We start from the raw sequence: 72,089 nt of genomic DNA, 5'->3' as shown, positions 1-72,089 counted from the left end.
CACTGGCTATTTTGTTTCTGCTGAAAGCTGGGGTCCCCTACAGTTAAAGTGAGTGGCTAACCTTACTCCATTCTCTAGCGTCTCCCTGATAGCTTTATCTGGCTATTATAATTTGTCATTGTCAAACCATTTAGGCTTTTGGCTTTGGTCTTATTTTTCCTGCAGGTGTCAAAAATGCAAAACCACAATTTATAAAACACAAGATGACAGAATCCCATTTGCACTGGCTTCAAAATGCCAGAAGGTAACTTTATTTAAAATATCACAACCTCCTCTCCAAACGAGTTGCATGAGTTCCAGGGTGGTCTGAAGAGTTGATTCAAAAAATAAATGCCACTGCAGCAACTTACAATTCCTAAGGCCAAACATCCAGATGTGTCAATAATCTGTGTAAATTAGAAACAGATGTAAGCCCTTGTTGAAAAATAAATATAATAGAATTATTTCCTTTGCCTCCTTATGCTTTCACACACTTGAATTTATTTCTTTCACATTTTTTAGTTGGTTCAGTATTAAAAACAAAAATTATTTCTCTTTTCCACATAGGGTGTAGCTATGTATAAAGTTCTCCAGAAAAAGAAAAGAACAGTTAATTTTGTGCCTTATTTCATGCCCAGTGAAGCTAATCCAAGCACAGAGGCTTTCTGCAGTTAGTCGGTGATTACAATCCGACCAAATCTGGGTTATATTCTAGATCACTGTCGTCATGTAAAGTAATTCCATCATCAAACCCACTCTTTGTTCCCATAAGGTTGCCCCAGTTATAAGATAAAATAAACATTTCAAATATGGTAGAACTACATTTCTGACAACTTCTACTTACTTTCATTTGATGTAACAATAGAGTTGTTGTTTAGAGTTAACAGAGTTTTTTTTTTTCTTTTTTTAAAGTCCTATTTTAGAAGTGACCTTGTTTCTTAAATCCCATTTGTGTGTGATAGGTGGAGATGAGGGACATGTGCGTGTCACTGGAGGTTTTTGAGAAGAGATCAATGGTTGTCAGTAGACAAAGAGCTGCAAGATAGATATCAGAGGTTTATGTTTCCTTAAAGCATAAATACAACCACCAACTGCACAAAGTCATTTATTACCCATGGACATCAATTAGAAAAGTTCTAATGACTACAAGTTCTCAAATGCTGGGGCCCCTGGAGCCTTTTGTCCCTATCATAGTGGGATACAGGGAGGCAGATTCAGTTATTTAAGTGACCTCTGAAAAATTGCTGTAAACAAAATAAGGCAGCTCCACATTCATCTCCAGACTTTCAAACACCTATCAAAATAGTAATAATGATAGTAACCTTCTTGCCAGAAGTATAGCCCTATGGAATTATGAGATCAGTCAGTATCAACATTTAATTCTTCAGTAATCTGAATTTTCTCTAATTGATGCCTTGATAACCCAGCCATCCCTCAAAGCAGTGACATGTTGTAGTATTCATTATGTAGTGTCCAGAGCTAAATTGTCTTAACAAAAAGGCAACATTTACATTTTGGCTTCTGAAAAATTTTGATCCTTGCAAAAATAATAAAATAAGCAAGTTTTGCCTTCAATACTGTTAATCTACTGCTTTCCTTCCTACTGCATTTATGATAAAGAGTTCTAAATCTTATCCGATTAGCATTACCCCTATTTCCTTACTAGCAGAACCATTGGGAGAGGGAGGCGGGTGCCCGGTCCAGAAACCTACCTTGCTTAGCTTTTTCGCAGACAGGCATGTGATGTGGTGGCATGTTAGGGGACGCTCTGTAAAGGAGACTGCCTTAATCAGCAGGTCCCCTTCGCTCATGCCCTTCTTCCTCTTTTTTCCTACTTGAGTCATGGTTGTAATTGCTGGAGCTGCAACAACCGTTTTGTAAGCCTGAGGATGAGAGCAGAGAGCCTGATTCCTGATGACATCAGGGAGCTGCCATATAACAGACCAGCTTGCCTACATCTGGTCTAAAATGAGATCAGTGTAAACCCTCATCTTGTGGAAGACACTATTTCACAGTCCCCATTAGCAGCTGCAGAATATAACTTCAGATACATTCTCTGAGAAGTTTTTGCCCCAAGCCCTGCCTGAGCTCCCTGCTCCAGAACACTCACTTCTCAGTCCATCACCTACTTCTACCTTTCAGAAAATTATTATGTTTTCCCTCTGTGCCTCAGGCCTTCTCTCTGACAAACTCCACTCTAGTGAAAGAAAAATGTTTTCATCCTCTCAAAGATGGCTTTGGTACTTTAACTACTTTTATTTAACTTGTATTTATAGCCACCACCTTTTCAAAAAATTTACATAAGGCAGTTTATCATCTAGCTAATCTGATTATTTAATATGCATTATTGGGGTAATAGAAGAGGTCGTGGTAGAAAATAAATGAGAAAGTAAAATATAGAGAAAGTTGTATTATATTCATGATAAAGAAATAGAAATGGAATTCTTTCCTACCCAAATACCCTTATGTAAACAAACAGGCAATCTTTTTAAGCTTTTAAAAAAACAGTTGGTGAAGATGATTTAACTAGAGTGAGATTAAATAACCACAGCAAATTAAAATATAAGTTATCATCAATTTTTTTTCAGGGGCCCAAATGCAGCAAATTAAATGAAGTTTAGAAACATTCTTCTCAAAAACATGGGCTTCTTCTTTCGAAAACTCATTCCTTACTGAAGTGGCTACTTCATTTGTTCTGTTTATTGTCATTACACTATCAGCAAGTTGGACCAAAGGCACTTACAAACATGTGTGATTGTTTGGGTTAAACTGCAGCTGCTCGTGAGGCTGTTCATACTGACCCCATCTGGAAGGCTGGCTACCGAAGCAGCCCTCTCTCCCTGACTACTCTACTTTCAAAGACTATTCTCCTTTCAAAGACAATGTACACTTATCTTTTGCACCTGAGCTTGCTGAGAAGGACATGGAGACGCTGCTTTTCTGCAGCCTACCTCCTTGGAGCTGTTCCCACCTTAACCTTCTTGCCTGATTAAAGCTTAAAGAAAACTGAGAACTGGGCTCCAAATGTTGCTTTCCTATTTCCCTTGCAACTCTGTAAACTGGGTTTCTGTCTTTAAAACCCGTAAGTTCCTCCCTTCTTCTGCCTCCACTAGGAACTGATAATCAGTAGGAAAAGGAGGAGAGACAGGAGTGGGGGACAAGATGGGGGAAACAAACTGTGCCTGAAAAACAAAGTTGTTACTCTTGAGTCAGAAGGATTGCATCCAAAAGCAGTGACTCACTGTGCTGAGGGACATTGTCTTGCCTAATAAGTAAAGGCATGTGGCCAAATACACACCTGCCCACAGGTTAGGAATTTAATTCTTCCCAGGACTGCAGATACCATGAGCTTTACATGCAAACATGGAGCTTTGCTTCTGCACATTTGCATGGCAATGATTTCTAGATTTCCATTCCACTCCACCTCTCGACTGTCATTTCACAAAACATGTGAGGAAATGGCCATGTGCTTAGGGAACTCAGAAGCTGATGGTTTAAGAAAATCAACTGCGCCACAGCTTCCTCTCTGGAAACTTATACTTTTTATTGGGAAATTCTGATCAACTTCGTTGATGTTGTATCTTTAGTTTCTCTTATAAAAAATAAAATGCCTGAAATATGTGTACTCTGATATTTTGAGGTGTTTTAATATATCAAAAGGGGCATTTGGTTATAGTTATCAAAGTTATTTCAGTTTTAATTTAAAGGACCTTATCACAACTTTATTAGTTATATACTATAAACACTATCTCCACCTCTGCCATTTAATGGAGAATGTTTGATTGACGACTCTCAGATCTCTATCTCCGTCCCAGATCACTTTCCTGAGACTCATATGTTCCAACAAGAGATGTGGTACAGTGATTAAATGAAAAATTTCGAGAGGCAGACTGCTTAGGAAGCCCAGCTCCTCCATTTACTATGTGACTTTGAATAAATTACTTAATCTCTCTGCCTCAGTTTCTACATCTATAAAATAGGAATAATACTATATTGTATTAATTCTAAGAGGGACATTGTAACATCTTTGAATCAAGATGTGTCTTACAATGGATGGTACCTCAGATTTGATGAAATAAACTAACAATAGCTGTTAGGGTGGTGTGGGGACTAAATTGATTAAAATATATACTTTATGACAATATTTGGTGTATACTGAGCTTTCAATAAATGTTAGCCAGTATTATTGCATTAATGGGCATATCATTTTCAATTTTCAGGCATCTCAAGCTCATCTTTCCTTCAAAGATGATTCCCCTATATTCCTTATTTTGTCTAATGCTAGTCACACAAGTCAGAAACATAAAAACCATCCTTGGTCATTCCTCTCTTTAAGCCTCCATATTCAGTCACTTAACAAGCTGTCTTAATTTTATAGTCTAAACATCTCCCATCTTTCCTTTTCTTGCCATGCCCACTGCAACTGTGGTCATCATCTCTGACCTGGAAAACGGCAGCCTGACGTCCAAACTTCACTTGGCCTTTAGAGTCATCTTCCCGACGTGGGAATCACATTCTAACTCTCCTTGTCTCCAGCTTTTCAGTGCCCCCAGCGCTACCAGGATGGAGATCACTCCTTACTGTGGCACCAAAGTCTTGGGTTGCGAGGCTTCCAGACCTTGATTGACAAGCCTTCCTCGCCTGATGCTCCATCCTCACATGTCACTTGCCACTCCCTGAACACTCATGAGGGCTGATGTCTCTGGGCTCTTCCCTCTGCCTAGAGTGATCATTACCCTTTGATCCACTTGTGTATATCCTTCAAGACTCAGAAGGCCATGATTATCTTTCTCCTTTCCCCTTCCTCTACTAGATAATTTTTTTTTTTTTTTTTTTTTTTTTTTTTTGAGACTGAGTCTTGCTCTGTCACTCCAGCTGGAATTCAGTAGCGTGATCTTGGCTCACTGCAACCTCTGCCTCCCAGGTTCAAGTGATTCTCCTGCCTCAGCCTCCCGAGTAGCTGGAACCACAGGCATGCGCCACCATGCCTGGCTAATTAGTTGTATTTTTAGTAGAGACAGGGTTTCACCACGTTGGCCAGGGTGGTCTCAAACTCCTGACCTCAGGTGATCTGCCCGCTTCAGCCTCCCAAAGTGCTGGGATTACAGGCGTGAGCCACCATGCCTGGCTCCTCTCCTAGATACTTCTATAGGCCCTTCTAGGTGGCTCCCATGTCACCTTGTTTTTATTTCCACTCCATGTTTCTAATTCCCAATCAATGTATATCCCTTACTTGACAGCAGATCCTTTAAGATCATATTTCTTTATCTTTAGCCGTTTCCTGTCACATAGCAACCAACACATGATTGTTAAATGAATGAAGGAATAAAAGTAACAATGTACATGGTATTGTATGACAATATATTGAGAAAAATATATTGAGAACAATCAAGAGAGAATAAGAAAAAAATACAATTAAACCTTTTTCGTTAGCTGCAGCAATCAGTTCTTTTTCTTGAAATATGCCTTCTTCTCATTGTCCTTTCCTAGAATGTGCCATCACTCTGGTACACAATCCATGCTCTAATGCCATCGGGCCAGGATACTGATGCTCTGTTTTCAAATATTGACACCAACACGCTATATGGGTACCTGGCACATGGTTATTGTTCTCAGTCGTACTGCAGGACAACATCCTTTAGTGCAAGGCCCTGTTTTTATTGAAAAGTTGACAAACTATCAAAATGCTGTTAGGAATAAAAATTGCACATGTGGTTATGATAGAACAATGGAAAATGTGGACAAACACTAAACCTCAAGCACATTCTCTGATGTAGATTGCTTCTTAAATGACTGTCACTTACTGGGAAAGGCAATTGCATAAACACTCTCACAGACTTCAACGGCACGCCACCCCACCCCAACCCTGTAGACGCTCACAAGTTAAATCTATAATAATGCAACAAAAACAGTGTGCTGGGAAAGTTCATTTATTAGTTACATGTAGAGATTATTTTGTGGTATGGAAGAAACACAAAGGGCACTAAGTATTTGACTCCTCATTACCCAGATGTCACAATGGTACATTTCAGTTAACAGGTTGGCCCAAGGTTGTACCAACAACGTGTTGGACCAAAGTCTCCTCACCAAGAACTTGCTTAGCACTTATTGGCCAAAGGCTGTTAGTGACATAACAGAAAGTGTCAACAGTTTCAAATTATTGACACTTTCCTTGCATAGACCCAGAGCCCATATGCAGTAGTAGAAAATCATGACAAGAAATCATATTCCGCATTTAAAAATCAACAGCTATATAATATACTCTTTTTGATTTAAAGGGAAAAAAGAGACTTAATGCACCTCGTAGATGCGGTCTTATCAGACCTTCGCTTTGTGTGGACATTCTTTCGATTGAGCACAGGACAATGACAGATAGGGGGTGGAAGTGGTTGCAAGATGGTTCTTAGGAAAAGAAAGGTAGATATTTCAGTCCCTGTAGTTCCTATCTAAAGTGCAACAATATTTAGCTGTAGTTGCCCTGATTACTTTTCAAACTGTGTATCTTAGCTCCCAGTCCCACACCAGGGGAGATAATTAAAGGAGAGCCTCCTTATGGTATCATCCTCTAGGTCCCTGCCTCAGAACTGCATTCTCAGCAAAGCAATGTTGTAACCAAGTCCCTATGGCAATTCCAGCACTCAGCATCCCCACCCCCTGGAAAGAATCCAAGACAGAACCACCTCCTATAAGATCCCATTCTGCTGTAAGTACCGTACTTTACGGCACTTTAAGTTGTACTAATCACATTAAAGATGTAAGATTCCATTTGTATTCAATGTAATTTTCATCAAGTTGGAGGAAAAGAAGTTTTGCCTGAAAAAAGGATGTTGAACCGGTTCTTACAACCTCTATGTTACTTGCTAGAGCATTACAATGTTTCCTTGTTTTTTGTTGTTGTTGTTGTTTTGTTTTTTGAGACGGACTCTCGCTCTGTCACCAGACTAGAGTGCTGTGGCGTGATCTCAGCTGACTGCAACCTCTGACTCCCTGGTTCAAGCGATTCTCCTGCCCCAGCCCCTATTCTTTTACATATAGGAGAATGACTCTTCCCTACCTAGTGAAATTAAACATAGCTATTTGACTTGTGCTGGCCTATGACACATGAAGTAAAAGTGACAGGTGTCATTTCTGAGCCGAGGCATCCAGAGTTCAGGTGAGGTTCTCTGTGCTGGTTCCCTTGCCACAGTGATGGTAAATCGAGATGCTGAGACACAGGTGCCCCAAGATCACAAGGCCTGGAAGGTGGAGCCACCACATGGTGAGTCATCTAAATCTAAAATGGACTTGGACTGACATTTTGGGCCGATTAAAAAAAATACAAAAAAAAAAAAAAAAAATGGACGTGGTGTGACAAAGAAATTTTGTATTGTTACCATAGCATAAACTAATCTGTGAGGATAGTCCGGGAACTTTGGACCTTGAAAAATGGAATTTGCTTTCGTAACCTCTATATTAGTCATCAATAAAATTCTAAAGGTTTCAAGGTTACGTAACTCCCGGAGAGAAGTTTATATCCTATTTCACCGAATAAAAATCAGAACGTAGCATTTCCATTAAAATTGGGTTACTAGAATATAGCAAAATCCCTTGCCATAGTTCATAATTTTCACTGTAATTAAAGTTCTATATGTTGTGACAAGAAAATTGAGCTGCTGCCTAGTGTGACTGCAATTATGAAGGAAGTTTAAAGTGATAATTAATTGAAATCACAGTGCCGACTTAAAATTACCAGTTTGGCCTCTGAATCATAAAAACCAAAATTGTAAGCATTTTATGAAAAAAATGCATCGGGCTAATTACTTAACAAATTATTTAATATCCATCATAATATCCCAAGAATATGGGGAAAATATTTTTGGTATACAAATACAAAAAGTGGTTATCTTAATAGCTATGTGCTTCCGGCCAGGCGTGGTGGTTCACGCCTGTAATCCCAGCACTTTGGGAGGCCGAGGCAGGTGGATCATGAGGTCAGGAGATCAAGACCATCATGGCTAACATGGTGAAACCCCGTCTCTACTAAAAAAATACAAAAAATTAGCCGGGTGTGGTGGTGGGCACCTGTAGTCCCAGCTACTTGGGAGGTTGAGGCAGGAGAATGGCGTGAACCCAGGAGGCGGAGTTTGCAGTGAGCAGAGATCATTGCACCACTGCACTCCAGCCTGGGTGACAGAGCAAGATTCTGTCTCAAAATAAATAAATAAATAAATAAATAAATAAATAAATAAACAAACAAACAAATAAAAACATAGTTGTGTGCTTCCACGGCCCTAAGCAAATTAAGTCATCTGAAAAAATATTGTAATCAATGTGGAAATTTTTTAGGCCTATGAAAATAAGTGATAAGGAGGTGATCCCCCATCTTTTGTGTAATCTAAAGGTTACATGAATAGAATCTTAAGGCGATTCATACGAAAAGTATTTATTGAGCACTTTCTGTGGTCTTCAGTTGTGCTTAACTCTGAAGACAGAATAATAAGAGATGTGGTCTCTGCCCTCCTCAGCCTTACAGTCTAGCAACCTCTGCTTCAGAATGTATGCACTGGTATTTCCTTCCAAGTTTTAAGTTGTGAAAATAGCATTATCAAATCTTAATCATAATACAGTAGAGCTTCATCTGTCTAGAAATCTCAGTTATCTGGAACACATCTGAGAATCAGGAAGGCAGTAATAGGAATCTTTGAGAATTCAATCTTATTCCACACACACACGGCAAAAAGGTATGAGTATTTATTTTGTGTTATCATCCTGCTAAATACTTTATACTGAATACACTATCATCACAAAACCCTATGACAGAATATGAGGAGTGTTCCCATTTTACCGGTGAGGAAATTGAAGCTGAAAAAGGTATACATCTGATGGATTCAGGATTTGAATCCAAATCTGTCTAACTCCAGAGCTCAATATCTTAACCACTACCCCACATAGCATTTTGCAAATACTATAAACTAAAACTCTTGGTTTCTACTTCCAGAAGAATCCCTGGGGCCTTGTTCCAGTTACTGTCTAACCACTCTGGATTCTGCAGTTCAGGAATTTGGAAAGGGTGCTGCAGGGATATTTGTCACTGTTCCATGATGTCTGTGGTCTCAGCTGGGAAGACTCAACAGCTGGAGGAGGGGTGTTCAGGACGTGAAGGCTGGAATTATCTGGAGGTGTCTTCACGCATGTGCCTGGAGGTTGATGCCTGTCAGCCTGGTCCTCAGCTGGAGCTATTAACTGTACCATCTGCATGTGGCCTGGGCTTCCTCATAACCCGGAAGTCTTAGTAGAGTCAGATGTCTTGCCTGATAGCTCAGAACTCCAAAAATAAGAGTGATAGAGGAGAACCTACATTGCCTCTTAACACCTAGAATTGGAAGACACATAGCATCCCTTCTGCCATAATTGTCACAAACCTACTTAGGCATAAGAGAATAGAATGTAGACTCCATCTCCCAGTGGGGTTCAAGGCCAGAATTTAGAGGGTAATGTGGCCTGGAGGACTGTTGCAGCCATCTTTGGGAAGTGTCATGCCATAAGCCCTCCCCTAAAGTTTTGTTTTTTGTTTTGTTCTTGTTTTTGTTTTTTTGAGACAGAGTCTCTCTCTGTCACCCAGGATGGAGTGGTATGGCACAATCTCGGCTCACTGCAGCCTCTGCCTACCAGGTTCAAGCGATTCTCCTGCCTCAGCCTCCCCAGTAGCTGGGATTACAGACTTGTGCCACCACACCCAGCTCATTTTAATTTTTTTGTTTTTTGTTTTTTAGTAGAGACAGGGTTTCACCATGATGGTAAGGCTGGTCTCAAACTCCTGACCTCAAGTGATCCATCCACCTCGGCCTCCCAAAGTGCTGGGATTAGAGGCGTGAGCCACCATGCCTGGCCACCTCCCCTAAAGTTAAATTGCTCCTCTCTCCTATCCAATCCACCTTGGGAATATTCAAACACATTCCAAGTAAAGAGAATAGGATAATAAGCATTGTGTAAACATTGCCTATCTCCAGTAATGACCAACAATCTGTCAATTTAAACAATAAATGTCAAGAATGGCTAATAGGGCAGGAATTAAAAATAGGAATGTCAGTTTTACCATAAGACAGAAATAGAAAAATTATGGGCAGCAAATAAGAAAAACTCAATAACTATAGCCTGCAGGGCATTTAATCAGGGCCTACATCTCCACACAGCTCAATAACTCCATGGGCATCCTCTATTCTTATATTGAAAAACACCAGTTTTCTAATAATGACTCTACCCATCCAGACAAGGTTAAATTCTATCTAGTGTATTCCATGAAAGAAGGCAGCAAAGTGTATGCTGTAGTTTATAAAGATTTGCATTTGAAGGGGATGCTTTAGGGAGTAAGCACATTAATCTCACATGGAACAACTCATCTCTCAGTGTTCAGTTCTGAATCATTACAGCTCAGGTAGAAAAGACACAGTACTGTGATGCTTTTGTTCAGATGAGAAAAAAAGAAAATATTCTGCAGGTTGCATTTTCTAGAGCTAATGCCCAAATTCCACCCACGGTTATCAAGCTGGCACACACTGCACATTCAAGCAGCCATGTGCCAATGCATGCACACATTTGTAGACAAACACCTGCTATGGGTATTTAATTTTGATCCTTATCTCCTAAAACTATTTTTAAAGAGAAAAAGATTTCCTATGTCCTTGACTTCCAAAGTTAGCCAAAACTGATAGAATAATTGGAGACAGACCAATGTCCACAGACTATTCATCATAAGACCAGTAGTTATCCACATTGGATTTTCCCCCAGCAAATTTGCTTGCCTTATAAGAATTTGGTTTTGTTGTTGTTGTTGTTTGTTTGTTTGTTTGTTGGAGACAGAGTCTTACTCTGTTGCCCAGGCTGGAAGGCAGTGGTGCTATCTCAGCTCACTGCAACCTCCACTTCCTGGGTTAAAGTGAGTCTCCTGCCTCAGTCTCCCAAGTTGCTGGGATTATAGGTGCATGCCACCACACAAGGCTAAATTTTGTATTTTTAGTAGAGACAGGGTTTCATCATGTTGGTCAGACTGGTCTTGAACTCCTGACCTCAGGTGATCCCACCACCTTGGCCTCCCAAAGTGCTGGGATTACAGGCGTGAGCCACTGTGCCTGACTAGAATCTGTTTAGATGTATATAAAATGTTAGTTTGTATTTCTTGAGCACACACTGGTCAACAGCTGAGAGGAGCCAACCAGAAGTGAAAAGTCTGAACAGATCATGTGAAGAACTGGAACCAGAGTTTATCAAGAGAGGGCAATACCTTATTGTGGGATCATTAATGGTAAAAGAGGTATTTGATAGTATTTTTAAGTTTCTACTGATCTTTGTTAACTTCTGAATACCATCAGGTATATGGAGAGTATCTAAAAAGAAGTCTCTTCCTAGGGCTCCTGTGTACCCACAACTTCCATTTCAATTCTCACAGTGACTCCTAAAAAATGTTTCTCATTGAGCAATGGAAAATTTGAGTTATGTTGTAACATCCCCAAACAGCTCTTGAATAAGTCACAGTGTAGAATTATTTAGAACAGGGATACCTGATGGGATGTGAAAACCAGGTAAATATATGGGGAATCCAACAGCACAGGGAGACAGGGCAATACAAAAACAAACAAACAAAGCAAAACAAAACAAAAAAAGACAGTAATAATATTGGTCTCTCTGATTATTTAGGAAAGGTTCTGTGAACTTTAAAAATCTCATCCTCTCACCCTACACCTCCATACAAGTCTCTGAGCTTTATTTTTCTTTGTTTATTAAACATCTCTAATGTAAAAGCATAATTGTTTCTTTGTTTTAGTTGCTAGAGCCTGCGGGTTGTGAGTGGCTATAGACACCTGTGTTGCTACCTGCAAGAGGACCTGTAAGGCAGAAGTCAGGGAACGAAGAGAGGGCGCTCCATCTAGAATCTGTAGAAACCTGGAAGCCAGAAACACATCCAGACATGGTGGGAAAGGTGCAAATAAGAAACAAATAAGAAAAGAGAGGAAACCTGTTATTAAATCCATTTGTGAGAAATAGTTATAGTGTTTTCATGACTTAACAAGCATATCGCAAGACAAAAACCATATAAAGGAAAGAGTTTAGGATTTCTTTCAGCCATCAGACAAATGATTTATATTTTGGCAGTGTCTGAAATTTGAAATCTACATACTTGTTGTTGTTGTTGTTAAATTCACCACTGTGCCTTGGCTTCATGAACACAGTAGCATATTATACCTTATTAAAATATGAGGATCATGTCTTCTGAAATGAAAGAAAAATTTCCAATATTATTCCTAAAAGAACAGAAATAGAATGTGAAAAACAAGGCAAATTGTAAGAAACAAGTCAAAATACACTCCCAAATCACACTAAATACAAAAAATCTGAAATGTCCAATTGAAAGACAAAGGTGGTCTGATTTTTTATTTGTTTCTTTTAAACATATGCATTCTTAAGAAGAGACACATTTATAAAATATCCACAAGAATGGCCAAAAGTAAAAACTATGTAGACAAATACTAACCAAAAGAAAAGAAAAGAAAAAGACCTAGGAGCATAAAATTAGCTTGACAAAATAGACTTTAAAGCAGAAAGCATTATTGAAGATAAAGAGTCTCTACTACATAATAATTTTTAAACATTCAACTTACCAGTATGATATAATAATTCTATATTTGTGCACATCTAATATAACTTGGAAATTTATAAAGCAAAAATTAACAAACTGCAAAAATTGACATATTCGTCATCATATAGTAAGAGCTTTCAACATACCTGTCTCCTTGATTGAGAAATTAAGCAGACAAAAATTTAAAAAATAGGTTTCGGCTGGGTGTGGTGGCTCATGCCTGTAATCCTAGCAGTTTAGGAGGCTGAGGAAGAGTTTGAGACCAGCCAAAGCAACATGGTGAACCCCGTAACTACAAAAAAACCACAAAAATCAACCAGGCATGGTGGCATGTGCCTGTAGTCCCAGCTACTCAGGAGGCTGAGGTGGGAAGATCCCCCTGTGCCAGGGAGGTCGGGCCTGCGGTGAGCCATGATCACGCCACTCCAGCCTGGGCAACAAAGAAAGGCTCTGTCAAAAGAAAAAGAAAAAGAAAAAGAAAAAGAAAAAGAAAAAGAAAAAGGAAAAGGAAAAGGAAAGGAGAAAGGAAAGGAAAGGAAAGGAAAGGAAAGGAAAGGAAAGGAAAGGAAAGGAAAGGAAAGGAAAGGAAAGGAAAGGAAAGGAAAGGAAAGGAAAGGAAAGGAAAGGAAAGGAAAGGAAAGGAAAGGAAAGGAGGAAGGAAGGAAGGAAGGAAGGAAGGAAATAGATTTCAATGACAAAATCAATGAGCTTAAATAAATTGTCGACAAACATAGAACCCTAAACCAAACCATTAGAGAATAAATATTTTTCTGAAACACACATGAGAATTTTACAAAAATGAACCAAAAAACGATGTCCTAAACCCAGTTTTAACATATTTCAGGGAATCAGTACAGAGGGGCCATACTCTCAGATCACACTGTAATCAAGTTAGACATTAAACATAAAAATAAATAAGTTAAAAATCTAGGCCGGGTGTGGTGGCTCATGCCTGTAATCCCAGCACTTTGGGAGGCCAAGGCAGGCAGATGGCCTAAGCTCAGGAGTTCAAGACCACCCTGGGCAGCACGGTGAAACCCCGTCTCTACTAAAATACAAAAAATTAGCCAGGCGTGATGGTGGGCGCCTGTAGTCCCAGCTACTTGGGAGGCTGAGGCACAAGAATCGCTTGAGGCCCAGAGGCAGAGTTTGCAGTGAGCCAAGATTTCGCCACTGCACCCCAGCTTGGGCTACAGAGTGAGACTGTCTAAAAAAAAAAAAAAAAAACAAAAAAAAAAACAGAAAAGTCTATACAATTGGAAATTCAGGAACATACTCCCAAATAACTCATGAGATGCGGAAAACCTATATGGAAATTTCTAAAACACTTCGAACTGAAAAAGAATAAAAACATTGTAATCAAAGCAAAAATTTAAGGAGATATACATATCCTTAAAATATTTTCAATATATAGGAAGAAAGGAAAAAATAAAAGAACTTTTAAAAGTTCTGTACCGATTTGATAGAACACCGACAGCTTTGTTCATGCCCCCAGGCTCCTTCCCCTGCCCTGGGCTTCCAGGAAGAACACTCCATCACGCAAGGAAACCCAGATCTAGCAACTGATGATGCACTACTATATCATTATGTGGCATCAAAACACTGCCTGGCCCCAAAGTCACACTCCAAAGGTTTCTTGGCTTGCACTCACTCTGGGAAGGAAGAGAAAAAAAAAAAGAAAATTAGGAAGATTTGAAAAAAAAAAAAACACACACACACACACAACAATATGAATGGATAGAGAACTGGGAAATGATTTTTCTTTGATCCTTAACTGAACCATCATCAATCTCTACTACAGTAAACCACGCATAACCACCCAGTTTCTAATTATGGAGCTGGTAAAAATGTGATGAGTTGTATGCCACATCAGCCATAACTAGACTCCCAACATTGCCTCGATGACTGTGTCAGTTTAAGGTCCAGATTTGCTAAGCAGTGTGGCTTTAGAAAAATCTCTTAAATTATCTCAGTTTCCTCATTTAAATACCTCAAAAGTAAAATTACATTTCTCAAATATTTTATAGTGAGGATGAGATGATAAAAATAATATAGCACAGGGTCTTTTGGCTACTGCTGGTAGTTATTATTTCATATGTAGTATCTGCCTAAGAGAGGAACCTTACAAAGGAAGTTTTTAGAAAGCACTTGACCTCAGCCTGAATTGAAGGTATTTAGCATATCAGAAGGAGACATCAAATAAAACACTGGTCTGTCTTAAAGGGAAGAAAGAAGAATCATCAAGGCAAACATCAACAGTGCCCAGAGAGCACTGTCCAGGATTTATCCTGTCTGGTAGTAATAGCTACACCACTCTGTCATGGACTGGATGAAGCAGGCCAGCAAACCACAGGCCTCCCCATCTGGCTGGTATTTTTCATAGGCAATCAGAAGGTGCCACCCTCTCGTCAACATTTGCCACAGTGTGGGAAAATCTAACAGTAACAATCACGACTTTCTATTGAGGCACCACGTCCAAGAAGACCCAGCTAAAATATAAATGCTATTTGTGAAATAAGTTCGAGATAAATAGTTTTGTTGCTGCTAATCTGAAAGAATGGGAAATACCATCATTGAGTTTTAAGGTGAGAAGTGAAGAATATCATACAGTGTATGAGTTTGGGCCTCGGACCTGGGTTCAAATTTCTACTTCTCATTCTAGTTGTGTGACCGTGGGCAAGTTACTTAGGCATTTTGAGGCTATTATCTTATGTAAAAATTAGGAATAGGCTGGGCATGGTGGCTCACGCCTGTAATCCCAGCACTTTGGGAGGTAGAGGCGGGTGGATCACTTGAGGTCAGGGGTTCAGACCAGCCTGGCCAATGTGGGGAAACCCCATCTCTGCAAAAAAAAATACAAAAATTAGCTGGGCATGGTGGCATGCACCTGTACTCCCAGCTACTCAGGAGGTTGAGATGGGAGAATTGCTTGAACCTGGAAAGTGGAGGTTGCAACGAGCCCAGATTGTACCTGGGCTCCAGCCCAGGTTTGTCACACTGCACTCCAGCCTATGTGACAAAATGAGAGCTTGTCTCAAAAAAAATAAAAATTATGAACAGTGTGGAACCCACTATGCATTAGACGAATGGTAGTAATTATTAACGAAAAGAAAAACAATTGATCTGGAGCAGAACAGACTCGAATGAGGAGCCTCTGCAGGAGACATGGCATCCACTGAAAGCATCATAAGGGCTCAGGATTTCTACTGAGGAGCAGATGAGAAAGCAGAGAATATGAAGAAAGGAGTGGGACACAGAGGATTTATTTCTCCTCCTCACCAGTACAGTCTCAGACCAGCGGGGTGAGAATGTTCTCCATTCAGAGTAAAGGCAGTTCAGGCCCAAGAGGATCTAGCCATGTAGCATTGCTGGTTAAACCCCTATTCAATGAGCCCAGGCCTGCCTTGAGTCTTGACTGCCAGTGAAAAGCAAATTACTTCCTATTACATCCTTCATATTTCCCAGACAGCACCTACCTACTGAACACTGCACATAAATTCTGGATGAAAGCAGGGCATCGGTTTCCCAGCCATGTAACTTTCCCAAACACTGCACACACAGATTTATAGTCATGTTGGGCAGCCATGCAAAAGGTTGCATTATGTTCAGTAGTATTGCTTCTCATTTCAGGAGGATTTTGGTAGAGGACCTTTGAAGTGGGAGCTTGAATCATGCATCTGTAAATTCCTCATTTTCCACAGTTATTAAAACACCCGCCAGTGCCAGGGTATCCCATTGTTCATTCACTCCTTTGGCACGCCGGCATGGGGGTAGATGCCAACCACACAACAGCCACGGAGACACAGACAAATAGTAGGTGAGGCAGGCCGGCGTCGTGGAGATGAGCGATTGCCTGCCAAAGGGACGCATGCTTGTGACTGGCCGAACTGTTGCTTCTTAGAAATCTTTTAACTCCTTGTATGTGTTGAAAACTCCTCAGAGCTATGCAAGAAAACAAAAACAAAAACAAAACCGTGGAAAGGAGCCAAGTTTATCAAGGGATGACTTTCTGAATCCCATAAAGTTTCCATTTTAAATAATAATAAAAACACTCTTACATCCTAAGATTAGCAAACATTTTCTTATTGTTTCTCATCTACTCTCTTGGACCTGGCCACAATCCATGGGTCAGGGAGAGGGTTTCTGGTAGGGTCTCCTCAGATCGTGCTGGGAAGACATATATATAGTTTAGGAGATCAAGCCTGGCCACAGAAATATAAGTTAGAACCAGAAGAACGTGTTTGCTTTAGTTGCGTCTTTTCTTTGCAGTATAAAGCACCTTATATAAAGTACTTTGTTCCCATGTACCCCAGATATCCACTAATAATTATCATTGTAATGCTTTAATAGTCATTTTCCCACCCAGAGAATTCAAAACTTTTCACCTGAATTATGTCCTTTTTCTTCAAAATATCCTTATGAAATAGCTAGAGGAAAGTTATTACTATCTCATTCTAACATACAAATAAAATGAAGCCAAAACCTAGACATTTATAGAGGGCATAGCCAGAAACTAATAAAACTAATTTTTAGTTGTAGCTTGTGGAATCACTTTTATTAGGCCCATACCTGCTAACTCGCCCATTATCATCTTCTTTCAGTAACCTAACCAAGACAAACTGACTGCCCAGGCTTGAACCACAGAAGTGACTACGTGGAGACAGCATTCCTTCCAGGAAGGGTCAGCAGACATGTTATCTGTCACCAAAATGTAGTTCTTAACAGAAAGATGGAGTCGTCTTTTAAAAAGCCGATCAAGACATGCCTGAATTGTCTGATACAGAGTTGCCCAACATCAGCATTATTGACATTCTGGATGATTCTTTAGGGTGGGGACCATCCGGTGCACTTCAGGATGTTTAGCAGAATCCTTGGCTTCTACTCACCAGATAGGTGCCAGCAGCACCCTTTCAGTAGGATGACAAAAAATGTCTCCAGACATTGCCAAATGTTCCCTGGAGAGGGAGGAGGAGGTGGGTAAAACCATCTCCTGTTGAGGACTACTGGCCTCATCAATCCAAACAAGTAACAATTAAACACTATCCTCAGCCTGGTACTGGGACAGCCAGAGGCTAGAGGCTAATAAATAACATAGTGCTTACCTGCATGAGACTGGAAGTGAAGGTGGAGTTTACATTCACAGAAAGAATTGGGGGGTTAGGAGTGAAGAGTCAAAATTTGCCTAGGGATTTCCGAGATGGGAAAATCACAGTGGATCAGAGCAGACCTCATGGAGGAGATGGGCTTTGAATTAGACCTTGAAAAACAGGTAGACTTTGAAAACATTCAAATATGGGAAAATTTCTGAAGGGAAAACATGATGAACAGGGATCTGAATGGCAAAAGAAGAGCAGATGGTCTAAGCAGATGCTGGAGAGTGATCTCCTTCTGACGGATCAATGTCAACAGTTTGTTAGTTGCACTGTTATAAGATATAGAGGACAGGTTTTGGCCTGGCATGGTAGCTCACGCCTGTAATCTCAGGCACTTCGGGAGGCCAAGGCGAGCGGATTGCCTGAGCTCAGGAATTCAAAACCAGCCTGGGCAATGTGGCAAAACCCTGTCTCTACTAAAAGTACAAAATATTAGCCAGGCATGATAGTGGGCGCCTGTAATCTCAGCCACTCAGGAGGCTGAGGCATGAGAATCGCTTGAACCCAGGAGGCAGAGGTTGCAGTGAGCTGAAATCGCACCATTGCACTCCAGCCTGGGCAACAGAACAAGACTCTGTCTCAAAAAAAGAAGAAGATATAGAGGATGGGTTTTCATATTACTCGACGCAATGAAGCTAGAAGTAATATTAAGTATGGTGGGTGGCAAAAATCAATCTCAAAAAAAATCTTAAGCACCTGGAGTAATGTATTGAATTTAATAAAATATTATTTCACTGAAACAAATGTTAAGGTCTGTGTTTGCATCCAAAAAACCCACCTGAAGAAACGGAGTACAGAGGTAACAAGGCATAGCAAAAGCAAATGTGAAAAAAAAAATTAGGGATTTCATCAATGGTATATTTAATAGAAGTATATAAGTATAAAATATAAAGTTTTATATACGGTCCCTGACACCCTAAAATATGTAAAAAATATGCAGTTTTATATATAGTCCCTGATACCCTAAAATATGTGGAACTCTACATTCCATTAATAGAAATACAGTATCTAGACTGGCACGGTGGCTCACACGTGTAACCCCAGCACTTTGGGAGTCTGAAGCAGGAGGATCACTTGGGTTCAGGAGTTTGAGAGCAAGCAGGGCAACACAGCAAGACCCCATCTTTACAAAAAATTTGTTTAATTTGCCAGATGTGGTGGTGTGCACCTGTAGTCCTGCAGGTGGGAAGGCTAAGGCAGGAGGATACTTGGACCAGGGAGTTTAAGGCTACAATGAGCTATGATTGCACCACTGCACTTCTGCCTATATGACAGAGTGAGATTGTCAACTCTGTTGAAAGAAGGAAGGAAGGAAGGAAGGAAGGAAGGAAGGAAGGAAGGAAGGAAGGAAGGAAGGAAGGCGGGAGGGAGGGAGGGAGGGAGGGATGGAGGGGGAGAGAGAGAGAGAGAGAGAGAGAGAGAAAGAAAGAAAGAAAGAAAGAAAGAAAGAAAGAAAGAAAGAAAGAAAGAAAGAAAGAAAGAAAGAAAGAAAGAAAAGAAAGAAAGAAAGAAAGAGAAAGAAAGAGAGAAAGAAAAAAAGAGGAAAGAAAGAGAAAGAAAGAAAGAGAAAAAGAAAGAAAGAGAGAAAGAAAGAAAAAGAAAGAAAGAAAGAAAGGAAGGAAGGAAGGAAGGAAGGAAGGAAGGAAGGAAGGAAGGAAGGAAGGAAGGAAGGGAGGGAGGGAGGGAGGGAGGGAAAGGGGGAAGGGAGAGAGAGAGAAGGAGGGAGGGAAGGAAGGACGGAAGGAAGGAAGGAAGGAAGGAAGGAAGGAAGGAAGGAAGGAAGGAAGGGAGGGAGGGAGGGAGGGAGGGAGGGAGGGAAGGAGGGAAAGGGGGAAGGGAGAGAGAGAGAAGGAGGGAGGGAAGGAAGGACGGAAGGAAGGAAGGAAGGAAGGAAGGAAGGAAGGAAGGAAGGAAGGAAGGAAGGAAAAAAGAAAAGGAAGAAAGACATATAACATCTAGAGTGAGGGAGGTGACAGTCCTTCTAAACACTACAGTTAGTACCCAGAGGTGGGTTACTGTATTCAGTTCTCTGTAGAGCTTACGGACAAACTGGAACATAACAAAAGAATGGCAACCCCAGTGAGGAAGAAGTTTGGAATCAGGCCATGTGAGGAACTTGAATTTTCAATCAAGAGACAAGGAAAACCTGTAAACATGGTAACTATTTTTGCATATTTTAAGGACTTCAGTGGTAGGGATAGAATTAAGAACCAGTAACCAGGCTAGGTGTGGCAGCTCACACCTTTAACTCCATCATTTGGGGAGGCCTAGGCTCAAGGATTGCTTGAGCTCAGGGTTTCAAGACCAGCCTGGACAACATAAAGGGACTCCATCGTTACAAAAAGTTAAAAATTAGTGGTGGCACAGACCTATAGTCCCAGCTACAGGCGGAAGGATTGCTTGAGCCTAGCAGGTCAAGGCTGCAGTGAGCAGAGATCGTGGCATTGTATTCCAGCCTGGGAAACAGAGTAAGACCCTGTCTCAAAAAAAAAAAAAATCAGTAAGCAGAAGGTATAGAAAATCAACTTTTGAATCATACATAAAAAATAACTTCCCTATGATTAAATTTGCCCCAAGATATTCCCCTCAGGAGGAAGTGAGTTACCACTAGAGAAGGTTCTTTAACATAAGCCAGATGGTCACTGAACAAGAAACTTAATATCTCTGTAAGTGGGTATAGTGGTGTCTGCCTGTAGCTCCTAAGACTCAGGAGGCTGAAGTGGGAGAAGTCTGAGAACAGACTGGTCAATATAGCAAGATCCCATCTCTAAAATAATTTTTTAAAATAAAATAAAAAGCGGCCGGGCACAGTGGCCCATGCCTGTAATCCCAGCACTTTGGGAGGCTGAGGTGGTTGGATCACTTGAGCCCAGGAACTCAATGCTGCAGTAAGCCCTGATTGCACCACTGAACTCCAGCTTGGACAACAGAGCAAGAACCTCTCTCAAAAAAAAAAAAAAAAAATGCTTTAAATCTCTATATAAACTTCTATTTCTTCTATCTATAATTAAAAGTAAGAACAAAGAACTTTATGAGATAATGATGCATGGCAAGAGCTTAGCAACTAGAAGGTACCTCAGTAAATTGCATCTATTATTTTAATCTGTTTTCTATAACCTACTCCCTACCCCACTACCACAGAGCTGCAGATAGACCAACTGATGTCTGGAGTTTCCAGTAATCTTTCACTATTTTTGGAAGGAGAATCAGCATCTAGGACACATGGTGATGGGAATGATAAGTCTAGAACTCCAACTCCATAGTTAGCGAGGTTAGGAAAGAGGTGTCATGACATTTACTGCTTTCATGATATTATAACCACACAGTATAACCCGCTTCCTGCATTTCCCAACTTACTTCTTTGAGTGAAGGTTTTTGCAACCACTTGTCTTCCGCTGACTCGTGAGAGCATGTGCATTGCAGGCCATACTAGGAGAATGCGGGGGACTTCCCACCATCCTTGTTTTGTGTGGCTTTTACAGCAGGTGTCAGCTATATTAACATCATAGCAAATGTCCTGAATCTTTCTTCACATCAATATCTGATGTGGGTCTAATCATGAAAGACTAAAATACTACTCAGAATCTCAGAATAACCATGGCAAGAAAAAACATGGCAATTCGTCTTTGATGTGTGGTCTATATGAAATTATCATGCTAGTTAACAGCAAAATCCTTCCTTTGGTGGGAAAATTGCCAAATTGTCATCTGGAACTGGCATAAGATGTTAGGCTTTCTTCTGGACATGTGTGGGAGCAGACTTCAGTTTCTTTACTAGAAATTAGAAAAGACTGACATCCCAGCCTGGCTTGCCACCGGTCCCTTTAATATATCACGTATTCAAGTGCAGGACCAGGACTAGGGACAGGTTCAGTGAGGCATCTAGAGCATAATTCTGTGGAGGTGCTCATCCCAGGCTGGCAAGACCCTGGAACTGAGGATCTCAGGTACCCTGCACGTCTCCTTTGCCTCGCCCTACTCCCAGCCCTGTCTAGTCAAATGGGTATAGACCTTGCATTTTTTTCAAATATTTGCCTTTAATTGTCCTGGTTCTCCAATTTAAATGCCCTACTTCTCTCCTACTCATTCTTTAAAACTGAATTCAAATGCTACCTTCTTTTGAAAGCCCTCCATGGCTATTGTAGCTGACTGCTACCTCACCCTCTGCAGAATTCCCACTTACACCTACCTGGAGCTCCCTTGAGGCACATTAAACTCTTTACTTTGTTTCTTTTTATTTCATTTTCTTTTATTTATTTTATTTTATTTTATTATTTTTTGAGGCAGAGTCTTGCTCTGTTGCCCAGGCAGGAGTACAATGGCAGAAGTTGCAGTGAGCAACCCGAGTTCAAGCGATTCTCCTGCTTCAGCCTCCTGAGTAGCTGGGATTACAGGCATGTGCCACCATGCACAGCTAATTTTTGTATTTTTAGTAAAGACGGGGTTTCACCATGTTGACCAGGCTGGTCTCAAACTCCTGACCTCAAGTGATCTGCCCACTCAGCTTCCCAAAGCACTGGGATTATAGGCATGAGCCACCACGCTTGGCCTCTTTACCATGTTCCTTATTACTTACACATTTACCTGTGACAGGCTGTTAGTTTCCTGCTCCGCTGTATACCTTCCCTTTCACTTTGGTAACAAAACCTTGATAAATAGATGGATACATCTACTTAGCTAAAAGACTGTATTTTAAGCCTCTCTTGAAGCTAGGAGTGGCCATATGATTAACTAAATCTTGGCCGTGCAGTTATAATGGAGTATAGATTTCCTCAAAAATCTCAGTGTAAGGTAAAGGGTATACCCTTCTCCTTCCCCTTTCTATTTCTTTGTGTATGGAAAGTGGATGCGATGGCTGGACTTCCAGCAGCCATCTTAAATCACAAGGTCAATGTCCTCACTCTAGGCAGGTGGAGAGGAAAGCTGGCAGATCCCGAAACACTGACGATACTGGGAGTCTTTACACAAACTCTAGACTGCCTCCCTCCAGACTTCTTTTACAAGGAAGAGAAATAAACCAGCATCATTGAAACCACTGTTACTTTTTGCTTTCTGACACGTGCACCCAAACTTAATTCTAATTAATATAAAATTCAATACCAAAAGAGAGCTACTGCATTAGCTAAAATGTAGGATTCACTTAAAGGAGGTATCTGAGTGACATACAAAAGGTAAAACTATGATACTATGATTGCATCTGTAAATAATCACTACATTCTAGCCTGAGCAACATAGCAAGACATCATCTCTCAGAGGGGGGGAAAAAAAACTATTGCAGACTAGGGATCTGGTGATCCTAATAAAAACATTGACTAGCAGAGCATTCAAACAAAGGTGCCAACCAAAGCTGTGGCATTAGTGAAAATAGTAGGAAAGTTTTAGAAGGGTGGTGTGTTTTGGCTAGTTCTGATACTTTCAACAAAATCCTACACAAAAGAGATAAACCTTGGCTAGAGCTAGTAGTCTGCCAGCACAGTGGAAGGAAATGCAATTTTGCTAAGATGCCACAGCCAGCAGCTAGGTTAACAGGTCTAATGTGGAACATTTTCAGGCTGAAAAAACTGACGAAAAAACTGACTACATCCTTACTTCAAAGTGAAACTCTTGTGAGCCACAGCCAGTGGCAAGAGCACAAGCCACATTTATAAGATATAAGACCATGACCCCACACCTTGTCCAAGTCTTCCCTTCCGGAATTTTCTATAAAACAAGGAAGCAGTAATTTGCAAAGATCCCCATGCCTATTTTTCAAATCATCTCAAGTTAATTTGGGGGAGGAGAAGTTGTCAAAGCACAAATGCCAGTGTGTAATAAACTAGAGACTCTAGGCTCAAAAATTATATGAAAACAGGACCTCTTGTTCTGGTTATTCACATATAGGATAGAAAAACAGCAACTAGATTGGAAGCCCCTCAGGTTTTTAGGGAACTGTGTTGCCAATGAAATCCCAAGCCTGGCATCATGATGGTGCAATCCCTAAAACAATCCAGGTCTCCAAATTTACACCAAAAAGAGGTGGGTATGAATGCAGACCCCAAGAAAAGTGTACTTTATAATGCTCACCTTGGAAAGACCATAGAGGAGAAGGGACCAGAAAGAGTGTCTGAGAAGGTAAAGCCAATGACCACCAAGGACAATAGCCATGATAATAACTCCACTGCCTAGACTAGAGTCTTCACTGTTCTGGCTCAGCATCATTTAAAAGTTGCTATGGCCTTCAAATCTTTGATTTTTCTCCTTTTCTGCATGGATGCTGATATGGTTTGGCTATGTCCCCACCCAAATCTCATCTTGAATTATAGCTCCCACAATTCCCACATGTTGTGGGAGGGACCCAGTGGGAGATAATTGAATCATAGGGGTGGTTTCCCCTATACTGTTGTGAATAAGTCTCATGAGATCTGATGGTTTTATAAAGGGAAATCCCTTTTGCTTGGCTCTCATTCTCTCTCTTGCCTGCCACCATGTAAGACGTGCCTTTTGCCTACCACCTTCTACCACAATGTGAGGCCTCCCCAACCATGTGGAACTCTGAATCCATTAAAGCTCTTTTTCCTTATAAATTACTCAGTCTTGGGCATGTCTTTATCAGCAGCATGAGAACAGACTAATACAGATGCTATATTGCAGTCACTATGTTCCTACTGCACCATTGAATATTAGTGTGATGGGCAGATAATTTTTGGCCAAACCATGATGATCCACACTGGGATCTGACGGAGCCAAATGCACAACATGCAGAGATCTTTAACCTTGAGCTGGAGATTCTAACTGCATTGCACTTCGGGGTGCCTGCATTGGGAAGGGTGAAGGGTCCTGTGTGAGAAGGAAGATGTAAGTGAGTATTTGGGGAATCAGTGGAGCAGGCTGGAGGAGACTGATAGATTCTGACTCACTCTTTCTTTTTGTAGCAGCTGAGGTTTTTTTTTAGCTGGGCATGTTACCTATTGAACAAGCAGTGGAAAAACACTTGATTTTTTTTTTAAGACTAGTTAAGTGCAGTAATGAGAAGTGGGGAAAGAATAGAACAAGGTCGATCTGTCACTGACTGGGAACAATCAAATGAGATAACTCACTACCTTATGAACCAGCCACAGTTGAAAATTTTTATTAGAATAATGCTTTAGGAAGATTACCCAGCAACATCAGATACTCTTCATTAAAGGAGGGAGAGACTAAAGGGACAGATTCTAGCTAGAAAGGTTGCAACATTCAAAGAAGAATGAATGAGACCTAAACAAAGCTGGACACAAAATGAAAAAGGGTCATGGGGACAGAGACTTGCAAAGGTTGTTGCTGCTCGATTTGGTGCTGAGGAAAGGAAAATACAAAATATGACTCCATGGTCCCACTTCAATGTCCAGTGAGTGGTCATGTCACAGTAACGGAAACAAAATGAACAGCAAGACCAAACCAAACAAAATAAGCTCTGGTGTGAATATACTAAGTGTGAGCTGCTGACAAGACACCCAGGTTGGTTTCTGACACGTATTTAAGAGTCATTGAGGACAGAGAGGCGTAGACTGCAGACTGGAAAATTATCTGCCAAGGATAATAATTATAACAGAGACGTCGAAAGGATCATCATGAGAAAGTTGTTAGAAAGAGTAGAAGGCCAAGAACTGCTTACCAAGATTGAGAAATGTATTTTCAGAAGATATTTCCTGTTTGACCAGTCAAGTCTGGAAGCATGGTTCTCACAGTGTAGTCCCTAGATCTATAGCCTCACCATCATATGGTGTTACAGACTGAATTTTGTCCCCCCTCAAAATTTATATGTTGAAGTCCTAACCGCCAGTACTTCAGAATATGACCGTATTTGGAGACAGGGCCTTCAAAGAAATGATTAAGTTAATATGAGGTCAGTAGAGTGGGCCCTAATCCAATATGACTGGTTTCCTCATAAGAAGAGGATATTTGAATACCCAGAAGAGACACCAGGGATGCATATGTGCCCAGACAGATGACTGTATGAAGAGACAGCCATCTGCAAGCCAGGGAGAGGGGCCTCCTGGAAACCAACCCCGCTAGCACCTTGATCTAGGACTTTGAGCCTCTAGAACTATGAGATAATAAAGTTCTGCTGTTTGAGCCACCCAGTGTACAGTATTTTGTTATGGCAGCCTAGCCAACTAAAACATATGGGAACTTATAAGAAACTTGTGAAGAACTTGTAAGCCCTCAGGGCTCATCCAGAATCAGAAACTACTGGGGATGAGGCCCAGCAGTCTGTATTCTAACAAACCCCAAGAGTGATTCTAATGCACTGCTAAATTTGAGAACCACTGGTCAAGAATATTATGGCTCAAGAACAGAGGGAGTTAAAGTAAATAATATTTTTTTCTTTTACCCAGAGTTGTCATATTCTTTTTTAAATAATTATGTGTGGCTCATTCCTGTAATCCCAGCACTTTGGAAGGCCAAGGCAAGAGGATTGCTTGAGCCCAGAAATTTGAGACCAGCCTGGGCAACATGGCAAGACCCTATCTCTACAAAAATAAATAAAAATGAGCTGGGCATGGTGGTAAGCACCCGTAGTCCCAGCTACTCAGGAGGCTGAGGCAGGAGGATCACTTGAGCCTGGGAGGTGTGATTGTACCAGTGTGCTCCAGCCTGGGTGACAGAGACCCTGTCTCAAAAATAAAAAAATAAAGAAAAAAGAAATCTTTAAGCAGAAATAAGCAGTAAGAGTGTCTTAATCAGCTTCAGTTTTCATTAAAATTAATTCTAGTAATAACATCAGCATCAACAAAAGCATTCATTATGTATGTGACTTACTGGCTCCCATACTAGAGACCAGTAGTTCCCAAATTTTAGGATGCCAAAAAAACGCTTTTTAAAAATGCAGTTTACAACCCTTCGAGTCTACTGGTCAGCATGGTGTCCAGGACTTAAACATCTTTAACAAATATCACATAACTCTGATGCAGATGTTAGTAAAACACAAATTGCTTTTATCTTATTCATTCAAGTAGTAGAAGGAATAGAACTGCTCTCTAGATAAGTTGAAGCAGTTATAGAGATCAAGTAAGGAAATCCGAATGGCTCAGAAAGAATCTTCAAAATGCTATTTCAATTAAGCCTTAGTCTTCTCAAACAACTTTTTCTCCAGTTACTCCAGGTGATGATAATTGCAGAGACTCTGTAAAGCCAGTCATTCATCCTGGGAATAGTGACTTCAGAGGCTGAAATTTTAGGTAGCAGGTTCTGACTCATGTTCCTCAAATTCTCTCACTACTTTCAGATGTCACAATTTTTGGTTCTAGTTGCATCTGAAGAAGCCACATCAAGGCAGGTCACTACTGGTAACATCAAACAAATTTGATTTTTTTGGATTTCAATCCTAGGCCACTTCCTGTTCTCCAAATAAGGAGAGCCTGTCATCTTCCTCAGTACTCCACTGTAATAAGATACAGAATTTCACTCTTTCACCCACTGCCGTCATATCACATAACACTAGAGGAAATGCTCCATTTTACCACAAACCAAGTGTAAAGCTTATGCTCAAATATAGAATTAAGGCATGCGACATTTGGGGCTAAAAAATATCACTTATATTGAAGATATTTGAAATATCACGTACTCTCCACATGGCTATAGGTAAATCAGTAAAAAATATTCATTAATGACTTAAATAAACAAGCAGACCCAGGCTGGGCATGGTGGTTCACGTCTGTAACCCAGCACTTTGGGAGGCTGAGGTGGGTGGATCACTTGCGGTCAGGAGTTCAAGACCAGCCCGGCCAACATGGTGAAATCCCGTCTCTACTAAAAATACAAAACTTGGCGGGGTTTGGTGGTGGATGCCTGTAATCCCAGCTACTCGGGAGGGCAAGGCAGAGGCTTCAGTGAGCTGAGATCGCACCACTGCACTCTAGCCTGGGCGACAGAGCAAGACCCCATCTCAAAAAACAAAACAAACAAACAAAAAACAAGACGACCCAATCTTTTATTGGTAACAGTTCGATTCTATTTTGTCTCTCCTAAGCAGTGAATTCTAGTTACTTACTCAGTTTTTCAGATCTTATAGTCAAAACATTCTTGTTGAAACATTTAATCACTTTAAACTTGCTTTCTGTAACCACCCCCCCATAGATGAAGTTTCTATTCAAAACTTCCAATGTTACAAGGCAGAGCTACTAAGGCAGGAGAATCCTCCCTGATCTCCAGGGAACGTGACCACAGGCCTTCCTTCCTGAGAAAAAGAGGCTTCCCATGGCCCAAATAGCCAGGTGCGGTGGTAATAGTGGTGCATTTTTTTGTGACCTATGTGAATCCAACGTGGAAACCTGAAATGAAATATTAAATATTAACAAAAACTAACTTGAAGTTTTTAAGGAGTTTGGGTTCGTTTAGACAAGTAGATAAAAATGATGAAATCAGCTCAGAAACAAACAAGAGGATTACAATTACAAAGGAGAAGAAAAGAGAAGCCAAAGAGGACTATGATTCACTCAGTTTACGGCTTTATTAAAAGTCTCTTTGTTGAAAACCAGAGCTGGCCCTTTTTGAAAACCACACAGGTTTCATCTTCGACCACGCTCTGCGGTTAAGGGAGACTCACGTGAAACTGCGTTATGGGCACCCATGCTGGGTGGAGTTGTTGTGAAGTCAAGTCTCACAGCCGGTGGCTGGGCCTCATGTAATGAACTTGACCCCTAAGCCACACAAGGCTAACCTTTTTATCTCGATCTATCTGTGTCCCTCTGCAACTCTCCCTGTCAGCCCTCCCTGCCCCTTCTGAAGGACGTGCCACCTCTCCACGGTCCTGGTCCCATTTTGAGTAGCTGATTCTCTCACCTTGCCTGGGTGCCACTGGGCTTCCTACTGACTCTGTTCAGGGCAGCTTGCAGGTCCACGTCCTGCAAAAGGAGGAGGCGTGTGGGTGCTTGAACACCTGTTCACCGGAACTGCTAAAGCTAAAGCCCCTTCCAATCTAGTTTCCGTGAGGAATACTTATTCTTCCTATTATGATGACTTTGACTTTACTCCTTGAGAAATAATGACCCTAGCCTTATCTTGTCACAGTACACTCACCTTTTCCTGGCCTGGCTTCGTCGTGACAAAGGGTCTCACACTAAGAGACACCACCTCTGCCTGAGCCATCCCAGTGAGTGACACCATTGTCACTTACTACCTTCCTTCTGTCAAGTTTCTTCCTGGACTTTGGGAGTGAGAAGATATCTGTGAAACACCCAGAATTCCAGAGGGAGTCACTTCCCTTACCATTGAAAAGCCAGCCATCTATTATGAAATAGGAGTCCTGCAGCGGTAGACCTGGTGAAGGGCTTGACCTGATTGCTGGTGACAGGAGGACCACTGCTCCCAAGGCAGGGAGGAAGAGGTGAGGGTAGCATTGCCACCTCTTGGAGACTTAGGTGGCCCTGAGAAGTTCTCACATAGGAGATTGTGTTATCATAAAGTGGATGGAGAAAGACCGTTAGACCAGGCTGAAGAAGAAAAAGCATGATAAATCAGAAAATAATGATGCTAGGCCAGGCACAGTGACTCATGCCTGTAATCCCAGCACTTTGGGAGGCCAAGGCGGGTGGATCGCCTGAGGTCAGGAGTTCGAGACCCACCTGGCCAACATGGTGAAACTCCATCTCTACTAAAAACACAAAAATTAGCTAGGTGTGATGGCACACACCTGGAATCCCAGCTACTCAGAGACAGGAAAATTGCTTGAATCTGGGAGGCAGAGGTTGCAATGAGCCGAGATTGTATTACTGCACTCCAGCAGCCTGGGCGATAGAGTGAGACTCTGTCTCAAAACAAACAAACAAACAAACAAAAAAAACAAAAACAAAAAAAAACAAAGAAAGAAAAGAATGATGCTAAAGGGAAAGTGGCAGAAAGAACAAGATTGATTGAATGGGTGTGACTAAAAAAGGTCTAGAGTGAACTAAATAAAAGGCAAATCTTTTCCGTAATTGTTTATTTTTTTGAAACAGAGTCTCACTCTGTCACCCATGCTGAACCAGTGGTGAAATCACGGTTCGCTGCGGCCTCAACCTCCCCGGCACAAACATTCCAGCACCTCCACTTCTATAGTAGCTGGAACTATGGGCATGCGCCACCACATCTGGCTATATATATATATGTGTGTGTGTATATATATAGATGTGTGTGTGTGTGTGTATATATATATATATATATTTTTTAAAGTAGTAAAGATCCTGGACACTCTATGTTGCCCAGGCTGGTCTCAAACCCCTGAGCTCAAGCGATCTTCCTGCCTCAGCATCCCAAAGTGCTAGAATTGAGCCACTGCACCCAGCTTAAAAGGCAAATCTATTGCATGTTGCTTAAACAATCCTATTTAATTTTTTCCATCAGTCAATCAATATGTATTAAGCACCGAGAATCAGTTCAGTGCTAGATGGCGAATCAGATAATCACAGTCCTGGCCCCCATAGGGATTATAGTGTTGTCAGAAAGAGACATTTAAAAATAATTATCCAAGTACTTATACAACATTAAGTAGGAAAAGTGCAAGGTGCTATGCGCATGTGTAGCTGCAGTCATGGCCTGGGGAGGGGGCAAGGAAGGTGTCCCTGAGGAAGTGACGCTTCTAAATGGGAAGCAGAAGGAGGCACTTAGCAGGTGCCTGTGGGAGGCTCAAGAAGGAAGCAGGCTGGTGTGTTCCAGCAATTACAGCAAGGCCAGGGCTCTGTGGAGTAGTGAGCCAGAGAGACAGGGCCCTGCAGATGAGAAGAGCAGGAGAGACAGACAACCCTGGCCTCCCTTGCAGGGCTCATGATGACTTAAATCTTTACCCTAGGGATAATGGGATGCCCATCCAGATTCCAGCAGAGTGACTCCAGACTTGACCTCTAGTGCTGCTTTCTGGGGAAAAGGATTGCAAAGGGACACAGGTGGATGAAGGAAAACTCATTATATGTAATTCCAATGAAAGGTGAAGGTGGCTTGGGCAGGGAATATGACTCTGGACTGATTCAAGAAACACTAGGTGCAAATGCAATCCAGATCATGTGCTTCCTCGCTTTCAGAACCATTCAATCAGTGGCTTTCCATCACGCTGGAATAAACATTCAAACTCCTTATCACAAGCCACAGACCCTCAGATGATCGGGCCCCTGCATATCTCTCCAGCTTTACTGATACTGCTCACCACACCGTAGCAGTAGCTCATCGGTCGTTGTTTCATTTCTTGAATTCTCCAAGTACCTTCCCTGTTATCCTTGTGGGGATTATAGTATTAGGAGAAACAGACATGTTTGTTTGTTTGTTTGTTTTGAGACAGAGTTTCGCTTTTTTTGCCCCAGGCTGGAGTGCAATGGTATGATCTCAGCTCACCGCAACCTCTGCCTTCTGTGTTCAAGCAATTCTCCTGCCTCAGCCTCACAAGTAACTGGGATTACAGGCATGCACCACCACACCCAGCTAATTTTCTATTTTTAGTAGAGATGAGGTTTCTCCATGTTGGTTAGGCTGGTCTCAAACTCCTGACCTCAGGTGATCTGCCAGCTTCGGCCCCCCAAAGTGCTGGGATTACAGGCATGAGTCACCGCGCCCGGCTGAGACAGACATTTAAAAATAATTATCCAAGTACCTACACCACACTAAGGGGGAAAACTGCAGGATGCTATGAGCCTGTGTAATTGCAGCCATGACCTGGGGAGGGGGCAAGGAAGGTGTCCCCAAGGAAGTGACGCTTCTACAAACTGGAAGCAGAAGGAGACACTCCATGCATTTGTCTTCCATGTTATCTCAAGGATGCATCCTCACTATTGATGTCCCACAATCTCATGTCCTCAAGGAGGTCACCTCTGCCCTCCATGTCTAAAGTACCCCCCTTATCCCCTCTGTTCTCTGTTTCATTTATTGATTCATTCTTACCTATTTATTAAGCACCTACTATGTATGAAGCACTGGCAGACACACAGGTGAAAATAACAGTCCCTTTATTCTGGGAATCCTTCCTTGCCTGTACCAGGTGAAAAAAATTTCTGCCCTTACAGGGTTTACATTCTAGCGGAGGGGGATGGTAGACGGACCGCACTTTAAAAACTGCAAACTTAAGGCCAGGTGAAGTAGCTCACACCTATAATCCAAGCACTTTGAGAGACTGAGAAGGGAGGATTGCTTGAGTCCAGGAGTTTAAGACCAGCCTGGGCAACATAGCAAGACCCCATCTCCACCAAAAAAATAATAATAATAATTAGCCAGGCATGGTGGTGCATACCTGCAGTCCCAGCTATTCAGGATGCTGAGGCAGGAGGATCGCTTGACCCCAGGAGTTCAAGGTTGCAGTGAGCTGTGATCACACCACTGCACTCCAGCCTAGGTGACAGAGCAAGAGCCTGTCTCACAGAACAAAACAAAAAAATGCAAACTTGGCCGGACGCGGTGGCTCAAGCCTGTAATCCCAGCACTTTGGGAGGCCGAGACGGGCGGATCACGAGGTCAGGAGATCGAGACCATCCTGGCTAACACGTTGAAACCCTGTCTCTACTAAAAAAAAAAAATACAAAAAACTAGCCGGGAGAGGTGGCGGGCGCCTATAGTCCCGGCTACTCCGGAGGCTGAGGCAGGAGAATGGCGTAAACCCGGGAGGCGGAGCTTGCAGTGAGCATAGATCCGGCCACTGCACTCCAGCCTGGGCGACAGAGCGAGACTCCGTCTCCAAAAAAAAAAAAAAAATGCAAACTTAATGTGTAAATTATAAATAGACTATAGGGCACGTTAGAAGGTCAAAGGAGCTATGAAGAAAAGGGAGAAGGGGAAATGCGAGAGGTAGGATGGAGTGAGCTCTAATTTGAAACAGGAAAATTAGGGTAAGCTTCCTTGAAAAGAAGACACTGAGCAAAAACTTGATAGAAATGATAGTTACCCCCGAGTTGGCTTCCCTCACAGCATTTATTACAATTTCTAATGATCTATCGGTTTCTTTGTTTGGGTTTTGTCCACCTCCCTCCCCCTACCTCACACACAATGGAATGTAAGTTCCATCAGGGCAGGGGCTGTTGTGTGTCCTGTTCATTCAGCTATCCTCAGACCTTGGTGCAAACATTTTGGATTAGAATGAGTCAATACATGAAAGAAGCAGTGGTTAAAGTGTTCTCTCACTAGCTTCCATGCATTACTAAAAATGCCAAGCCAGTGGAATCAAGGTGCCTGGTCAGAACCAATGCTGATGATTGATTGTCCCGGATGCCCAGTATTTCTCTGGCACAGAATCACGGTAGCGAAGGCTTTTGTCTGCCTGCACATATTCTCCTTCTTCATTTTTCTGCTAACAAATTCTTCTCTGTTGTGGGAATCCTTCCTTACCTCCACCAGGTGAACATACTCCTTAGATTGGCCAAAGTTTTTCACCACTATGGCTACAAGAATGGACCCTAGCATGGGTATGTGACCCAAACAGGGCCAGTCAGTAACTCCAGAAGTTGCACGGGATTCGTAGGGGAAAGGCTCTCTTTTTTTCCCTGGGAGTCCTCTATACAAGCAATGCAAGCCACCTGCTCTTCATTCTCTGCCTGAGAATGAAGTCAATGCAGAAGACAACAGTGGCAAAAGAAGAACAAGAGAGATGGATTTATAGTTCCATGATATGAACTCCTGAATCCATTCATTCCCAAAGCCAAGTTCATGCTTTTTTTTTTTTTTTTTGAGACAGAATCTTGCTCTGTTGCCCAGGCCGGAGTGTAGGGATGCGATCTCAGCTCACTGCCACCTCTGTCTTCCGGGTTCAAGTGATTCTCCTGCCTCAGCGTCCTGAGTAGCCAGGACTATAGGCATATGCCACCATGCCCAGCCTCTATTTTTAGTACAGATGGGGTTTCACCATGTTGGCCAGGCTGGTCTCAAACTCCTGACCTCAAGTGATCTGTCTGCCTCGGTTTCCCAAAGTGCTGGGATTACAGGCGTGAGCCACTGCACCTGGCCCAAGTTCACGCTTTGAACTTCTCAGTTAGGTGGGAACTTAGAGTCTTTATTAAATAAATAAAGTTGCCACTTACAACTAGAATCTTTATTAAATATATCTATCAACCAAAAGTTTAAGAAGATATAATCAGGAAACTAAGAGGGTATTTTTTTTCTTCTTTAAACTATTCATCTTCTAATGAAACAAGGCTGAGTTGATATCTGATGGTCTGGTTATAATGTGATCATGATGAATTCTGTACAAAATAAAGATCTGGGCATTCAATGCATTCAATTGTCTTCTGTTCCCCAGTTCTGTGTTAGGAGCTGGGCATAGAATGTGGTGTGACAAACAAATCTTTGTCCTTGTTTGGAGAATATAAACAGTAATAAATTTCATGTGAGATGATAGAAATGAAGCAGCTCTGGATGTACTGGAAACTGAAGCAGGGAGCCCAGCCTAGCCAGCAGGGATCAGAGGGGGTGCTCAGGGGACCCCTCAGGGGGAGGGATGGCCTAATACAAGATTTGACTGAACAATTACTAGGATTTTGTCAGAGGAAGGCAGAGGAAAGGGTGGAGGAAAGGGTTTTAGTCGGAGAGAAGGCATCTCAAAGACACAGAGCCAGGAGGATCTCAGGTCAGTGGTGTCATCTGTGATGATAACTGCAGAGTCTTGGGGACATCACAGAACCACCTGTCAAGTGACCTTGTAAAGGTCACATATTCAAGCTGCAGCATCTACACTTGGTTACACTTCACCTTGTCAAATCACGCACCCACAATTTTATCCCACATTCTATCTTTTCCCATTTCTTTATTAGACATATGTAATTAGGATGGGTCACTTATGAATAATAGTATTTAGTAGTCTCATCACAGATTAATACAAATGAACACATTTCTATCAAAAGCTGTAAATGGCCAGGCGCAGTGACTCACAGCTGTAATCCCAGCACTCTGGGAGGCCGAGGCGGGCAGGTCACTTGAGGTCAGGAGTTCGAGACCAGCCTGGCCAACATCGCGAAACCCCTTCGCTACTAAAAATACAAAAACTAGCCAGGCATGGGGGTGCGTGTCTGTAGTCCCAGCTACTCAGGAGGCTGAGGCAGGAGAATCGCTTGAACCTGGAAAGCGGAGGTTGCAGTGAACTGACATCATGCCACTGCACTCCAGCCTGGGTGATGGAGTGAGACCCTTTCTCAAAAGTAAAAAACAAAAATACAGATTCCTTGGTCCCATTCCCGACTTACTTAAAATCAGAATTTCTAGGGATGGGACTTTGGAATCTGTATTTTTAAAAAAATAAATTAAGTTGTAATGTCCTAACATACAAGCTGTGTTTATAACTTTATTGAAATAATTCCTACATAATCTTTCTGAAGACAAGGCTTCAGCTGCATGGCATGTAATCTAAACTCGACAAAAGTTATGCTTCCCACCCTCTATAGAAACTTACAATCATATATTCCAATAATAAGGTTCTGTAGAGATGAAGCGGTTGTTTTGTATAACAAGATCGTATATCTTGCAGTTAGAATAAAATGAGATTTTGAAAACAAAGTTATTACATTGTTAAATGGGACACAGAAAAGACATTTTGCCTCCTAAGAATGTTTGTTATGAATTTAAACAGAAAATATTTTTAGGGGAACAGCAATAATAACTTATGAAGAATTCTATTTTGAAAAGTTTTTTTAATGAATCAATGTGTTTGCTTGCAAAGGACATTCTTCCAACTTGATATGCTAATGTTCTATAATATATCTTTTAGTTGAAATATTGCATCACTCACTACTTCCATTTTGCCTAGCAAAGGACAAATCATGTTAATTTTGTGCAAACCACACATCTGTTTCATATGAGAGATCACTATTTCTCACTTGCTAAAAATATATACAAGAGCAAAACATCCTCCCAAAAACTACCCGGCTACACATTTAGCCCTACTACAAACATTCTGTGGTCCTTGAATTGAGCAAATCACCAACTAAATTGGCAAATGTTAATATTGCTGTCTGCTTTTCATAGAAAGAAGTGCTCTGTTTCTGTTGGACACGTTTTCAGGAAAGTGAGGTAATCCTCAATTTTCCCCTAGGAAAGTAGGCCTGGGGCATGCTCAGAAGTGGCTTGGTGAGGCCATTGTTTGAAGGTAAAAGGAGGTGGTTAGTGGTATGATGAAACTGAGATAAGACTGAACGCAAAGGCAATCAGTATGAATGTTCAAAGTCATTGATGTCAATTAGACTTTTACCGAAGAAATGACTATAATATGTGGCCTCTGGATTAATAAATCATTATTGATCAAACAACTCTTCCTTCCCCTTCTCACTACCTGGTCATTCAAATAAAAAGTACCTTCTTCCTTATGCCCCAAGTCCAAAAAAAAAAAAAAAAAAAAGAGAGAGAGGGGAGTGTTTTAAAATACTTCCAATCTTTTCCTATACTGGTTGTAAAACATGATCTGAATGTCCTTCAGTATCTACTTCTTGAAGGCAATCAAAAAATATATTACGTGAATTGACGGGATGTCTTTGCCAATGCTCACATTTCACGTCATATGTTCGTGATCACAACAATTATGCCTAAGACCGATGCTCTCATTCCTTCCCTGAAGCTGTGGTTCTTCAAGTATGAAGGGAATGAATTACATTCCTTGTAGGTTCTAGCCATTTCCCGTTTCTCAATTAAGAAACTTGCAGGTTACTGGGCTGGGCGCAGTGGCTCACGTCTGTAATCCCAGCACTGTAGGAGGCCAAGGGAGGAGGACTGCTTGAGTCAATACTAGCCTGGGCAGTTCAAGACTAGCCTGGGCAGCGTAGTAAGACCTCATCTCTACAAAAAATAAAAAATTAACCAGGCATAGCGGCACACATCTGTGGTCCTAGCTACTCAGGAGGCTGAAGCAGGAGAACTGCTTGAGTCCAGGAGTTTGAGGCTGCAGTGAGCTTTGGTTGTGCCACTGCAGTCCAGCCTAGGCAACAGAGCAAGACCCTATCTCAAAAAAAAAAAAGAAAGAAAGAAAAGAAAGAAAAAAAAGAAAGAAAGAAAGAAAAGAAAAAAGAAAAGAAAAGAAAGAGAAAGAAAGAAAGAAACAGCAAGTACTTAAAGAAAGCCTGGGCTTCTGGAACTTCCTGATCTTTCCCCTAGTGCCTGACTGAGAAGGTAGCCCCCAAAGAGGTTAATTGAAAAGCAGGAAGAGTTGCGATCTTAGGAAAATCTTGGCTTAATGAAATCACTCCAGTGTGCCAGAGATACATTGGAAAATATTTTGTTCTCTTTATTCAGCAGCTCATTTGTGAATTATTTTGTAATTACTAATTTGTTCATCCTCTCCCAATTTCACTTCACTGTTCTGTGTTGACTCAGATGAGAAGATGCATTTTATCTACTTTACATTAGGCAAACTGAGAGCCAAGAGATTTCACTCTGACACTGGGGATGGAAGTAGCCCTAACCCCAATTCTGGTCATGCTTTCTATGTGGAATCTCTCTGAATTCATAATGGTAATACCTCATATTTACATAGCATTTTTATAGTTACCAAATGCCTACAGTGGGTTTGTCTTATTTAATCTGAACAATAGCCCCCTGAAAAATACAGCAGTCACTACTTATTCCCGTATTTGGAGGAGAAAAATGAGACTTCAGAGAGTCTGTGTAAGAACCCAGATCTGGTTCTAGATCAAAAGACTTGAAGCTTTAGGTCTAAATAAAGTCATGCCCTGAAAGAAAATTCAAATGAATCTACTTTTTGCCATAGCCATAGCCCAAATTATGGCCCAAATCACCATCATTTCGATTCTCACAGTTCTGACTCGTAATTACATCATCTCTTACATTGACTCTTTTTTTTTTTTTTTTTTTTGAGACAGAGTCTCACCCTGTCGCCCAGGCTGGAATGCAGTAGTATGATCTCAGCTCACTGCAACCTCCGCCTGCCAGATTCAAGCAATTCTCCTGCCCCAGCCTCCCGAGTAGCTGGGATTACAGGCTTGCACCACTATGCCCTGCTAATTTTTGTATTTTTAGTACAGATGGGGTTTCACTATGTTGGCCAGGCTGGTCTCGAACTCTTGACCTCATGATCCACCCATCTCGGCTCCCAAAGTGCTGAGATTACAGGCATGAGCCACTGTGCCCAGCCATATCGACTCTTACATAGTCATCTTCAACTCTTACAGTTCTGCCATGATGCCCCTCCCTGTCTCCATTCTTCCCCTTAATGCATGCACTGCCAGCTGACCTTTTGATATTATTTACCAGATCATATTACTGCCTTGCTTGGAACCCTCCAACAAGTTCTTTCTCATTGCATGTAGAATTAATCTAAGCTCCTCACCATGGCCTAAAGGTCTTCCATGATCTATCTCCGGAGCACCTCTCCAATTTCAGGTGGTGCCAGCCACATGGGTCCTCTCTGCTCTTGAGCACACTAAACTCATTCCACTTGAGAGCCTGTGCACATGCTCTTCTGTTTACCCAGAACATAAGTTCCTGGATCCCAGGACTCCTCACCATTCAGGCCAGTTCACATGTCATGTCTAGGCCTTCCTTGACTAAATCACTCTCCATTACCCTATTACCTGGTAGGATTTCTCGATAGCATGGCTATCTGGAATTATCTTACTTGTTTACTTTCTCTTTTCCCTCTCCACACACATGTCCTATTCCCTAGTATCTTTTATTCCTAGCATCTTGACCTAGTATGTAATTGACATCCAATATAATCTTTTGAATGAATTTGTGAAAAACATACGGTAGGCATTTTTATATCTACGCTATAGATGTACCTAACTATTTAATTGTATGGACACAAATCATGCATCTTATTAATTCCCAGCTTATGGACAATTGGGCTGTTTATAATTTTTGCTACTATAAGCCACATAGAAACAGCCAGCTTTGTTTTTACAACTTAGTGCATTTGTGCAAGTCTTTCTGTAGGGTCAATAGGGACACAGGTTTTGAATCTTTTTTTTTTTTTTTTTTTTTTGAGACAGAGTCTCGCTCTGTCGCCCCAGGCTGGAATGCAGTGGTGCGATCTTGGCTCACTGCAAATTCTGCCTCCCTGGTTCAAGCAATTCTCTTGCCTCAGCCTCCCAAGTAGCTGGACTACAGACGCCTGCCACCACGCCCAGCTAATCTTTTGTATTTTTAGTAGAGATGGGTTTTCACCGTGTTAGCCAGGATGGTCTCGATCTCTTGACCTCATGATCCACCTGCTTCGGCCTTCCAAAGTGCTGGGATTACAGGCATGAGCCACTGCACCAGGCCAAGGTTTTGAGTTTTGACAGCTACTACCAAATAAGTAATATCGTTTTTCTTTTCATCTTGAATTATTTCTTTCCTCTTCTAATATCACCTAGTAATACATACAAATAAGGCTTTCTTTGTCAATGAAAATGATATATCAGCTTTCCATTTTATCATGTGGCCAAAATTCCATAGTGACTATTGATGATTTGTCACATGATTCCATGTCATTCTCAGGAGTAATACATACACACTAAAAACTTTGTAAAACTTAACTTGTGAACTTTTTTGTGAGAAATCGCTAAGCAAATTTACACATTTTCAATCGCCTATTGAGGCTCTAATTCTTGCTGGTTTTATTATGCTGTGCCCAGTCATCTCTTAATAGTGTTTAAATCACTTAGAAAGACTCTAGTCTATAAATCTGGTTTTTATTGCTTTTATAATCACCCCCCAAAATGGCAGAAAAAGAAAAGAAACTGTAATACTTGAAGAATTAACAAAATTGACTGCATTATCTTGCCCAATTAACTCTTGTTTCTGAAGCCTACTAGAACTCCTCAAGAGCTTTGTCAATCAGATTTAAATCTCAGGTAAATCCAAATTCTCATTTAAAGTATTCAAAAGAAAATTAAGCATCAATATGGCTTCACGCTTGCCCTCCTGGGAGAGCTGGCACTCTCCAATTTCAATTACTCAGTTTCTTTTCATGAAACGTGTTTTTAAATCTCAGGGGAATATAATCTTTTGTGGTTAGATTGATCTCACTTTTGAAGAAAGTTCTCTACAACTTTGCCGAGGTTGCTTGCTAGTGCCAAAATGACATTGCAACACCTTAACTCTTCTTCCCCTTAATGCAAGTCACCATTTATTTTTTTGGTTTGTTTTGTTTTGTTTTGAGACAGGGTATTTGCTCTGTTGCCCAGGGTGGAGTGCAGTGGTCCCATCACAGCTCACTGCAGCCTCACCTTCCTGAGTTCAAACAGTCCTCCCACCTTAGCCTCCCAAGTAGCTGGGACTACAGACATGCACACCAGGTCTGGCGAATTTTTTATTTTTTATAGAGCTGAGATCTCACTATGTTACCTAGGCTGGTCTCAAACTCCTGGGTTCAAGTGATTCTCTCACCTGGGCCTCCCAAAGTTCTGAGATTACAAGTGTGAGCCACCACACCCACAAACCACCTTTTGATCACATGTTCCTCATGCAAATAGATAAACAGTGCAATATTGCACTGGTATTTGTGATACAAACATTGTTGCTCACACTGAAAATTTGGAGTTAACCAAAGTTCCAATCAACTAGTTGTTTGCTCCTCCTTGAAACAGGTAGAAAAAAAAATAAAGACCAAGGTTTCAGTGCTAAATAGTTGATTCCCATATGAGATATATTTTTGGTACTGAATTTTTTTTTAATTTCCTGAAAAAACAGTTTTAGTCACAAACACATATTTTTTCTGAGTGACAGTTAATAAAACACACATTCATATTACTAATAAGTAACTTAATTATGTTTTAAGTCTTATTTTGGTATATCAGGGCCAAAAATGTGGTTGGTTGGTTGATTTCTTTGTTGTTTTTTCTAAATGTGTATATTGTATACTAGAGGTACCCACCACATTCAAATGGTTCTAAATTGCTATGGCCTTTCCTAGTCATATGACTTGAACCTTAGTCTCTACTGTGGAGTGAAAACAAAAATGGAAGTAAATGACTTCAAAACTACCCCATGGGCTGGACGCAGTGGCTCACGCCTGTAATCTCAGCACTTTGGGAGGCCGAGGCAGGCGGATCACGAGGTCAGGATATCAAGACCATCCTGGCTAACATGGTGAAACCCCATCTCTACTAAAAATACAAAAAAGTAGCCAGGCATGGTGGCCGGCACCTGTAGTCACAGCTACTTGGGAGGCTGAGGCAGGAGAATTGCTCAAACCCAGGAGGCGGAGGCTGCAGTGAGCCAAGATCACACCACTGCACTCCAGCCTGGTGACAGAGGAAGACTCCATCTCAAAAAGGGAAAAACAAACAAACAAACAAACTGCCCCATGGCCAGGAGGGCTAACACTTGAGCAATCTCATTAGCCCAGGACCAACCAGTGTTTAGAGACTTCCCCATGGGATGTGGGGAATTTGCCACAGCTGGGAAAAATGTGAGCTGAATTTCTCACTGTGATTCAGAACTTACTGGCCATTCCAAGTTAGTACAAAAATTCAAAGGAACACGTCCTTTGAACATAAAAATCCTATCCTCCATTTGTGAAGAAAACCCAGAAATACGCCTTTTCTCTGCCGTTAAAGTTCTGACAGTACTTGGAAAATGATCTTTACTCGTGGTCTATAGAGTCCTAGTTAATTTTTTAACAATATCCTAAAACACAAACATTTTTATCTTTCATTTTGAAACCTTCTAAGAACATCATTTTCATTCATTATGAAGGTGTTGGACTGGACACTTGTAAAGTTCTTTCCTGCTCTAGTCTCTGCTGTTCCTTTGTGCTCATCCAATAGGCACTTACTAGGCATTTATTGTGTGCCAATAACATACAAGATGTCTTGAGATATTTAAAAGGATAAAACCGTTGAGAGGCATACACTACCTGTTTTCACTCATTTTATTCCTACACACACAATGCAAGTACGTGCCTCTTAAACTTCCCCAGCCTTATCAGCTGTCAACCTTTCACCTAAAAGTTTTCAAACACATTTCCATTTTCCTGTGGCCAAGAACCCCTTATATCACTGAGTTCTAAGTCTTTATTTACTGCCAGAATTATATCAGAGAATCTTGACTCTTTCACTGTTGTTGCGAAACTTCACGTTGACTCTTGAGATAGGAAAATTACTGAGAACTTACCATTTGATCCTCACAATAGTATGGTGACCCTGGAGACACCAATCCAATGATTCAACACCACTGGGAGCTTTTTTCTGAACTTACAGCGGTCACAGAGATCACAGACTAATGAGAGAGACAGGCAGTTCAAATAAAATGGGAACAATAGGAACTTTAGGAGCCAGAGGAGGAATCTCTGCTTCAGAGGGGATGCCACGATCAGGGGAGGCTTTTGGTGGAACAGGGCCCAAGCTGAGGTTGGAACAAGATGCATGTATTGATTGACTATAGGGAGAAAGGCAAGCAGAAAGAGTACAAGTGCATTCCAAACAAGGGAAGCAACAGTCATTCAACAAATATTTGTATTAGACACTACAGACCTAGTGGTGCCAATATAATCCATTAATTACATTTATGTTTGGGGTTACAAAGGCACAGACAGATTATAGCCTGGCTACCACACTTTCCAAACCCTACTCTGTTGCCAAGTGATGTTCTAAGCATTATATTTATAATTCCTCACAACTAATAAGGAAACAGGCACAGAGAGGCCAAGATGCTTGCCTGCAGTTACACCGCTGCTAAAGTATAGAGCCAAATTCAAACCCAGACAGACTGACTCTTAACCATAAAGAACAGAAATCAGTAGTTGGAGAAGGAGTAGGATCTAGATAGATCAAGGAAAGTTTTGATAAAATGGTGATGGAATAATTAGTAGGATTTAACCAGATAAGGAGATGGAAGAAGAATGCACCAAGGGAAGTACAGCCCTGGAGGAATTACTTCTTTTCTGACCACTGGACCCCACCATCAAGTCTATTATAGACACATTGCTCCTGAGTTCTTAGAGCAACGAGGCTGCAGAGCTTTGGAGATTTTATTCTAAGAACAAAGAGCACCCAGTGAAAAGCTTTAAGAAGAACAAGATTAAATTTGTACTTTTGAGATCACTGTCGCTGTTGAATGGAGAACACATTGGATGGAGACAAGATTGGGGGCAGGAAAACTAGTCAGAACGCTACTTTAGTTGAATTCAATTAAGATGTGGTGATGGCTTCCATCAGTGGTGGCACAAAAAGGTATTAGACAGATTTGGAAAAAAAAAATAGGAGGTAAAAAAAAATTAGGAGGTGCACTAAAAAGGAGACACAGGAGGAGAAAGAGGTTTGCAAGGAAGAGCGCGACATGATCACATGGTTCCATATGACCCCAGTGAAGGGTGAGTATCAGTGTGGATGCGTTTTGGGGAGGTGAGACTAGAGAAAGGCAGACGCTAGACCATGAAAGGCCTTATGTGTTAAGCTAAAGACTATAAATTTCTTCCTGAAAGCTAAGATCTGTGATGACAAGTTTTCTTTTTCTGTGTAAATTGCATATATGTATATTTTTTTCTGAATAATCTCAAATTTACAGACAAGCTCTAAAAATGGTCTGGTCCAGAGAGTTCCTGTATACCTTTCACTGAGTTTTTCCTAGTGTTAAGATCTTTTTTTGTTTTGTTTTGAGACGGGGTATCTCTCTATCACCCAAGCTGAAGTGCAATGGCACGATCACAGCTACTGCAGCCTCGACCTGCCAGGCTCAAGTGATCCTTCCATTTCAGCCTCCCGAGCAGCTGGGACTACAGGCAGGTGCCACCACTCTTGGCTAATTTTCTTACTTTTTGTAGAGACAGAATCTCACTATGTTGCCCAGGCTGGTGCCAAACTCCTGGGCTTAAGTGATCATCTTACTTCCGCCTCCCAAAGTTCTGGGATTACAAGTGCAAGCCACTGTACCTGGCCCCTTATGTTAAGATCTTACACAACCATGGGACATTTGTCAAAACTAAGAAACCAGCATTGATACCTTCTTACTAAGTAAGTTCCAGGTTTCAAAGGTTTTCCAACCATGTTCTTTTCTGTTCCAGGATCCCAACCAGGATAGTTCATTATATTTTAGTCGGAATGTCTCCTTAGGTACCTCTTGGCCAAAACAATTTTTCAGTCTTTCTTTTTCCATGGCCTTGACAGTGTTGAGGAGTACTGATCAGATGTTTTGCAGACTGTCTCTGGATTTGGGTTTGCCTGATGTTTCTCTCATGATTAGATTGGAGTATTTAAGGCTTTCAAGTATGGAAATGACACTAATAAAGTTTTCACTAAAAAAGATCACTCTGGGGCCAGGCGCAGTGACTCACACCTGTAATCACAGCTCTTCGGGAGGCCAAGACGGGTGGATCACCTGAGGTCAGGAGTTCAAGATCAGCCTGGGCAACACGGTGGAATCCCATCTCTACTAAAAATACCAAAAGTAAACAGGAGTGGTGGCAGGTGCCTGTAATTCCATCCACTTGGGAGGCCGAGGCATGAGAATTGCTTGAACCTAGGAGGCACAGGTTGCAGTGAGCCGAGATCTCGCCACTACACTCCAGTCTGGGCTACAGAACAGGACTCCATCTCAAAATAATGAATGAATGAATGAATGAATGAATGAATGAATGAATGAACGAACGAACAAGTGTATTAAGGGTATAAGTGCCTATATATTCATTAATCTAATGTGAAATATTTACCAAGTGCCTAAGATGCACAGTTTTAGCATTTGACACCCAGGATGCATCTAAATGAATATAAATTCACTAATTAATTGATGCTTTCAATAAACACTTTGTGAACAGCTACTACTCTATGCAAGGACCTTTCCTAAGCATTAAAGGGGCATCATACCTCCAGTAATACATAAAGTTTTAAAAGGAAGACTGACCTGAAGCCCCACCAGTGTCTTTATCCAGCAGGTGTCATGGGATATCACACTGTGTTAAAAGGGTGGTAAAACAACATCTGTTCCAACCCTACTGTCTAATTGAGAATTTGTAATAGTTTTTTACAGTGGCCAGATTTATCTAATAATTATCATTATAATGGTCAGATTAATCATGATCTCATAGCAATTTATTGAATTCTACATTCTTAGTATTATTCTACATTCTACATTCTTAGTATTATTCTCAGTGAATGAAAAATCTCTATTTTCACTCAGCAAAGGTAATGTTTGGGCCATAACAATTTCCCAATTCTATCTAAATATTAATTTTAGTAGACAATCTTATAACTTAAATCTATTTCTTAGGAGAGGAACGATAAGTACTTCTTTTTAGACATGGTTTTTTATGAGTATTAAAAATAAGATAAAAGAATGTTTTCATCATTAGTTATAGAAACCATCTGTGAAATGGCACATTTTCATGAGTAGAGGTCCTTTGCCAAGATGTCTTAGTCTTGCAGGGTGGAGGAACAGAGAATGAGCCAGAGGCTTAGAAACTATTGAACCACCGAAGTCAAAATTTGGTTCACTGGTACAATCTGGTGATATCAACTGGTAATTACATTTTTTGGAGAAATGTCAGAATAAACATATAGACAGTTGTATGTTTCCTGATCTAGTTAAAGTGCAATGATCTAAAGAGTGCTCTTCCCAGTAAACATTCTCTTATTACAATTACAAAAAAAATCTAAAAGAAAAATAAAAAGGGAGAGGGGAAAAAATATTCCCAGAATAGGAAGGAAGAGGACAAGATGCGCAGCAGAGAGACCAGATTGGGGACTATTGCAGGAAAGAGTTCAGGGGAAAGATGCCCGTGGCCTGAATTTGGTAATAGAGAGATGTAAGAAGAGATCCTTGTAGATGGAATCTACAGGCCATGGAAACTGACTAGATAGAGGGCTCAAGAGGAGAGAAGAGTTTCTGGCTTCTGTCTTAGCAGCTTGTAGGTGGTCGTGCCATTCACAGACCCAGGGAGCCCCAAAGGAACAGCAGGTTTGAGGAGAAAGGAATGAATTTAGCTGTGGACTCACAGGCAATGGGATATTGCCTCTGATACCGCTGCTTCTCTTCAGTCCTTTCTAACCTTACAGTTTAGGTGATCTTCCTCATTTTCCCATAATTCTCTGACCACTTATTCAACATTCTTTTCTAAAATTCTTAGTTATGCCTCCTGTAGATCCTGTATTACTATGAAATAGTGAGTATTCAGAGTGCCGCCTTTGCTTTTAGCTTCATGACCATGACACATTTGTTAAAACGCAAAACCAAGATTGGTACACTACTATTAACTAAACTGAGTTTTCACCAATTTTTTTCACAAATGTTGGGTTTTTCCTGTTCCAGGATCCAGTCCAGGATAGGTTTCTCTACTTTTCATGGGAAAAGGAGAGTGCAAAACTCTCAGCCCACCTTTGCCACTTCCCAGAAATACAAATTTACAATTAAATAAAAAGCTCTGAAATGTATCTTCATTCACAAAATGAAAATACTATTAATATGACTTCTACTTTATTCAGCTCGTTTTGTAAGAATCACAAATGTAGTATATGGGTGCCCTGAAACACTTTGAAATATTTAAAGCTGTACAAACATAGGGCTGAATTTTTGTGAGTTAATTCTGACTATCATTTGCTGCTAATAGGAGTAGAACTAGGATGTGGTTGAATAACACAACTAGATAATCAAAACATTATCTACGTTTGGCTTAGAAATGTACTTTTCAAGATCATTTATATTTAAATATAGGTTCCATTATACAAGATGAATAAGTTCTGGAGATGTAATGTATAGCCTGGTGACTATAGTCAATAATACTGTATCATGTACTTGAAATTTGCTAAGAGAATTGATCTTAAGTGTAAAATGAACTATGTGAGGTGATGGGCAAGTTAATCAGCCTGATTGTGCTAATTATTTAACAATGTATATATCTATCAAAACATCATGTTTACTGCTTTAAATATATACAATTGGTTGCACGTGGTGTCTCACACCTATCGTCCCAGCTACTTGGGAGGCTAAGACAGGAGGATCTCTTGAGCCTAGGAGTTCGAGGCAACAGTGAGCGATGATCATGCCACTACACTCCAACCTGGGTGACAGTAACACCCTGTCACTAAATAAATAAACAAATACAAGTTTTATTTGTTAAGTATACCTCAATAAAGCCAGGAGTAGGGGAAGAAAGAAAATAAATAAAATAAATAAGAGTGCATGTAGTATCTATATATAGATACATCCATATTTATATGCAAATCCTGGCAATTTAGTTCAAACAAAATATTTATATACATATATTCTTCTTCTTCTTCTTCTTCTTCTGTTTTTTTTTTTGAAGACTGAGTCTAGCTCTGTCACCCAGGCTGGAGTCGAGTGCAATGACCCAATCTCGACTCACTGCAACCTCTGCCCCCCGGGTTCAAATGATTCTCCTGCCTCAGCCTCCCAAGTAGCTGGGACTACAGGCACGCACCACCAAATCTGGCTAATTTGGTATTTTTTATAGAGATGGGGTTTCAGCTTCCCAAAGTGCTGGGATTACAGGCGTGAGTCACCATGCCCAGCCTCATATATTCTTTCTTTAGAATAGCTAAGACTACATCACCATGCCCAACAAATGTTTTTATTTTTTTGTAGAAGCAGGGTCTCCCTGTTTCCTAGGCTGGTCTCAAACTCCTGACCTTAAACAATCTCCTGCCTGTGCCTCCCAAAGATATTTAGAAACTCTGGCAATTTAGTTCAAAAAATATGAATGTCAAACTGAAGACACACCCAGAAGGTGCTGAGGCCCGTTCTCTTCCTTCTGATCCCACTCAGCTCCTTTCTATGAACAATTTCATCCTGGGAAAGAACAAGACAATGCCCACCTTCATTCCCCAAGCCAAGCACACCCGTCCTTTCTCCAAGGCTCCTTCAGATGGCTTCAGCATGTGAGTTTCAGAAAACCACTTAATGAGATGCAAAGAGAAGAACAGCATAGAAAGTTCATAAACTCTTTACCTACTTGAGCACGCCCCTGAAAAACAAATTAAGCCAACTCTTATATGAGCTATTAACAGATGTGACAGCAAGATGTGCTTGCAACAATAAAGCAGAGGCCCATCAGAAGAAAACCATTTCATATCTATAACTAACTGCCACATCAGCCTCCTCACCTGCTTCCTTCCTCAGCCTTTGACCAGCTAGATAGCTCCTCTTAGATGACTATATCAAATGAAACAACAATATCTTCAATTTCAAGCCAAATTTATAGTCTGTGTCTACAAGAGTGTAAAATTTATGTCACTTCTTTCTGAGGCTTCTTATCTTCTTACTCTCACTTTCCCTTTGCTCTCATTTTTCTCAACCCTAATTTTTACTTATTTTTGATCTTATGATATATGTACCTTCATAAACTATCCTTGTAAACCACTTTTTTATGGTAGGCAGACTATCATAAAACAATCTTTGTGAACTATCTTCACAAATCCTTTTAGGAACAAGACAAAGTAAAATGCATAAGTGAACAAGAACAAATAAATAGATAAATAATTGACACTGTGTTCACTTTTCTTCCCCTAAGTTTCAGCCATTTGCCTTTCCCAAGACATGAGCTCCACAGAGAGTTTTCAGCGTCCATCTCTGCCTGCCCCCACCCTCCCCACGAAAATACGTATTCACCTACCTCATGAAAAATATATAAGTAACTTCGTGCCTAAGTACTATGTATCATTCATCTTCACAAATGTCATCTTATTTAATCCTCCCCGGGCTCAGAAAAGTTAACATATTTAAGTATATTCAGATTAAGTGGAAGAACCCAAATTTGAACCCTGGTCTATCTGACTCAAAATTTTATGGTCTTTCCACCACTCCACCCAACTTTCTGATCTCAGAGGGTCTGACATCTACCAGGATTGAAACACTATGCTGCGAGCCTCTCATCCTTGTTTATTTCCAGTGCCACACTTGCTGGAGTCAACCTGGGGGACATTTCTGCAGCCTGTCTCCTTGTCTACATAAATCCTCTGTCTCCAGCTTTCAACTTTGTCTTACTACAGGCAGAGAAAAACAGTTTGCCAAAAAAAATGTATCCATGCCATTCTGTGGAGTATTCAATTCCTGTGCGCAGGCTATTCTGTAATCTACCAATATCAGTTTGAATTTTAGAGATGACTTCTTTTTTTTTTTTTTTTTTTTTTTTACTCTAGACCTCAACTCTGAATTCTTCCTTGAATTTTCAGATCTCTGTGGAATATCTCTACTGGCTATTTTTACTATTACCCTAAACTTCAGATTGTATTCCCTATAATTAATCTCCCTTTATCTATTCTATCAGTGAGATAAGATCTCCATTCTCCCAGAATAAACATTTTAGATTATTGTGTGTGTGTGTGTGTAGACAAAATGGAACTGGTGAGTTTAATGGTCACTCAATGCATCAAAACATATTTTAGAGTAGTCACTTTAGCACATGCCTCCACATTAGTCAAAAACAGACTTCCAGAATAATATTCAGCCATTAAAAAGAATTAAGTACTGATACATGCTACACAGTGAATGAATCTTGAGAACATTATGCCAAATGAAAGAAATCAGACACAAAAGGTCACAAGCTGTATGATTCTATTTGTATGAAACATCCAGAATCCATGAATCCATAGAGACAGAACACAGATTGGTGGTTTCCAGAGCTGGAGAGAGAGAAGAACAGGGAGCAACTGCTTTTAATAGGTAAGGAGTTTGTGAATGTACTAAATACCACTGAATTGTTCACTTCAAAATGGTTCATTTTGGCCAGGCATGGTGGCTCATGCCTGTAATCCCAGCACTTTGGGAAGCTGAGGCAGGCAGATCGCTTGAACTCAGGAGCCCGAGACCAGTCTGAGAAACATAGTGAAACCTCATCTCATTAAAAAAAAATTTAATAAATAAATAAAATGGTTCATTTTATGTTGTGTAAATTTCGCCTCAATAAACTATTTTTTAAATAAACTTCCAGCAAGTCCACCAACCTCCAATAGCCTCCTATTTCATTTTATTCTATCCTCTGATGAGAAAGTCATAAACACCCCTACACGTCAACACTTACCTCCTCAACAAACTTCACAAGTGCCCACCTGGCCTTATCTCTCTGGCCGGGAGTCTCAATGTCCACCTAAAATTCTCCAATGTCCATCCTAAGCCTCCTTCAGCTTATTCTTGCTTCTCTGTGCATCTCTCTTCCCTGAACCCTTTCTGCATTCAAAAGAAGACATACATGCGGCCTGCCACCATATGAAAAAAAAGTTCGACATCATTGATCATTAGAGAAACGCAAATCAAAACCTCAATGAGATACCATCTCACATGAGTCAGAATGGTAATTATTAAAAAGTCAAAACATAACAGGATCAGGCACAATGGTTCACACCTGTAATCCTAGCACTTTGGGAGGCCAAGGCAGGCAGATCACTTGTGGCCAGGAGTTCAAGACCAGCCTGGGCAACGTGACAAAACCCCTTCTCTACTAAAAATACCAAAATTAGCCAGGCATGGTGGTGCATGCCTGTAGTCCCAGCTACTCAGGAGTCTGAGGCATGAGAATCACTTGAACCCAGGAGGTAGAGGCTGTAGTAAGCTGACACCATGCCACTGCACTCCAGCCTGGGCGACAGAGCAAGGTCCTGTCTCAAAAAATATATAAAAACATAAAAAAACATGCTGGCAAGGTTGCAGAGAAAAGGCAATGCTTATACACTGTTGGTGGAAGTGTAAGTCAGTTCAGCCATTGTGGAAGACAGTGCAGTGATTCCTCAAAGAACTAAAAACAGAAATACCATTCGACCCAACAATCCCATTACTGGGAATATACCCAAAGGAATATAAATATTTCTATCATAAAGATATGTGTCTGGTCATTGCAGCACTACTCACAATAGCAAAAGCATGGAGTCAACCTAAATGCCTATGAATGGCAGGCTGCATAAAGAAAATGTGGCACAGATATACCATAGAATACTATGCAGCCATTAGAAAGAACAAGATGGTGTCCTTTGCAGGGTCATGGATGGAGCCAACATAGGAACAGAAAACCAAATACAGCATGCTCTCACGTATAAGTAAGAGCTAAATAATGAGGACACATGGACACATAGAGTAGAACAACACACACTGGGGACCATCAGAGGGTGGACAGGGGGAGAAGGGAGCAGATCAGGAAAAGTAACTAATGGGTACTAGGCTTAATATTTGGATGACAAAATAATCTGTACAGCAAACCCCCATGACACAAGTTTACCTATATAACAAACTTGCACATGTACCCCTGAACTTAAAATAAAAGTTAAAGAAAAAAAAAAAAAAAAAGCATGTAGTGTTTTAATTTGATACACATTATCTGTATTTCCTAACCAGATCATAAATTTCTTTTGAGGCAAAATACCATGTCAGGTATGTCATTGATTCTCACACTGCCTATTTTACTCTTGGGAATACAGGAAGGGCTTAATAAATGCTTCATTGATTACTCATTAACTACTACTCAGGAAAGTTAATCATCTATTTCACCCACTTCTCCTGCTAAGCTACAGTTTCCCCTTTGTTTGGTGCAATTCCCAACTCGCTCTTTTCACTCCCTTATTTAGTAAGAAATCGTTTCTCTAGTTTGCGAGAAATGGACTAACTACATGCCACTGAGAAAGAAACACCACTAATACACCCAGTCCCAGAATCTATGAGATGGGGTAAGAATGGTGATTTGCAGTAGCCATCTTTCCTTCATAGGGAATTTCTCAAACTGCATCCCTTGTATTTGTTGTGTTCTGTAGAAAGAACAGATAGTTACAAATGGAAAGACTAACACAGATCTGTGAAACTAAGCTTAGGAAATAACACGTTAATATATGCCCCTCAATTAAAAAATGAACAAAACCAAAAATAAATCATTAATTAAAAACAATCATTTTTCCGACCAACTCCCTTTCACAACCTTCTTCACCCTCCCTTGTCCCATATATTTATTGCGTGGCATAAGGGGAAAACATTACTATGCTGAAGCTTATATATAAGTGGTTCTGCTTGAGTAAAAGGGGGACATATGGAAATCAGCTAACAGCAAGAGTTCAAAGAGAGAAGCTGGAGGAAGAGGAGACATGTTGGCTCGGGATTTGGGACATCCCGATGTGTAAATGTTTATAAGCCTGATAAGAATAAAGACAACCCTAATACATCTTCCAGTTTTAAGTAGCTTTCTTTTTTGAGAAGCAAGAAGCGATCACGGCTGTTTGTGCTGGGTTCTATAGCAAAGGTTGAGAACGTGGGTAGGAGCAAGATATAGACAATCACATGAAATAGACATAGATCCAAACACATTGGGACTCTGATAACGATTAAAATCAGCATAATAAAGAAATCCTAATTATCTCTAACATCAGAGATTTGCCATTTTCATGGCATCATGATTATATGTCATTGTGTTTCTATAATACACGCTGGTAAAGTCCATAGCTTTGTTATTTCATACATTATACATGTATTTTTTTTCCAGGATCAAGCTTCTTCATTTAAAAACGTATTTTTAATGTTATATTTCATGAGCAATTCCAGTCTGGCTTCAGAGCAACCTTTTTCCACCCACATGGGAAAGTGTGCCAAACCTTCAAGGTTTTGCAATACTCTTTTGTAGTATTCCTTTTATCAGGAAACCAAGCAAATATTAATTTTTTTCAAAAGGGAGATGTATGCTTCCCTGCCAAACACCCCAGTTACAGTGTGTTATAATATGAGCTATCAACACATTCTCTATGTTTTCCAAAGACTTCAATCGAGATACCATGGGAGTTGTTAGCTTCAGTGAAGGCTCACATGCCGAATTAAGGGCTCAATTTGTTCCAGAACCCCTTAAACCTTTTTTGGGGGGGATTGGGGGATGGAGTTTCGCTCATTGCCCAGGCTGGAGTGCAGTGGCGCAATGTTGGCTCACCGCAATCTCCACCTCCCAGGCTCAAGCAATTCTCCTGCCTCAGCCTCCCGAGAAGCTAGGATTACAGGCATGTACCACCACGTCCGCCTAGTTTTATACTTTTAGTAGAGACAGGGTTTTTCCATGTTGGTCAGGCTGGTCTCAAACTCCGAACCTCAGGTGATCCACCTGCCTCAGCCACCCAAAGTGCTGGGATGACAGGCGTGAGCCACCGCACCTGGCAACCCTTAAATCTTTTCATGAACAAATAAATATATAGTTTAAGACTCTTGGTATCTTTTTTCCTAACCATTCCTAGAGTCAATAATTTCATTTTTTCACAACCCCCAGATTTCTAAAATGCAGTAGTTATTAGACATCCTGCAGTGGGCTAAGAACGCATCCTGCAGTGGAATCATTTTTTCAACACAGACTATCTATACCATTAAAAGAAAAACATACAGGTTTGAAAGCAGAAATGACCTGGTCTCAATTCACAGACAGGACATTACCTCTAAGAACTACAAAGTGCCTTTATTTTTTGAGGTTTAAATACATTTTAAAGGCACCATAGTGTTGGTTCAAAGAAGAAGAAAGAGAAGGAGATTATTAAAAGGACGTTGGGTGAAATAAGAAAAAAGTCAGAAAAGAAGGATTGCCAAGAAATTTCGTCTCTAGAACACACTGGAGGCTTGAGATTAAGTTTTATTTCTCTCCAAAATTTCTGGATGGAATTGCATCTGTAGGAATCCTGGCTCAGAGGAGTCCTCTTGGAAAATCAATGTATCATAAAATCCAGAATTATTTAAGTTTTAAACACCATCAACATCAAACCAACACCAACTAAAAACTAAATAAGTGAACATGCAATTCATTGGAGACAACCATAACCAACACCATGTGCAACTCAACTTAGAACTCGCTGAGGAAAGAATTATTCTCCCACAGTTTAGACTAACAAATCCACATTCTTGAAGTTTCTCAGACGTCTAATTAAAAGAAGCCCTCCTGGATGATAGAAATATGCCTATGCATATAATGACTCATCCTACGGCATATCATTTTAAGCCTGTAACTCATTATCAATTAAATAACATAGGGTCTGGAATGCAATGATAGATGTTAAGGCTGGCAAAGGAATGAGGCCTCACACTAGCAACTGTGTGTGTGCATGTGTATGTGTGCATACGTGTGTGTGTGTTTGTCCCACCCATGAATATAGTAGTGTTGACAAATGAAGCCATTTGGAGCATTCGTTTTCTGAAGTTCCTTGTTTGATCAGGCCACAGTGGCTATTTGATTAAGCCATTATAGGCCTCCCTATTTGCCAATGAGGAAATCATGATGAATAATGAAGTCTCTTTCAAGACCACACATAGAAACATGTAACATCCCTCAGAAACTGAGCTCAACCTTGGAAAAAAGAAATCATCCAGCATTTGTCAGACCCATTTATCCATTCACTACAAAATGCCTATTAAGCACACCCCAACAAGTTGTGTATTCAGCAAGCGTTGTGCAACCAGTCACTCTGTAATCTGGCTCAACCTACTCAGAAGAAAACCATCCTGGGGGCTAAGAGGCAGAGCATCAATGCTTCTGATGGGTAGCTCCAGCTGTGAAATGCCTTGTAAAAGAAACAGTGGGCAAACCTGAGAGCAATGCAATTTCATCCTTTCACAGCAAATAGTATGCATTACCACTTGATAGTCAATCATTTCCTTAGACTTACACAGTCTCCCAGGAGAAGACAAGGTAGTGATAATGAACAGGGGACAGACTGGCATCCTTCTCCATATGAAAATGGAGTCCAACCAGATGGTTTTTTTTTTTTCTCTTTTCAGACAGGTCTTGCTCTTTTGCCCAGGCTGGAATACAGTGGTATCATCACAGCTCACTATAACCTCAAACTCCTGAGCTCAAGTGATCCTCCAGCCTCAGCCTCCCAAGTAGCTGGGACTATAGGCATGCACCACCATACCTTTTTTTTTTTTTTTAATTTTTTTGTAGAGATGGGGTCTTGCTGTCTTGCCCAGGCTGGTCTTGAATTCCTGGGCTCAAGTGATCCTCTCAACTCAGCCTCCCAAAGTGTTTGGATTATAGGCATGAACCACAGCAGCCAGCCATCCAGCCTTTTTTTTTTTAGACAGAGTCTTGCTCTGTTACCAGGCTGGAATGCAGTGGCATGATCTCGGCTCACTGCAACCTCCTCCTCCTGGGTTCAAGTGATTCTCCTGCCTCAGCCTCCCAAGTAGCTGGGACTACAGGCATGTACCACCACACCCAGCTAATTTTTATATTTTTAGTAGAGACGGGGTTTTACCATGCTGGCCAGGCTGATCTCGAACTCCCGACCTCGTGATCCACCTGCCTCGGCCTCCCAAAGTGCTTTGATTACGGGCGTGAGCCACTGTGCCTGGCCTGCATCCAGCCTTATGTTATTTCATACGACTTGTTTGAACATCAGAAACTTATTTTCTTTAATCCTGAGTAGCCAATGAGTTCACAGTATCACACTCTGAGAGATTGTAAATTCTACTTGGCAGATGAAGAGAAAGAGAGAAGTGACTTGTCTTTGGTCATAGTATGAATTAACAGAAAACTCCATGCAAATAAAAAATACCCATAAGATGTTCATTCCACTCTTTTAGATGCAAAGGAAAAGTCTAAATCATATTTGTAAGCTTGTAGATATTAAGGCTATGCATATGGCTGTAATAGTAGTTTCTATATGAGATCAATAAACTTTAAATGGGTAGATTGTATGATGTGTGAATTATATCTCACTGAAGACTGAGAATCAAAGCTGAAGAACCAATATTTCCAGATTAAAAGGGCCCACCAAGTACCCAGTAAATACATTTAAAATGCCCTCCCCTAAACCATCTCATTGGAAAATTTCCAAACCCTAAGGATAAAAGGAAGATTTGAAAATCTTACAAAGGCTGGGTACAGGGGCTCATGTCTGTAATCCCAGCATTTTGGGAGGCTGAGGTGGGCAGATCACCTGATGTCAGGAGTTGGAGACCAGCCTGGCCAACATGGTGAAACCCTATCTCTACTAAAAATACAAAAATTAGCCGGGCATGTTGGCAGGCACCTGTAATCTCAGCTACTTGGGAGGCTGAGACGGGAGAATCGCTTGAACCTCGGAGACAGAGGTTGTACTGCATCAAGATCATGCCACTGCACTCCAGCCTGGGCAACAGAGCAAGACTCTGTCTCAAAAAAAAAAAAAAAAAAGGGAAAATCTTACAGAGATTCTCATCTACAAAAGAATGAGAATCGTGCTCATGTAGGATGGCTCATTGGCACTGGACACCTGAAGACACTGGGACATAGTTTTCATTACTTTGAGGGAAAATGATTTTTGACATAGAATTCTTTATCCAACAGAACTATAAACCAAATATAAATCAAGGAGGACTAAAAACATTTTCCTCTAAGGCAATGTTTGTTAGAAGATTTTGAAGGATTTACTACACAAAATGTGGATGAAAAAAAAAAAAAGCAAGTAAAGAAAAAGATACAAGATTTAGAAAACAGTCAATTCAACCTAGCAGAACAAAAGAGAGAAGTCCCAAATGCCAGCTGGGGAACTACCTTGGAGTGGGGTGGGGAGGACCAACCAGATTGCAGCCAAAGGACAAACGACTCCTAGAAAGTTCCCAAGAATATTCCCTTTATTCCATGAACCGGCTGCAATCTTTCAGAAATAAAAGCAAATTACATACGGGATAAAAGTAGATAAAGATATAAGTTTTTAAATCCTCATGTCTCATAACAGGCATTTCCAGTAATAGGAAGTCAGGCCAGGTGTGGTGACTCACACCTACAATCCCAGCACTTTGGGTAGCAGATGCAGAGGATCACCTGGGCTCAGGAATTTGAGACCACACTGGGCAACAAGGTGAGACCCTCTGTCTCTACAAAAATATCAAAAAATTAGTCGAGTGTGGTGGCACATGCCACCGGAGATAGACAAGGGAGGTTGAGGCAGGAGGATCACTTGAGCCCAGGAGGTCAAGGCTGTAGTGAGCCAAGATCACACCATTGTATTCCAGCCTGGGAAACCAAGTAAGAACCTGTCTCAAAAATAAATAAAGAAACCAAAGTAAAAATTAGAAAAAATAAAATAAGATGAGGAGCTTATAACCCAAACTTTGAAGTGTAACCAAAATATACACCTCAACTATGGAACTTGGTAAACAAATAAACATTAAAAATGATATCACCAGGCTGAGCATGGCGGCTCATGCCTGTAATCCCAGCACTTTGGGAGGACAAGGCAGGTGGATCACGAGGTCAGGAGTTTGAAACCAGCCTGGCCAACATGTTGAAACCCTGTCTCTACTAAAAATACAAAAATTAGCCGGGTGTGGTGGCGGGTGCCTGTAATCCCAGCTACTCTGGAGGCTGAGGCAGGAGAATCACTTAAACCAGAGAAGCAGAAGTTGCAAGTGAGCCAAGCTCGTGACATTGCACTCCAGCCTAGGTGACAAGAGCAAGACTCCATCTCAAAAAAAAAAAAAAGAAAAAAAAAAGACATGTCCCTTCCCCTAAAGGTCTAGTGGGTGATTAATTTGATTCATTCTGCCTAAAAGTAAAGCAAAGTTGTATAAAAGTGGTAACATTTGAGCTAAACCTAAATTATTGGTAGGATTTTGATGGAGAAAGGAAAAGCTGAATTCTAGCTTATCCTAAAATATATTCTACAAAAGGACAATTACGTGCAGGCATGCAAACCAAAAGCCAATTACACCTTCCAGAAAGGAACTATTATTTTTTAAAATACTCATCTGAAAAGAAGAAATATTCAGAATATTTTATGCTAAGCTCAGACTTACTTGCACCAGAAAATACTTTCTGAGCTTGAGTCACTTAGTTACTTAAAGAAAAAATTCTGAAAGAAACAAGATTGTATTGTGTGTCAGTGACCATGAAGGTTGAATTCATTTACCTAGAACAGTTTCTGTTGACTTAACTATGCTTTAAGTTTACTTCTCTAATTCTATAATGAAAGTAGCAGAGCTGGTTACAGGGAAAATGTTCATATTGAATCACAGTTTGAGTGCTTTTGTTCTTTTTATTATTTTTTTCTTAGAGCATGCCTTGGTAATTTCTAACTCCAAGCTTATTTTATTGAAGTCTTTGATTTATAACTAAATCTGTTACTATGCCAACAAACTTGATCTACATATTTTATTTATTTATCATTGATTTTTTAAAAGAAATGAGATTTCTCTAACCAAAGTCAATTTGGAGTCAAAATAGATGATATACACTAAAATTTCATGAGAAGTTTTGCTATGAAGTCATTTGAGGAAACAAAAATCACAAGAACTTTTGAATTAAAACAAGTTTATTTTTGTTGCCAAATATTTTTGAAATAATAATTCTGCTTTTTAGCATCTGTGTGCTTTTTAGTTATACACACCAAAATGCTACCAGGTTGAGAGGAGCAATCTGAATGCTTTAAAAGCTTTAAAAAATAGATTTAGCAGGTAACTATGATTTTTTATATCATAAAATTTTATTAAAATCTCCTCTGTCTCTTGTTTATTCTTCCACTTTACATGTTTAATCTCAACTGCTTTCACATAACCTCATTTACTCAAGCAGAGATAAGACCAGTGGGAAAGAGAAAAACGTACCTTATTATTTCAAGTCGACAAATAGTTATTGAGTGCCTATCTTGTACACAGAACTATGCTAGGTGCTCTGGAGGATATGAAATTAGCATGATACCTGACCCTTGTCCTCAACCCTGTAGAGAGAGATCAAATCAATGGGGCATTGCAAAACAGTGCAATATGAGAATAAATGTTCATGGCATGGGAGGGGCACAGACAGTAACTTACAGACTCACATAAGGAAAGGCTCAGGTTGAGCTACAGTGGAGGGAAATGATGGCCTCCAGAGAACATCTCGGCCTTGGGGGATGAATTTAAAGGGTCAGATGGGTAGAGAGGATAAGCAAGCCCAGGCAATGACATGAGCACAGACGCAGAGACAGGAAGGGGTAGATTGTATTCGAAGTTCTAGTTTGGCCAAACTGAGATAAACTCACCATTAGGGAGAGTGGGATAAGGTTGGAGTAATTAGGAGCTACTTTGCAGGCAGTCTCAGAAGTATTATGCAGGCAATAGAAAACCATTCAAATGTTGTGAGATGGAAGACGACCCAGCAAAACCAACTTTTGGGCACATCCCTACTGCAACTCTGTACAGAAGAATATTATAGAAGTGTAGGATAGAAGGGTATTTGACTTCCTAGATGTGAGGTGATGGAAATCTAAATTATTAAAAATACTTAACTAGGAGGCCATTAGGCTGAGATGGCTCCAGTGCCTCGGCTTTCTACATCAGCAAACCAAATCCCAATTCAATGTAAACAATAAAACAAAATCTAAGCGTAACCAATTAGAAATCACCAAATAACCTTTAACTAGAAATCTGACCAATCAAAAACCACCAACTGACCTCTAGGGACTTTTCACATTGGCCAATCAAATGTATTTTCTCTGTCTTGCTTCCAAGAATACTTGATGTTTCCTCTCTCACACACTTCCCACGGCTCATGGAGTGCTGAACCACCTGAGGTCTGATGATGCCCAGTTCATGAATTGCTGAATGCTTAAATTCACTAAAAATTTTATATGACTAAATGTATCTTGTAACAGAATTATGGTTGGTGGTAGTAGGAAAAAAATAGAAAAGAAAAAATGGAAAAGAAAGAAAGAAAGAAAGAAACAAGAAAAGAGGCCAGGAATGGTGGCTCCTGCCTATAATTTCAATTCTTTGGAAGGACAAGATGGGAGAATTTCTTGAAGCCAGGAGTTCGAGACCAGCCTGGACAACATAGCGAGATCCCATCTCTACAAAAAATTTAAAAAATTAAAAATTAGCAAAGCATGGTGGCATGTGCCTGTAGTCCTAGCTACTCAGGAGTCTGAGGCAAAAGGATCACTTGAGCCTAGGAGTTCAATGCTGCAGTGAACTGTGATGGCACCACTGTACCCTAGCCTGGGCAACAGAGCAAGACCCTGTCTCTAAAAAACTAAAAGATACTAAAAAATGTTTAAAAAGGAAAGAATCAATTGGATTTGTGTATTGACTAATTTGAGACAGCTCTTAGATGTATTCATAAACATAACTATAAACTCCAATCTCAGTATGTCCAAAACTGAGCTCAGAATCTTCCTTCATCCAAACCTATTCTTCCTCTCAGTTCTTTATCTCAGTAAATGGTATCTTTATTCTTCCAGTTGCCCAAACCAGAAACTTAGATGGAGGATGATCCCTCATCACTCTTCCTTTCCCACAGCCCCATCTCTAATATAATATTATTATAAGTTAAAATATTATATATTACACTTATGTATTATACTATTATACTTAGAATATTATATAAGTTATATTCCTCTACTATTTCTCAAGTCCACCCACTTCTTTCCACCTTTTTGCTATTTCCCTCATCGAGGTCACTGTCAGTTCTTATGTGAATTATCACAGGACTCCTAAGACGTCTCCCTGCCATTCACTACTATTAAAAAGACAAAAAACAACAGATGCTGGTGAGGGTACTGAGAAAAGGGAACTCTTATACACTGTTGATTGGAATGTAAGTTAATACAATCACTATGGAAAACAGCATGGGAATTTCTCAAAAAACTAAAAATATAACTACCATACAATCCAACATTTCCACTACTGGGTCTCTACTCAAAGGAAAGGAAATCAGTTTATCAAAGGGATACCTGCACACACATGTTTATCACAGCACTATTCATGATAGCAAAGATATGGAATCAACCTACATGTCCATCAATGGATGAGTGGATAAAGAAAATGTGGTACATATACACTAGGGAATACTATTTGGCCATGAAAAAGAATGACACCATGTCATTTGCAGCAACATGGATGGAACTGGAGGTCATTATGTTAAGTAATATAAGCCAGGATGTAAAAGGACAAATACCACATGTTCTCACTTATATACAAGAGCTAAAAAACTTGATCCCATGAACACAGAGAATAAAATGATAGATACCAGAGAGTGGGAAGGGGGCAGGGATGAAGAAAGGTTGGTTATGGATACAAACATAGGGTTAGACAGAAAAATAAGTTATAATGTTTTATAGCAGCCTGGGATAACTATACTTAGCAACAATTTTATATATATGTCAAAGTAACCAGAAGAGAGGACTCAAAATGATATCAACACAAAAATGATAAACACTCAGGTTATAGATGCCCCGAATACCCTGAAAACACTCAGGTGACAGATACCCCAAATACCCTTACTTGATCATTACATATTCTATGCACGTATCAAACACTCATATGTATCCCATAGATATGTACATTATTACATATGAATAAAAGGAAAAAAAACTCCCTGCCATTCATCCCATTGTTTCCCAACTCATTTTCAAAACCATAGCCAGAATTATGTTTCTAAATAATGTAAATCTGATATCAGCAACATTGCAATTTAAGCTACTCACATGTGCAAATAAAATGTAGCTGCTTTATTTTCTTTAATCATCATGGGTCCTCATCCAACAGAATAGTGGAAGAGAGTATAAAGCAGTTAAACCTGCCAATAGAGGGCACTTTCATTTCCTCTATTATTTTTAATACTGAAATATTCAGTCTCCATAGAGACTGTCAAAAATTGCCAATGCCACCTATATTGCAAGTGGTCATGGCCGGGTATAGGGAAAAGCTTTCAATTAGCAATAATCGCTCCTTGGATAAACCTCATTGGCTACGATACTGTCACCGCATGAAGCTCATTTCTTCTATTTTTACGTCTTTTTTAAGTAGTTCTAACTTCCCTGGAATTTTGCTGTAACTCGCAGACTTGGTCTCTCTCATCCTTTCAACAACAATTTCAATTCTACAGCTTCTGGGAATCTTTATCCCACACATTGAAAAGATGAGGTTCCCCCAGGTGATGATTTCTCAATAGCACTTCCCTCTTCAATCAGCAATCCACTAAATATACTTCCTTTTGTGTGTAAAACTTGGCTTACTTGTAAATACCCAAGTCAAGACTATTCCCTGTCCTGAAAGTTATGTATCTGATGCCTGGGTACTTTGTGACCTGGTGAACCCAGTAAATCAGCCCTTTAAAGATTCCAAAATCCTACCTGGGATAGCAGTGAGATGGCCTCCAAGAATTTTGAACAAGAACATTCAGATTATCCTGTGAATGTTAGGTATTTTTTGGTCTTGCAGATTTTTGCTTTTTTTCTGAAAAAAAGTAATAAGCTTATTGTAAGATGAATCCTATATTTGAAAATCAAGATGAATGGAGGCATAGTAGCTATTAGTTTTGCCCATCTGCCAGTTTTCCTTCTGTGAACAGGCACCACCAACTTCACAACAGGGTTTTATGGGACTCATCTTGGAGTCTCATCTCTTCCTGGACACAGCAGTTGGTTTAGGGATGGACACGTGAACCAAAAAGAACTACTGGGAATCTTCCCAAAATGTCGCTGCCGGGCTGCCAAAAGAAGAATAATCTCTTATTTCTCGAGTCACTAAATCAAGGGCTGCTGCCAGACATGTCACCCTCTCCCTCACCTCCTCCACGAGGGAGAGAGCCAGGCTACCGTGGAAGAGAATGGAGCTGGCTTCAGAGGGAGGCAGAGACGAGACAGACAAATAGAGAGCCCAGACATCATTTAGGTTCTCAGTTCCAGTTGTCACTAAAGTCAGTGAGACATTTTAATCTGGTTCCATTTGTCAGCACATTTCCTTTTGTTGTTTAAGCTAAAGTGGGCTTCTATCACCACAACCAAGAATCTGAACAATTCAGGATGAAAGTGAGGATACACAAAATCAGAATGCTAGCGTTTGTTTCTTTGGATAAACAAGCAAATGCTGCAAAAGAACTCTAGAACTTCTTCCCATTCATCACAAAATGTAAAGTAAAGAGATACTTTCACCTTCCTATGAAGTCTCTCATTCACTTGGCACTATCTGACACCCACACAATATCAAAGACTTGCAGTGTCTTTCTTACATTGTTCCTATTGTTACATATTCAAAAAAATCTTGTTTTAACTTTTCTTAGTACATTATCTTATCAGTACCTTTACATTTAAAAAAACAAACTTTAAGAAATGATTAACAATTTCTAATGCAAGATACCAGTTTCTCTCATTCCCAAGAGAAGGATAAGATGAATGCCTTATAATAAGATTTAGAGAGAAAGAAAAAACAGCTTTCCTTAGGCTGTTTTGACACATTGACCTGAGAGATCATGCCGCCTGATCTCAGCAGGGAAGAGCTTGAGGAAGGCAGGCGATGGGCTAGGAAACAAGGGAGACAGACCCCCAACAAGGTGCATTTGCGACGATCCCCACCCTGGGTTCTCCTTACACAGTTTCTTCAGTTGATTTGGAATGCTATAAATTTCTGGAACACCAGACACACCCAGGTTCCAATGCAAGTTCAAAAACACATCCCACGCCAAATCCAAATTATTTTTGTATCATCTACAATTTGAGATTATGCCCTGTTCTTCCCCTTTCCCTCAGAGCAGATAAGCAAGAATCAACTGTGTAGTTATTAACTAAGAAGAAGAAAATGGGATTAATGGGTTGACGGGAGATGCTGTGGGGTCACAATGGATGACTTAGTAGAAGATTGTTTGGTATCACATCCCCAGCTCAATCAGTGGCTTATGCAAGAGAGTGAGTAACTGCTTACCTCAATTTTACTGCTAGGTGAGAACAACATGTCCTTCCTCCTTCCTAGCATGCTGTGAAAACTAAAGAGATAACATCTTAAAATACTTAAATACTTGGAAAAAATGATAGCATACAAACATGATACTACCACCGCACGCCAAGGTAACATATATTTTCTTCATACACAGTACAAAAATTTTCCATAACAGAACCCCCAAAATTTGAAAAGCCAAGGAATTTCTACTTGCTTTGTAAGTGAATCTCTTATCAAGAGCTTTAGAAAATGTAAAATGTAACCCTCTGCTATGTGCACTTACTTGATTTCAATAAATGTTACACATATTCAAGTGAGAAGAATATTTAGCCAAACACTTTAACCAATGATTAAAACCAAGTCTTTATAAATTATATATGAATGTTCCCTGAGGTTTGGAGGAAATAAAAAAGTATAATTTCAGGCTATTTTTTTATTCTAACTTTATTTTGGAATTTCAAAGTCACTGATACCTTTAGAAGATATATATTTTTTAAAACTTATCTAAAAGGCAAATATGACATGGTCCTTACTACATAAGATGAAGGACTTTACTGGCTTGTAGACTTATACATAAGAAATCGAAATTTTAACTTCTAAACTACAAGTTCAGATCTATTAATCACAATTGCAAAGTTCCAGGAAGAATTTTATGCAAAGTGCTGTAGATACCTAAATATGGATTAGGTCAGAATTAAATCTATTTCAAGTTAAGTACCAACTCTAATCACTTGTTAGTCATTTCTGGAACCCTGTATTTAAAAAATTCTGAGGTCACATCTAGTCTTAGCAATACAGAATACTGTGATCAATTAACAATGTCTGCCACAGTCTCAGAAATGGGATATGGTGGACGTGGTGACATCAAAGCATTGTATGTGGCCGTCTCTGGGGTATAAAGCAGTTGTCCCTTAATATAGTAACACTTTCATTGTTAGTGATTACTGTCTAACTCAGAAGTTATTTGAATTAGTCACTGTTCTCAAAAAAAAAACACACACACACACACAAATATATAGGATGGAAGGAGAGAGAGAGATAGAGAGAGAGAGAGATTTATTTTAAGGAATTAGCTCACACAAGTCTGAGGGCTGGCAAGTCTGAAAATTTAGAGGGGGAGCCCAGCAGGCTGGAGACCCAGAGAAAAGCTAATGTTGTAGTGCAAGTCCAAAGGCAGTCGGAAGGCAGAATCCCTTCTCCCCTAGGGGAACCTCAGTCTTTTCTCTTAAGGTCTTCAACTGATTGGATGAGGCCCCCCACCTCATGGAAGGTAACCTGCCTTACTGAAAGTCCACTCATTTAGATGGTAATCACATCTTTAAAAAAATCTTCACAACAATATCCAGACTCCTGTTTGACACAAATCTCGTTACCATGGCCTACCCATGTTGACATAAAAACTTAAACATCACAGCATTAACAGTTATTTCTTGGTTGGGCGCAGTGGCTCATGCCTGTAATCCAAGGACTTTGGGAGGCCAAGGTGGGCAGATCCCCTGAGGTCAGGAGTTCGAGACCAGCCTGGCCAATGTGGCAAAACCCCATTTCTACTAAAAATACAAAAATTAACCTGGCATGGTGGTGGGCACCTGTAATCCCAGCTACTCAGGGAGCTGAGGGTTCAAGAATCACTTGAATCCAAGAGGTGGAGGTTACAGTGAGCTGAGATCATGCCATTGCACTCCAGCCTGGGCTACAAGGCAAAAACTCTGTCTCAAAAAGAAAAAAAAAAAAAAAAGGTTATTTCTTGTTGACAATGTACTAAGTGCAGACCCCACGTTCTTGACATTGCCCAAACAGAATCATCTCACTATTTCTCACAATGATCCTCTGATGAGTGTATTATTATCCACTCTTCATAGATAAGCAAAGCAAGCCAAGATGTTAAGCAACTTTTCCAAGGCCAAGAACTAATCAGTTGAGAGAAGTCTTGCTAAAATAATGCGTTTCAATATTTCTCCAACCTCACTGTTTTAAATAGCACTTCTCTACATATCTACATAGCCTATATGCATATATTTTTTTTTAATTTTTTTTTTTTTTTTTTTTTTTTTTTTTTTTTGAGACAGAGTCTCACTCTGTCACCCAGGCTGGAGTGCAGTGGTATGATCACAGCTCACTGAAGCCTTGTCCTCCTGGGTTCAGGCTATCCTCCCATCTCAGACTCCCAAGCAGCTGGGACCACAATACCCGGCTAATAATTTTTTTAATTATTTTTGGGAGAGAAGGAGTCCCACTATGTTGTCCAGGCTGGTCTTGAACTCCTGGGCTCAAATGATCCTCCCATCTAGGCGTCCCAAAGTGCTGGGGTTACAGGTGTGAGCCACTGTGCTTGACCCTCTACATAACCTCTCTCAAACCTCCCTAATTGCTTTACTCTCCCTCTGCATATGAATATACATAGGTCTATTCCATTTCATACTGTACTTAAACGACATGGGTGTTTCCCTACTAAAACCTTTCTGATCGCACGCAATTTCTTAAGCTCTGCCTCTCCTTCCCCATCTCTCACTCTCCTTCTGCCACAGGATTCAAAAGCTCCGATTCTCTCCTCAGTTGCATTTCTGGGCTCTCTCTTGGTACCAGTTGGCACTACGGACACCCCTTACCCCTTGAGACACTCTCCCCTCCATGGCTGCCAGGGAAGTCCTGCGCACTCATTCTCTGTTTGTGACCATTTTCTGTTTCCTTTAATGGAGCCATTCTTAATGTTGGCTTTCTACGCACCTGGAATGTCTCTGCATCCTCTGCTCCAGGGCTCAGCAAGCTTTCTGTAAAGGAACAAATGGTAAGCACTTTAGCCTTTGCAGGCCATAGGGTCTCTGCTACAAGTGCTGTCCTCTATTATATCTCAAATGTATCTGACCACAGACAATACTAAAAGGAGGGGTGTGACTGTGTTTCAATAAAACTTTATTTATTGGCACTAAACTTGAATTTCATATAATTTTTAGGTGTCACAAAATATTATTTTAAAACAATTTCTCCATGATTTAAAGGCCATTCTTAGCTCACAGGCCATATTAAAACAGATAATGTACTGGGCAGTAGATTGCCAACACCTACATTATAAACCCTAAATCATCTTTAAAATCTAGGTCACATTTGACCTCCTCCCTAGAGCCTTCTGTAAGTACTCTAGGGTAAAGTGATATCTTCTGCCTCTAAGTAAACACATCTGATAACTCTCATCATTGCCTGTTTCATATTCTCTATTGTTCCCTGACCCCTAAAACAAGGTTAGGTCGGGGCGCGCAGTGGCTCACACCTGTAATCCCAGCACTTTGGGAGGCCAAGGAAGGCAGATTGCTTGAGATCAGGTGTTCGAGACCAGCCTGGCCAATATGGTGAAACCCTGTCTCTGCTAAAAATACAAAAAAAAAAAAAAATTAGCTGGGCATGGCGGCGGTCGTCTGTAATCCCAGCTACTCAGGAGGCTGAGGCAGGAGAATCGCTTGAACCCAGGAGGCGAAGGTTGCAGTGAGCTAGGATGGTGACACTGCACTCCAGCCCGGGTGACAGAACGAGACTCCTCTCAAAACAAAAATAAAATTAAATTAAAATTAAAAATAAAACAAGGTTAAATATTTTACTGATTTTATACTTTTCACACATACAAATCCTCTTTCTCTCAGATTGCAAAAACCCTTAAGAACAGAAACAATGTCTTACATTTATATATCCTTCATGATGCCTTGCAGATTATAAGTCTTCAATAAATTCTGGTTTGTAAAACAATGTTAATATGTTAATATTAAATGTTAATATTAAAAATACATATAAATATATATGTAAATACATATAAATGTGTGTGTGTATATATATACACACAGATAGATAGATAGATAGATAGATAGATAGATATTTTCTTTTTGAGACAGAGTCTCACTCTTGCCCAGGCTGGAGTGCAGTGGCACAGTCTCGGCTCACTGCAACCTCTATCTCCCAGGTTCAAGCAATTCTCATGCCTCAGTCTCGCGAGTACCTCAGATTACAGGTGTGTGCCTCTATACCAGCTAATTTTTGTATTTTTGGTAGAGATGGTGTTTCGCCATGTTGGCCAGGCTGGTCTCAAACTCCTGGCCTCAAGTGATCCTCCTGCCTCGGCCTCCCAAAGTGCTGGGATTATAGGCATGAACCCCTACACCAAAATACATATATTTTAAAAGACTATGTTGGCCAAATAAACTTCCTTCTTGCACAATACATTGAGTGAATGGAGGTCTAAATGCCAGCTCTATATCAAGTACTGATAAGCTTTTATATACATTAATACATTATTCCAATTAACTGTCATGACCGTTCAGTAATGTAGGCAGCATTATCTCTAATTTACCAAAGAGGAAACTGAGGCTCCAAGGTAATTGAATTTCCCATGTCATCAAGATCTTCTAACTCTGAACTCCACACTTCTACATTTGCTTCAGTTCAGAAGAAAGAATTAAAAAGACTTCTTTCTGATAATCGTGGTTATCATCATCCCTTTAGGAAGCATATGGCCATGGACGAAGAGGATGAAAGCAAGTGTAAAGTTCAAAAATGCTCAAGGAGCTTATTTTACCCGGGCTCCTCTACCCAAAATCACGTCCATTCTTGACCTCACAATCCCATCTATCTCCAATGGCTGATTCCAGCTCAGTGCTGTCCCCTTCACTCTGCTCTGTTAAATACTAATCGGTCTTCCCATCTCAAGTCATGCCTCCTTCCCGTTCATTCTTCACTCTGTTATCAGAATGACCCTTCTAAAACACAAATTGGTTCATGTTACTTTGCTGCTTAAGCCCTGCAAAGATGTCCTTTTGCCCGTAGAAGGAGTCTACACCGCTTGAAACAGTACATAACGCTCTCCACGTCTGCCGGGTGCAGTGGCTCATGCCTGTAATCCCAGCACTTTGGGAGGCTAAGGCGGGAGGATCACCTGAGGTCAGGAGTTCGAGACCAGCCTGGTCAACATGGAGAAACCCTGCCTCTACTAAAAATACAAAAAATTAGCTGGGCGTGGTAGTGCATGCCTATAATCCCAGCTACTCCAGAGACTGAGACAGGAGAATCACTTGAACCCTGGAGACAGAGGTTGCAGTGAGCCAAGATCACACCACTGCACTCCAGCGAGGGTTACAGAGCAATACTCTGTCTCAAAAAAAAAAAAGTTCTCCACATCTGGACCCTACCTGACCCGCACCTCACCTGACCCCTCATGTGCCTTCATGCTCAGTGTTCCAAGTTCTCACAGTTGCACCATCAGGCCATAGACACTGTACTCAACCACTGCCCTCATGTCTGTTCTCTTCAGTAAAAGGAAAGACAAAGGGGGACCTGGATATGAGTGGCACCATGACAAAGGCACAGGGTCCCATGCCTTGGAGCCCTTGGCTTAGAATTCTCTTCTCCTTCTTCTTTACCTGGCTAATCCTCACTCTGCAAGGCTCATCTTTTTAATAAATTAATGAAGACTTCCTCTTTTCTTCTGACCATAACACCATCCTCTGATAGACATTTCTGCCTTTATATTATTTTACCAATCCACATCCATCTCTTTTACCGTGTTTTACAAAGAGATTTTCTGCCTCTACACATTTAGTCACCTGATTACTAATCTGCTCTCCCAATGTATATGCTGCTGCTGAAGGGGCTGTTAGTGTTACCTCCATCTGTCCACTGCTTATGCTCCAAGGTAACCAGATGGAGCACATCAAAAAGTTCTAGAAGAAAAATTCTCTATTAACCAGGTGGGGTTGCTCATACCTGTAATCCTAGCACTTTGGGAGACCGAGGTGGGTAGATCACTTGAGGCCAAGAGCTCAAGACCAGCCTAGCCAACATGGTGAAATCCCATCTCTACTGAAAAATACAAAAATTAGCCGGGTGTGGTGGTGCATGCCTCTAATCTCAGCTACCCAGGAGGCTGAGGTAGAAGAATGCTTGAACCCAGGAGGCAGAGGTTGCAGTGAGCCAAGAACATACCACTGTATTCTAGCCTGGCCAACAGAGCAAGACTCTGTAAAAAAACAAACAAACAAACAAACAAAAACCTCTCTGTATTTACATCTCCTACAGACAATATGACTCGTCTGCCTATCAAATGAGTATATTCTTTACTCAGAATACTCCCTTATGATTTCCCCACAACCCCCAACACCACCAACTCTTCAATATTCTTCCAGGACCTTAGGGGCCCAAGTCATCCAAGTGGACCACCACTTGTGGTAGACAGAGTGGTACCACCGAATCTCCTTTCAAGGAAGGATTTGCTGCCCAGCTATAGGGGTGTTATCAGCAGAATGACTACAGGTATCAACTCTTCCTGGAGAGAACCCTTTTGACTGAGGTCAGGCCTTTCCCAAGGCAGCCCACATGTGCTGACTAAGAAAGGTAGGGATGTAAAGCCTCAGTCATTTGGGCCAAACATGGGACAACTCCAGTGGGCAGTGCTCACTCCAGAGCTCCCTGCTGGGTTGGCCAAGGCTTAATGGGGTCTATATTGCAAAGTCATGCATCGCTTAAAGATGGGGATACATCCTGAGAAATACATCAAGTCATCAGGCTATTTCATTGTTATGCAAACATCATAGAGCAGGAGTCCCCAACCTCAGGGGCCATGGATCAGTATCAGTTCGTGGCCTGTTAGGAACCAGGCCACATGGCAAGAGGTGAGCAGCAGGCAGGTGAGCATTACGGCCGGAGCTCCACCTCCTGTCAGACCAGCAGCAGCATTAGACTCTCGTAGGAGCAGGAACCCTGTTGTGAGCTGCGCATGTGAGGGATCTAGGTTGCATGTTCCTTATGAGAATCTCACTAATGCCTGATGATCTAAGGTGGAACAGTTTCATCCCACTACCATCTTCCCCACCATCTGTGGAAAATTGTCTTCTACAAAACAGGCCCCTGGTGCCAAAAAGGTTGGGTTCCACTGTCATAGAGTGTACTTACACAAACCTAGATGGTCTATTTCTCCTAGGCTACAAACCTGTACAGCATGTTACTGTACTGAATACTGTAGGCAGTCATAAGACAATGGTAAGTATGTGTGTATCTAAACATAAAAGAGGTACAGACTGGGTACAGTGGCTCACACCTGTAATCCCAACACTTTGGGAGGCTGAGACAGAAGGATTGCTTGAGCACAGGAGTCTGAGACCAGCCTGAGACCTGTCTCTACTTTAAAAAAAAAAAAGAAAGAAAAAGTACAGTAAAAATATAGTATAAAAAAGATAAAAAATAGTACACCTGTATAGGGTACTTACCATGAATGGAACTTGCAGGACTAGAAGTTGCTCTGGTTGAATCAGTGAGTGGTAAGTGAATGTGAAGGCCTAGGACTTTGTACAGTAAAGTCCTGTAGATTTTATAAACACTGGACACTCAGGCTGCGCTAATTTTTTTTTTTTTTTTTTTTTTTTTTGAGACGGGGTCTCCCTGTCGCTCAGGCTGGAGTGCAGTGGCGTGATCTCAGCTCACTGCAACCTCCACCTCCCGGGTTCAAGCAATTCTCTGCCTCAGCCTCCCAAGTAGCTGGGATTATAGGCGCCCACCACCACGTCTGGCTAATTTTTTGTATTTTTAGTAGAGATGGGGTTTCACCATCTTGGCCAGGCTGGTCTTGAACTCCTGACCTCATGATCCACCCGCCCCCCCCACCCGCCACCCCTCGGCCTCCCAAAGTGCTGGGATTACAGGTGTGAGCCACGATGCCCGGCTTACACTAAATTTATTTAAAAATACTTTCTTTCTTCAATAATAAATTAACCTTAGCTTACCATAACTTTTTCACTTTATAAACTTTTTAACTTTCTGACTCTTTTGTAATAACACTTCGCTTAAAACACAAACACATTGCATAGCTGTAAAAAATATTTTTTCTTTATAGCTTTATTCTATAACCTTTTTTCTATTTAAAACTTTTTTTTCTTTTTACTTTTTAAATTTTTTGTTTAAAACTAAGACACCGGTCATGCATGGTGGCTCATGCCTGTAATCCCAGCACTTTGGGAGGCTGAGGCAGGTAGATCACTTGAGGCCAGGAGTTCAAGGGAAATCCTATCTCTACTAAAAATTACAAAAAATTAGCTGGGTACGGTGGTGCACGCCTGTAATCCCAGCTACTTGGGAGGCTAAGGCACAAGAATTGCTTGAATCCTGGAGGCAGAGGTTGCAGTGAACAGAGATCACACTGCTATACTTCAGCCTGAGCAATAGAGGAAGTCTCTGTCTCAAAAATTAAAAAATAAGACACAAACACACACATTAGCCTAGGCCTACATAGGGCCAGGATCGTCAGTATCACTGTCTTCCACCTCCACATCTTGTCCCACTGGAAGATCTTCAGGGCAATAACACCAATGAAGCTGTCATCTCCTATAATGACAATGCCTTCTTCTGGAATACCTCCTGAAAGACCAGTCAGAGGTTGCTTTCTAGTTAACTTTTTTTAAAATAAGTAGAAGGAGTACACTCTAAAATAATAATAATAAACATAATATAGTAAAATGTAAACCAGTAACATAGTCATTTATTTATGATTATCAAGTATTATGTACTGTACATAATTTTGTGTGCTATGCTTATGTGCCTGGCAGAGCAGTAGGTTTGTTTACATCAGCATCAGCACAAACACGTGAGTAACGTGCTACTCTTTGACATTGGAATGGCTATAGCGTTACTAGGTAATAGGACTTTTTCAGCTTCATTATAACCTTACGAGACCACCATTGCATATGCAGTTCAGTGTTAACCAAAATGTCATTATGCAAGGCAGAACTGTAGTTTGACCTCTTCCTCTGCCCATTTCTGTTTTTTTCCACTTTTCTTCCTCAAGTGTGAATTCCTGATAACCATCTTGCCCATCTCAGTGGCTGTTTCCAGAAACCCTGAGCTGCAATAGTACTTCATCAAAAG

General features: G+C 40.7%; 1 long non-coding RNA gene and 1 other non-coding gene across 2 annotated transcripts; both read right to left on the bottom strand.

The window, feature by feature from the left end:
- Window positions 1-61,112: 61,112 nt before the first annotated feature.
- On the bottom strand, window positions 61,113-61,253 carry LOC119627586 (U4 spliceosomal RNA). Its single transcript, XR_005243786.1, has one exon. It is a non-coding gene; the product is annotated as a U4 spliceosomal RNA (small nuclear RNA).
- Window positions 61,254-61,617: 364 nt separating this feature from the next.
- Window positions 61,618-70,585, bottom strand: LOC119627526 (uncharacterized). Its single transcript, XR_005243703.2, has 5 exons — window positions 70,439-70,585; window positions 66,867-66,916; window positions 65,922-65,965; window positions 63,180-63,240; window positions 61,618-61,715 (listed from the first exon to the last, which is right to left on the bottom strand). It is a non-coding gene; the product is annotated as an uncharacterized lncRNA (long non-coding RNA).
- Between the last annotated feature and the right edge of the window lie 1,504 nt (window positions 70,586-72,089).

Source organism: Chlorocebus sabaeus, chromosome 3, assembly GCF_047675955.1.
Source record: "Chlorocebus sabaeus isolate Y175 chromosome 3, mChlSab1.0.hap1, whole genome shotgun sequence".
Lineage (NCBI taxonomy): Eukaryota > Metazoa > Chordata > Mammalia > Primates > Cercopithecidae > Chlorocebus > Chlorocebus sabaeus.
The sequence above is the reverse complement of the archived record's forward strand: the minus strand, read 5'-3'. Positions and strand labels throughout refer to the sequence as shown.